Raw genomic sequence first — 72,089 nt, 5'->3', positions numbered from 1 at the left:
TCATTATTCATTTATAACGAACTAATCATTTAAAACATTTAAACATTCAAATAATCTTTTATAAAAATTTGGGGTGTTACAATATAAATAGTTAGAAATAATTTATATGAATGTAACTATTTATGTATTTACTAAAATTTAAAGGAACATAAACGAATGTTCACGAACATAAATGAACGAACGTAAACGAACGTCCATGAACATAAATGAACGAACACAAAATGCGTTCATGTTTGTTCATTTATTTAAACGAACAAAATTTTTTATTTGTGTTTATTTGTTTATTAAATAAACGAACATAAACGAATTTTACGCCGAACAAATTCATGAACGTTCGGTTCATTTACAGTCCTATAACAATGAAAAGAAACAATTTAGAAGACCTGCTGAAGAAAATAAGAAACTAATTGAAAAAGGACACAATGGAAAAAGAGAAAGCAAGAAAGAAATCAAAGACAAGAGAAATTGGTGAAAAAAGTGAAAGCAAGAAACAAATCAAAGGCAAAAGAGAACCACGTGAGAAAAAGGCAAAAGAGAATGTAGGAAAAAAGAAGACGAGAGGCGAGAGCACAAAGGAATCAAAGGGTTAGAATAGAAAGAAAAAACTATTTAATGTTTTACAATTGTACAATTTATTATTTTTCTTTCAATTAAATTTTCTTCTCAGATAATTATCCCTATTATATATATCTCAAAAAGTGACGAAGACGCATGTAAGGGTGTGGGCCGGGCGTCCCCTTGAAAAATTAGTGTATTCTGTTAGCAAAATTCTCAATCACCTTCATAAAAGTTTGGTTAAACCCCAATCCCCCCTTAGAAAATAAATTCAGGATCTGCCACTGTCCACAAACCAAACTAATCTAAAGCACATACTAGGCATAACCTATCTTACAACTCTCTCTCTCTCTCTCATCCGCATTAGCGACACACCACATTTTATAATTTCATTTTTTCCATTGTATGTATATTTATCTCATCCACGTCAACGACCCATCGCATTTTATTATTCCTTCTTTTCAATTGTATGTATTTATATTATATATAATATGACGTATCTATACATATAATAAAAGAAACTTGATTGAGGACTAAATCATAATCATCCTTATTTTTATTTTATTCCTAAAAATATGCCATATTCCTAGATATTTAAATAAACGAAATTATATGTTTTCAATCAATAATTAAGTAGAAAAATCATTAAGCTGACTCCAAATTATTTCTTTACGTATCATTCAATATTATTCTTTTCGTTAAAAAAATTGATAATACTAGCGCACAGGACCCTATGACTAGAGGGCATAATTGAATTTAGGTTTTTTTACTTATAGTTTGTTAGTTTATTTTAAGAAATTGTATATATAGTTAGGTTGTTAATTTTTTTTTTGTCATTTTGTTGAATATTATGTTTATAGTCTTGTGTATTATATGGATTCAATGGATTCAATAATGAAAACTGTTTAGTTACATTTTTTAAAATAAAAACAAATAATCATGTTTAAATAGTCATGGTCCGAATTTAAATAAATTTCTGTAATTAAAGGCTTAAAATTAGATTATATATGAAATAATAGTCATCATTATAAATTTAATATAAAAACACTTTCGTAAAATCTATTTTTGGTAAGGTTTAAACAAAAAAGTATCATTACTATAAGTTATAAATAAAAGGCAAATTGAAAAATAATAATCCCATCTTTCTGAAATTGGTCAATAATAATCTCAAGTCACGAATTAGCCGCCAATAATCCGACCTCATCCAATTTTTTTGTAAAATACTCCACTGTTAATTTAGGCTAACGTAGTTAATGAAAAATGCTGACGTGGCTATTTAATTCCATCTATCTACCACATGTTGCCACATCGATTTTTTTTTAAATGACATGGATGATATTAAATCTTTTAATGGTTTTGTTGACCGATTATAAAAGAGGGCATTGACCCTAACTTAAAACACCAACGATCAGAGCACGCCAACATGAACCCTAATTCATAAGCGAACCCTCGATCTACAAAAGTAAGCTTCTTCAATCGATCCCAATAACGAAAATATGAGTTCATCATCATTGTCTTCTTCAATTCGTTCAAAAAACCCCAAAATTTTCAGACTTTGCACAGATGGAAGAGTTTATTGTAACCATGAATTAGTTGCAATCCGTAGGGTAGCTGGAAATCGAAGTTCAAGGCAAGGAGAAGAGTTTTATGGATGCCCTCTAAAAACCCAAAAAAAAAATCCATGTGGTAGATAGATGGAATTAAATAGCCACGTCATCATTTTTCATGAACAACGTTAGCCTAAATTAACTGTGGAGTATTTTACAAAAAAATTGGACGAGGTCGGATTATTGGTGGCTAATTCGTGACTTGAGATTATTATTGGCCAATTTCAGAAAGATGAGATTATTATTTTCTAATTTGCCTAAATAAAAATATGTTTGAGGTAAGGGTTGATTTTGTACGAAGGTTTAGGAGACCTAATCTAATAAAAATATTGATTAGTTTAACATATATATTTAAAGGTCGATATTAAGGTAAAAATTTAAAATAAGAAATGTTGATAGTAACTAAATGAAATTATTTTCGTTTATTGTTTCTTAGCTATTTATTACTTTTCTTTATTAATATTTACTTTATGAATATTTCATTTATTTAATATTTCTTTTTTCAATATTTCTATTTTTTTCTTATTTAATAATTTAATATTTTATTAACTTAACCCCATGTAATACATGGGGTTCTAACCTAGTGTAGCTTTATAGTAGACTACAAACGGTTTATTATTCAACACCTCATTTAATATAGAGTAAATTGCCAAAATCGTCCCTGAAGTTTGGACATGTTTGCCGTTTTCATCCAAAACAAATTTGGATGAAAATGACAAAAAATCACTAATTTCAGTGACGATTTTGGCATAAAAGTCAGGCGATTCGATGAAAATGACAAAAAATCTCAAAAGTAAAGAACTATATGATACAAAAATGTTCTTTTGAATAAAAATGACAAACATCCCCAAACCTCATGGACAATTAACTCTTTAATAAAAGTAGAAAGGCATGTTTAGTGATAGACAACTCTAAAAGACATAGACCCAAATATGGTACACAATCTGGTACACGTATCTATCTACTATAATAAAAAAAACTAAGTTTTGGACACGTGTCATTCATAGAAGGTATCCTCAAATCTATATTTATCTTATATTAACTAAATAAATAAATAAATAATAAATTAATATTAAACTTTATCATACTTTAATAAAATATTATCATCAAATCTAAATTGTTAATCTAATATATTTTTAAACAAATACCTCTCTTTCCTACTTATCTTATATTAAATATACAAATAATAAATTAATATTAAATGTTATCCTAATTTATTAAAAGTATAATTTTTTATTAATTGGTATACAAAATTATATTTATTCAACTCGTGTAAAACGTGGGGTTTTTAAATTTTTTTTATTTACTATACAAAGTTACATTTATATAACACGTATAATACACGAAGTTTTTAAAGATATAACTTTTTATCATTTGCTATGTAAAATTAGATTTATTCAACACGTGTAATACACAAGGTTTTTAAGGATACAATTTTTTTATTATTTGGTAGATTTTCAACCCGACAATACACGGGTTTTTTAAAGATACGACGTTTTTAGTATTTAATATACAAAATTACATTTATTTAATATGTCTAATACACATGGTTTTTAAAGATACGGGGTTTTTAAGGATACAATTTGTTATTATTTGGTAGATTTTCAACCCGACTATACACGGGTTTTTTAAAGATATGACGTTTTTAGTATTTAATATACAAAATTACATTTATTTAATATGTCTAATACACATGGTTTTTAAAGATACAACTTTTTTTTAGATCTATTCAACACGTGTAAAATACGGGGTTTTTAAGGATGTAATATTTTTATTATTTGGTAGATTTATTCAACCTTATTATACACGGTTTTTTTAAAGATACGTCGTTTTTAGTATTTAGTATACAAAATTACATTTATTTAATATGTGTAATACACATGGTTTTTAAAGATATAACTATTTTTTATTATCTAATATATAAAATTACATTTATTTAACCCGTACAACATATGGGGTTCATAAAAATATAATTTTTTATTATTTAATATATAAAATTATATTTATTCAACCCGTATAATACACGGGGTTCTAACCTAGTTATTTAATATGAGTAGACCAAAATATAATTTTAAAGATATGTGGATCTAAAAGATGGGCTTATCAGTTGAAGTTGTAGAAATATGTAAATCTAAATATCAAAAATTAGAATTTGATTCACGTAATAGTTATTCTATGGATAAATTCATTTTTATTTAACTGGGAGTGAAAGTTGTTTTCTCTATTTTTGATAGTAAAAAACAAAATCATGAAATTTATGGCAATCGGTCTGTTTTCACCATGTCAACTTTAAGCCATGATTGAATAATATCTATTAAAGTAACTATCTTGGCTAAAAGATAATTTGTTTCGGTCCCAGCTTGGCCACTAGACTTAGGGCATGTGTTTACTTTTCTAATAATAAAATATCATGAAATTTACGCACTCGGTAATTTTATATTCAATTTAATAAATAATCGACTAGTTTAAATTCGTACAAGTAACTTTTTTTTTAGAAAATATGCATGTAAACTTTTTTTATTTGCTATGTGATGAACTTAGAGCATGTCTCGTTAAAGATTCGATAATAAGACATTTAAAATGCTTGTAGATTTAATCAACGAGTTTGTGTATCCTTACAAGTTACATAGAATATTGGTATGTGAAAGCCGAATTCAAGTTGGTTTAAGTTTAAGCTTAAGTTGTTTTATCTAAAAGAGTTTAACTTGAGCTTAATTTGTTAATTTTTTTAAATATTGGTTTAAGTTTAAGCTTAAGTTGTTTTATTTAAAACTAGGTTAGAACCCCGTGTATTACACGGGTTGAATAAATGTAATTTTATATACAAAATAATACTAAAGAATAAAAAGTTATATCTTTATAAACCCTATGTATTATATGGATTTAATAAATCAAATTTTATACTACATAATAAAAAAAGTTATATTTTAAAAAATCCCGTGTATTACACGAGTTGCATAAATGTAATTTTGTATAGTAAAAAATAAAAATGTTATATCTTAAAAAAACCTCGTTTATTATACATGTTGAATGAATCTAATAAAAATTTATATCTTTAAAAAAACTAACAGATATACTCGACATAGACATACGATGGATGGGGTGATTTTGGTGATGGTTCTTATAAATGTCACATAAACATAGTGATTACCGTATTTGAGTTGAGAGTTGAACACGAAAATAAAAGTATAGAACCAATAAACATTGATTAATAGAGTGAATTTCAAGAATTATCCTTTATCTTTATACCCATTTTCAGGCGTTGTCCTTTATGTTCAAAATTAACGAGTTTTGTCCTTTATGTTTTCATATCGTACACGTTTTGTCCTTTAGGCCTAACCCAGTTAGTTTTTTCAATTATATTTGGTCATATGCTTTGTACATGAGGCCATTATTGTCAATTCAAAGGTAAGTTCAATGGAAGATTTACAGCTCAAAGCTTCTGCAACCTTTGAATTGACAAAAATGCCCTCATGTGCTTTCCACATGACCAAATTTAACTGGAAAAAACTAACTGAGTTAGGCCTAAAGGACAAAACGTATATGATATGAAAACATAAAGGACAAAACTCGTCAATTTTGAACATAAAGGGCAGCGCCTGAAAATGGGTATAAAGATAAAGGGCATCCTTGAAATTCACTCTTGATTAATATTTTTGTTTACCCCTTATAAAAATCTTTGAAATAGGTTCTACCCTTAACTACTTTTGTTCAATAAATTAAATAAATCATTTACACTATATTAATTTATATTAGCGTACATCTTTTGTTAATTTCAGGATAAATAATTTTGAAATCTGATAAATATTTTAAAATATTAGATTATCTCCTATACGAATTGTTTAAATTTATATTAAATTAAATTTTATAATTATCTTTTAGTTGATATTAATTATCTATAAAAAATAGATGGCTTCAATGAACGACATGTGTCCTCCCATTGGTTTCTTTTATTATATAGTACTAGCGGTAAGACCCGTGTGCAAACACGGGTCGTTTCTTAGAAAACCATGCATAACATATATTGACAGAACATATAGATATGTGTATAGATATTGTACCAAAACATTTTATCTATTATAGCTAAAAGACAACTATAAGTAAATATAAAAGATATTTAACAAAGTTAATAAAAGATGTCTAACAAACTTAATAAAATTCATAAGTTACATATGATTATTTGCATTCTCTTATTCATAAAACAGAGTATCCACCCATTGACAATATAAATTGTTATAAACATAAGTACATATGAAAGATATCTAACAAACTTAATAAAATTCGAATACAATTTAACTTTAACAAACTTTAACTAAGAACATACGATCACTTGTCTAAACAACACACATCAAACCTCACTCAAGAATTTGTTACCCAGCAACATGTCCTTCGCTACATGTTGTGATCTGGTTAAATATGCTACTGCAAACATTGTAACAGTTGCTGATCCAACAATCTCCCTATACAACAGATGATACGAAAACCCTTCTTTATTACTGATTTTTATTTCTCATCAACATCTCCCTGATTTGTCCTTTGAATTGTAGTTCAAAGTCCAGGGAGAACATGTCTTCTTCATCATCCCTCTCAAGTTGAAGGTCCAACAAATCTTGGAGATCGTATGCATTCAGATTATATGCACTATCCATTTTAATCTCTTCAACACTACCATCTGATCTGATCAAAGTCAATACTTGGGTTTTTGAGCATGACTTCCACTTTACTATTTTTGGATCAGTTGGTTTTCTTGGGCAAAGAATTATTGAAGATGAGTTTGGTGATTGTGGTCTGCTAACTAAATTTGCAATTGATTCAGACAAATCAGATGATGAGAGAAGGTTTTTTGGAGTACCGATTTTTGGAGGCAGAGCAGCAGTTGTAGGATAGACTGACTTTTGAAGAACATTTGAATGTTCAGCTCTAACTTCTTCCAGCTTTTTGTAGGTCTCAACTATCTTCAGTTTAGAACATCTGGCAATGGATCTAACTGGACCATAATCAGCAGCCACAAGCTCTGCTCTCATTCTTTTAAACTTCAATACCTCATCTGAATCCACTGTTTTGACTTTCTTCCAATTAATTTGAGTTGGCTTTACCAGAGGATCATTGTTCATTTTTGTGATTCTATCGATATGAGTTTTTCTCTTACGCGTGGAGATGATTTCTGGTGAAGGAGAATGTTTTGGTAGTGAAGATGAATGTATGGGAAATCTTTGTGACGTTGGAGATGGTTGGATTGTGGTTGGTGTAGTGAAAATGATCATGGCAGATGTTCAAGAAACTTCTGCTGAAACAACTGGTGTCTCAGCAGCTGTTTGGTAAATATCTGCTGATACTTTTGTGTTCCCAACATCTATTGACAAAATGGGTGATGATGGTGTGGAAGGTATTTTCTCCTTCTTTTGTAGTGTTTTTTTTGGAGAAGGTTGGGATTTAGGTTGAGCAGGCGATACAATTTCTGTAGGATTAGCTTTTGAATCTGGTGGCAACTTTCTCAATGAATCTTTCTCCCCCTTTTTGGCATCATTATCATCATCATCATCATCTTTCTCAAAGATTGATGTAGAGGTGGAGCCAATAAGTTCCAACAGATGTTCCTTAATGTTCATAATGTCTGCTTATGTGTCTTTATACCTGGCATCAACCAAATTTCTGATAAATTCCAAACTGAAATTGCGGTTACTTTCAGCCAAATTCCTCTGAGCTTGAAGGATGGGTTGCATAGAATTCCAAAGCTCATTGGCAATTTCCTGTCTGGTAGGTTGACTTTTAAAAAGCTCTATCATCTGCTTAATCAATTCTTTCATTTCAGCAACATCTGTTTCAATGCTAGACACTCTAACCGTCAAATCCTTATAAGTAAATTCATCACCTACTTTAATAGGATCATCTGAGTTGCCACCTGCAGTGGTTGTATTTGTTTTGATAATAGGAGAAGTCTCCATATCATCAGAAACAGATGCCCCTTTTTCTTCATTCGGGGGACTTCCCAGTGAAGCAGAGATTACAGTTGTAACCTCATCAGTAGTTGCCTTCAAAGGAGTCTTAATGATGTAACCACTGTCCAACTGATCACCAATTGGTTCAACAGTTGTAGTGGCTGCTCCACTTAAATTACCACCAAGAGTTTCGTAATACTCAACGGGGATAACCTCCTCAACTGTTTGTAGGATAGGAGATTGAATTGGTTCAGACACAGTCATTTGTTGCGATCTATTCTCAGTAATGTGTGCATTAGAGGAACTGTTTTCTTTCTGAAATTCAATTGCTTCAAACAGAGGTAATATTGTTAATGGAACTTGAGCCGAGGGTTGTGGTGTAGAAAGAGTGATTGCCCTGGGAGAGGGACTTTTAAACATACTTTCATATGAAAGGTCTACTTCATGTTGTGGTGTCCCTGTACTTACAACATGATCCTTTTGTGACGATACATGAGGAGTTTGGATGGGTTGAGATCTTTCCAATAACTGTGAAGAAGTAGCAGCAGTGGTTTCAAGTGACATTTGTGTTATCACTGCATTAACCTCTGGGATCTCATCTTCTAGAGGAACCTTTTTATTTTGTTTAGTTTTGATGGACTTTTTGGATGTGACAGCTTTCTTTTTGCGTTTTCCTGGTATGTGTTTCACAACACCGGTTGTGGTGTCATGATCACCAGGAGCAGTTCGCTCAACAACAGAAGTTTGAGCAACTGATTCAGACGCATCTAAAATAGGCTCATCTCCCTTTGTTTTAGTTGTTGAAACTTTTGACTCTTTATCCATAAGTTTGTAAAAGTTTTACTTGTAAGACTATTTATTTGAAAAACTACACCTTGTTCAAAATCTGTTTGTGACACTTGTTTTCGTAGGTAGAAGCTTAGAAGTCTTGGGTACAACAGAAAAGCATTACTACGAACACCTTTTTTTCAATTTTTTCGCATTTTTCACATTATTCAACAAATCAGAAAACAGTGCTTGTGATAAATTGTAATCAGATTTTGTTAAAATAGCATAACCCAAATACTGAATGTTCAAAGGTATCTCATTAAATGCGGTGGTCTTGGCTGAGAGACAAATTAAAAGAGTATGAAACAAAAATTTCATTGGCGGAGGGAAGTTTCGTTTGTAGATAGTAACTTCCTTTAATTGTGCATCATACCCTCTTTCAATGAACTCTGTATGAAGTTCAAGTTTTTCAAAGTTGTTCTTACCTGCCAAGTCATCCAATGCAAATGTAGTGGAAATTGTAAAGGGAGAAATTCGTACCACACTTTCCCTGACCTTAGATGTGATGGAAACTGGATTATTATCTTCAGCCTCTATTTCAGCATTAAACCAAAATTGTCGGAGTGTTTCTGTATGAACCGGAGCATCAGCAGTAAGAATTGATTTGTATTTCGATGACGTTAAAAGGTCAATTATTGAGTGATAGTTGGTATTTTTGCTAGTTTTCTCGAAGATGGGGAGGTAGTTGTGAGGGTTTTTGATGTTCAGAGACATGATCGGAAAAGAAGGTGATTTGGGGATGAAACAGGATTTAAATTGGAGGGTTTTTAATATGTTAGAAAGTGTTTTTGAGAATTTTGAATTCGAGACTGCAGTGGTAGAACCTTGATTTAGGGATGAAACAACTTTTATATAGAGAGAAGAAATGAATGTTGACGTGGCAGTAGTTACAAATATTTGATGGCTAAGATCTGTCCACGTCAGAACCTCTCTTGCGACAACCGATGACAGTTGTTTGGAAACCTCTGTTGGTCGTTAGGAACAGTGTGAGTCAAACAGTCGTTAGATAAACAGAAGTTATGAGAACAGATGATAACTTTCAGCAGTTGTTTTATTTTTAGCTAACATCTGTCCACGTCAAAACCTCTGTTGTCATAATGGATGACAGTCAGCAGTTTAGTAAATCAACAGTCATTAGGATAAACAGAAATTATGACAACAGACGGTAACCTTTAATAGTGGATGTATTTTTAGGCAAGCAGAAGTTTCAAAAACAGTTTTTTTCAATCGGTGTAACTCAACAGTCGTAATTCTAACATCTGTTATTAGCCCAACCACTGTTAGTATCAAATCCTATGTTAAGCATTTTAAGATTGAATATCATCTGTTGCTCGTTAACATTTGTTGACCCATAGCAGACCTTTGCATCTTCAGACATTTATTCATCAGCAGATGCTTTCTTTTGTCAGACTTTAGCTACAACACACCTTTTATAACACAAAAATATACCGTAAATCCTTCCAAAAAACTGTTGTTGATAAACAAAATTATATAATAATACTTATAGCAGACGTTATATAATAATACTTATTCATCATTAGCCCAACCACTGTTAGTATCAAATCCTCTGTTAAGCATTTTAAGATTGAATATCATCTGTTGTTCGTTAACATCTGTTGACCTATAGTAGACCTTTGCATCTTCAGACATTTATTCATCAGCAGATGCTCTCTTTTGTCAGACTTTAGCTACAACACATGTGACACCCCGAAAACGGGTTTGGTAATCAAACCACGTTAATACTAGAAGACGGGTAAAGTACCGTTAGAGGTAAAATTTACCCGGTGCATATTAAGTTTTTTTTTATAAATAGATCAAATGTTAAATAAAAAAAGGGAGAAGGAATGTTTACTAGAAACTAAAATTATGAGAGGCCCAAGTTAACGGGATTTAGAATGGAACGGGTTATAACCCCCGGAAACCACCAAGTTAACAAGGAATATTGAACCTAGTTAATAATTGAGAATATTGTTAAAAATAAGTAGGATGTGGCCTACTTAATAACGAACCAAACATGAGGGGTTAAATTTGGATAACTTAATAAAGTTATTTAATAAAAGAAAAATCAAAAACAAAACACACACTTGAAGTGTGTGTTCTGCGATCGAATAGGGGTAACACCAGGAGCCAAACCCTAAACTCTCACAAATCTCTCAAATTGAAGGTCCTAATCAAGCCTAAATCAAAATCCGAGTACGAATTAGTGATCTCCACTGAAAAAGGAGTCACGAGGTATGTAAATTTCATGAGAAATCTCTAGTTGAATTTCTGAGCAAACCTAGAGAATCCGAATTAGATGGTTGCATGCTTGTTATATGATGAAATAGGAACATTGTCGTGTCTAGGAGTAAACCCTAGACAAGTATATGATGAAGTAAGGCCTAATTCTTGTGAATTCATGATCAACATTGAAGGTGATAAGTGGGTTTTTGTATGAACATGTTAAACACTAGAAATTGATAGTTGTTCTAGTGTAATTTGAATTTTCTTAAGTAAATTCTGATGTAGTAGATGCGAAAAATTGATATGAACATGTTAATTGATGTTAAAACTTGGTTAAAACAATAACCATGAACTAGATAATAGAAGAATACAAATTATGCACATTAGGTGTTTGTTAAAATGCCTAAATGAGAACTAAAGTGTTGATGTTTAGAGTGAAAACACGTATTTGAATGATATGTCAATTACGCGTAATATGAAGTGATAAGGGTTCTAAATATTATGTTGATTTAGACTTAGTGTTGTAAACCATGTGATTGAAAATAGTTAACTTTGATAAACTAAGTTAACCAATCATGAAGTCGAATAGTATCGTCGACATAGAAAACAAGTGAGGTGGAATAGTCGTGATTGTAAATGACTAATTTGACGCTTAACGAGCTAGGTGGAGGCTTGGGAAAGAAGCGGTCAAACGAATCAAGCACGAGAAGAAAAGCGTATTCGAGATGCGAGGTAAGTGAAACTTACACACTTATGTAGAATACTTGTTTATTTTATACGTTATAAATGCGATAACGATAACATCAAAAATATAGATTTCCGTTAAAAATATCTTGTAGTGTAATCTAATAATGAGGAAAAGGGTAAAAATGGAAATTAGTCAAGTGTTGACTAATGTAAATCGAAGTTAAAAGGATACCCATGGTGTAAGCCGAAATGGGTTGAATTTGTGAGAAAAGGATTTAAGAGAAAAAGGATTTGGTAATAAAATCCGGGATGGGATGGATGTATGAATTGGAAATCAAAAACCATGTTTTTGATTAAAAAGGTAACGTTCGGCATATAGGCTAAACGGGTCGAATGGTGGTGATAACACCATTTGACAATATCGACTAATGTGGTTGTCAAGTCTTATGTTAACAGGAGCGATTAGCAAATCGGATAATTGCGTCGTCATAGATTGTGTGATAATTAAAGCGAGGTATAAATCGGGTCTATTTGTTGACCCGGGCCAGGTACGCTTATATGACTTTATAGTTAAAAGTGCAAGTAAGGTCGAATATTTAGTGAAGTTTTTCATCGCAAAAATGAAGGATTAAAAATGACCATAAAGCCCTTGATGGGTAAACCGGGTAAAACAACCTTTAGAGGTTGTTTAGAAATTATTATTATGATTTTATAATCCTTAGATGCGTATAAAATTTGAATGTATAAACTTTCAAGGATTGAATGCCCTAAATGTGTCTTGCCGTAAAACAACACATTTGAGAGGTAAAAACTCGGAATAAATAGTCTATTACTTTAAATCTACCACAATCCTAGTTGTGGTGGAAGACCAATCAATATGAATGGTTGAAATTATGAGGCATACGAGAAATGGGTGTGATTTATGCTTAAAAGGACATAAATACCCTTAATGGGTCAAAGTAAGATTATAAGTAAAATGGGTAAATAATGCGTAGGAACCCGTGACTGGAACCTTATATGATAGGCAATGTTGGAGATAAAGGGTTCGTGAAAAATGGGGGTCGAACAAACATGTTTGTTTGATAAACACATAGACGGGTCAAAATTTAGTAAAAAGATAATAAGTCGAAGTCTTAAAAATCTCAAATTTATTTAATCCGGATGTCGGATTTTAACTCCATGTGATGGAGAATTAAATTACGATCACGTAGGAAAGAGAATCTTGTAAATCGGATCAATAACGAAAGAGTTATGCTCGTTTTCGTAAAATCAAGCTTGGCTGGGAATATGCAGCAACTGATGCAAACATTCTGTCAAAATGAGGTCGTGGCGTCGCGCCACGGCCGGAAGGGTTTGCCGTCGCACGCGGCGACGGACTAAATTCTTGAAATTCTTGTTTATTTTGTTTATTTTGATTATTTGACCCAATTACCTTGTTGTACTTGTTATTTAACTATCAAAACTGACTTCTAAGTTGGTTTTGATCGTAGGTGAACGCCGAGAGTCCCGGATGAAGATCAAGCGACGAGCAAGAACCGAACACACGTTAAATGAAGCTTCTGCGTCAAATCTTGATTTGTTTTGTTATAAGTGAATTATGTAAACATTTACAAATATGTTTTTGAAATGTTGTAAACATATGGAAATGTTGGTATGACAAGTTTTTGTGAAGTCACATTTTAGCATTAAAATGTGTATTTTATTATTAAAATCTTGATAAATTGAGACGGACGTTACAACACACCTTTTATAACACAAAAATATACCGTAAATCCTTCCAAAAAACTGTTGTTGATAAACAAAATTATATAATAATACTTATAGCAGACGTTGTATAATAATACTTATTCATCATTAGCCTAACCATTGTTAGTATCAAATCCTCTGTTAAGCATTTTAAGATTGAATATCATCTGTTGTTTGTTAACATCTGTTGACCCATAGCAGACCTTTGCATCTTCAGACATTTTTTTTCATCAGCAGATGCTCTCTTTTGTCAGACTTTAGCTACAACACACCTTTTATAACACAAAAATATACCGTAAATCCTTCCAAAAAACTGTTGTTGATAAACAAAATTATATAATAATACTTATAGCAGACGTTATATAATAATACTTATTCATCATTAGCCCAACCAGGGTTAGTATCAAATCCTCTGTTAAGCATTTTAAGATTGAATATCATCTGTTGTTCGTTAACATCTGTTGACCCATAGCAGACCTTTGAATCTTCAGACATTTATTCATCAGCAGATGTTCTCTTTTGTCAGACTTTAGCTACAACACACATTTTATAACACCAAAATATACCGTAAATTCTTCCAAAAAAACTGTTATTGATAAACAAAATTATATAATAATACTTACAACAGACGTTATATAATAATACTTATTCATCATTAGCCCAACCACTGTTAGTATCAACAGTCGTTAAAATACACAGTTGTTTCATAATCAGCAGATGTTCTCTTTTGCCAAACTTTAACTACAACAGACCTTTTACAACTCGAAGTATTGACTCTTTGTAATTTGCAGGAGCACAGGTTCTTCAAAAAACTGCTATCAATGATCAAATTCTAAACATTTGTTTTATCTTTGCACTCATCTGTTCACCATCAAACCAACCCTTGATACTATTAAACCTCTGTTGACTTACCAAACAGATGTTCAAACACAATTCAACATGAACATAATCTAAATCTTACTCAAACACTAAATAAGTAAAAACAAAACACAACATATATTCATAAAATTAAAATTTATTCATTTATTCATGACATTAAAACTTAAACTCCAATAATTACATCAAACACTGAACAACATTAAAGGTCAAATCAAACAATAACAACAAGAATTAAGAAACTTTAGCTTCAACTCCATCGATTGCTGAACCTCTCGATGTATGTCATTTAACATCACATGAACTCCACGTCTCTATCACCACACTCTTTATTACTGACAACACAAAGCTCATGAACGGAGGTTGAAGGCATCCGCATAAGATATCTGGAAACCTGCTCTTTAGTGAACATGCCAACTTGCAATCCATCAAAACATCTCTTCAACTTTTGAAGAGTAGCCCTATCTTCATACACCTGTTCCTCGATTTGCCTGACAAAACGCTGCTTCAAATCATCTGATTTTGCATTTGTGAATGATGCCATTTGAATAAACTATATTACTCGACTTTCCAGAAAGTATGATATCTTCGTAGGAAAACGTGATGAAAAACAGGTGAAGTGACTATGAGTTTATATACTGAAATTTGGTATTATGAAAATGTGTACATTTAATATAAACATATTAATGTATATTTCAAAACAGCAATCTTTTAATGCAAACACCTTTTCAAACCCCAACTTTTATGGGAAAACTGTAAAATTAAATACCAAGAAACCCAAGGGACAAAATTTCGAAGTTCAAAGAACAAAAGCAGATTATCACAATTACAATTAACCTCTTGATTTACCATGTAGATGCGTTTTTAAACTCTATAAAAGACTGATGATTACTTTTGATTCAAAACATCCTCAAATTGTCCTACAAATCACTTTCTGTCAAAAATTGTTCCAAATCAGAAAACCAACAAAAAATCTACATGGCAAACTTCAGCTTCTACCACTGGTCAGACACCAGCAATGTTAAAACAGAGTTCTCCATGTGGTTACTCAAAGAACAAAGAACAGACGAAGAACTAAACAGGAAAGTCGACATAATAAATGACACTAATTACAACAAAACCTGGAACAGCATAGCATTGCTCGCTGAAGTCCTCCACTCTCCTCCATCAGAGTTCCAGAAGAATGCAGAAAAGTTTCTGACACAACTTCTAAAACAGGATTAGAAAATCTGCAACATGCTAACTGACCTGAAAATCAAAAGAAAACATGAAATCACATGGAGAAAGGCCAGAGTCTATGAAATCCTAGCAAGTGTTAACTCTAGCGTGTAATACTTTATAAATATTTCTTTAAATTTGTATTTTTCTATGTAATAGCTCATTTTAATAATATAAACATGCATCTTAACATATTCTAAAATTTCAATGTTTATAAAAACTCTCAACATCATCAACAGTTAATCAAAATAAGAAACAAACCTAACATGCAAAGGTCTCTTCTCAACTGTTGTAGTACATCTGACTTTTCACGATATTGCACGAATCTATACTTTCTATAAAAGGAGAAAATCTTCCTGACGCAAGAAAACCTGACTTTCGATTTAACGAAAATCGAACAATGCAACTCTCCCATCAAAGAAGATAGCACATGCAACTTTTCACGTTGTTGCAACAATGATACTGCAACATCGATATTGAAATGTTGATGTGTGATGGGAAGCTTCATTGAAACGACGATGTTGGAACAATGATACTGGAACGATAACATGTAAACATAATCAACAAACATTCGAACAAAGAAGTGTAATCGGAGATTAGCGGTTGAATCACGAGAAAGATGCATTTGAGAGGGAGAGATACGCTCACAGATGTGAGCGGGAGAGATTTGAATGTGGAGCCAGATTATTAACCCTTATTTATAGGATTTGAATATGTGGTTTGAATTTTGAATTTTGAATGTGGAGCCAGAATTTTGAATCTCGACAGATGTTTATTGGGAACTGATGTTTGATTGTAAAATGTGAGGGCAGATGTTTAAACAAAACTTTAAATGTTATTTTATATTAGGCTTAACATGGGCAGACCTTTGCATCTTAAATGTGGGCCAACTTTGAATTTTAAAGTCTTTTAATATTAGGCTTTATGATGTAATAATGACATAAGAAAAACCTTGTTGGACATGCTCTCTAGCTGACACATCAGCTTTTCTTATGTCACTTGGATTTCTCCTTTTATAGAAAATATAGATAGATAGTTTAACTTGAGCTTAATTTGTTAATTTTTTTTAAATATATACATATCAGAAAAATATATAACTATTTCTATATTTGGTTATTATTTTAATTATACATACTAGAACAATATATAGTATTAAGATCTTTTATATACTTTTACAAATAACAAGATTTATCATATAAAATATCATTATGTGTATATAAATTGTGAGTTCGTTTAGACTTTCCTGTATAATCAACTTCGGACTTCGATTTGCGTATACGAGCTCAAATTTATATTTATCTTTATATTCATAATTTATATTTATACATATTAAAGTTGATGGACCCTGAATAGTAGAAATATTTTTATTTGTTATTATATCTTTTCAATCTTTTATTTTATTTTTAAATTAATAGTTATTATGTTAACATATTTTGTTTATATATATAGAAACGGGATCAGGAGAAAACGCTCAAAAGTGTGAGAACATTGAGAACGCATCCTGGCCCAACACGTGTCACGCGACATAGAAAAGGGCGGAGGGGCTTTTTTGTCCTTTCATATTTCTTTTTTTAAACGCGTGTCTCATCACCTTTCCATTTTTTGGCGTTTAATAAATACGCCGCGTTTTTATTCTTTTAAGATCAGGATCATAGTAAACATTTTGGCGTTTTAAGTATGTTTTGGCGTTTTTTTTTGTTTTTAGATTAGGATGCAGGCCTATAATGCAAAAAACATCAGTAATTTTTCTTGATGTTTATTATATCAATTAGGATTCAGGCCTATAATGTGACAGGCAATTATGGCGTTTTGAAAAGATACATATATATTCAATTTTCCATGTAGTGGCTTTTAATATAATAAATGTTTGTCAATAATGTTACAGTCTCTTCATTTTATTGTTTAGCAATTACTGTTTCGTTCAATTTCATCTGTCAATTAGTGTTGATTTTTCCAAGAATACTTTGTTTGGCGTTTTTGGCGTTTTATATAGCAACATCGTGCTCTGCTAGTATCCGTTCTCTCAGTTTTCACACTATCCAGGCGTTTTGGTGTTTGTAGATTTTGGCGTTTTATACTCAATTTTTTATTAGTATAGAATTAGATAATAAACAACTGAGAATTAGATAAGAAACAATAGAAAATGAAAAAAAAATTAAAAATTATAATCTAATTTCTCATCCAAATCTTCACTGTCATCAGCCTCTTCTGCTTTAACCTTTTTGGCGTTTTGAACCTATTTTTGAATACCTTATGTAGATCCTTATTTTCCTACATACCGGCCGTCTTTAGAAGATTCTTATTTTTTGTGGCATCCTTTATTGTTGTTTGATATATACTTGTTTGATGACATGTTGAAGACCAACGCCTGCTCTAATGTTTTGATCCCTTCATGCCATCAATGTTGCAGAAATCGGCCTAGGCGGCCGATTAATCGACGCCTAGGTGTTGCTGACAGTCTGTTGCTGACAGAAGCTATTGAAGCTGAAGCTATCCAAAGACCAAAGACAGTGCAAGATTACTTGAAGATTGCAAGACGACCGAAGACAAAGTTTTGACTCAAGACAAAGTTTTTATGAAGCTATTGTCAAGGGGGAGTTTGTTGGTGCATGTTTGTGACAACAGCTTAGATTTGGTCTTTGGATATCTTGTAATTAGTTAAACGATAAACAGTTAGCGGGTTTAGCTTTGTAATAGTTAGTTGTAATGTTTGGGCTAACTAAACCCAAAGGATTGGGTGATGGGGGGCGAATTGGGCCTGTCCAATTTGCAGCCCAAGAGTCTTTAACCTAGCCCAGTTGTAAACCTTGTGTTATATAAACAAGGTTAGGCTTTAGGGTTTAGGTTGATCGGTTAATCAGTTAATCAGCCAAAACAGTTATTAGAGAGCAAATTCGTGAGAACACTAGGGTTTGGACGAATTTGAGAGAGTGTTAGGGTTTTGGATTGATTGTAATTCCTTGTGATTGATAATCAATAGAAAACCCGGTTTGATTGAATTGCTGTTTCTGTGTTCTACACGTTTTCTGCTACAATCTGATCTAGAGGATTCCACACTCTAGGTTAGATAGACGATTCTGTGACGATCCATAGACTCAAGGGGACCTACAATTGGTATCAGAGCATTAGGCTCTTGAAGAGGCTCGGTTCAGAATTGGCTGCTACAGAAAACTAGGGTTTTGAAGGATTTCGAATTTTTTGGATATTGTTCTTGAGATTTTCGAAAATTTTACGGTATTTTGATCTTGTTTGGTATTTAATTTTGCTGTTTAAGTGTTTTTGGTTGCAGGTTTGGTTGACTTTTGAAGGATTTTGGCAAGAAAGTCTTGAAGATTCAAAGATTGTTCTTCGTGTTCTTCGTATTTTCTTCAAAAAGTTCGGTTGATTTGGTGTTTAATTTTGTAGGAAACTGTTAGAAGAATCTGGAAAATCTTTAGAAATTTTGAACAGATTGAGTTTCCAAAATTTTCTAGCAAATTTGCTGAATTCGGATAAATACTCTGACAGACCAGCAAATTTAACCTCGGTGACCGGTGAAATTAAATTTCCCAATCATCTGATCCAGCGAATTTAACTTCGGTGACCGGCGAAATTAAATCCAAAGGCGACTTTGGTAACCGTATAATTTTCCTCAGCGGAATTATTACGGTGATCGGTGAAATTAACCGTCGTGCCAGCGAAATTGACTTGCCAGCGAAGTTATCTAGAGAAATTAACCAGCAAAATTAATTTGATCAGCTAGCATATTTATTCCAGCGAATTTAAAAATCTAGCATAATTATAATTCCTCTACCAGCGAAATTAACTTGGTTTGCCAGCAAAATTAGCGTGACACGGTGAAATTAACTTGGTTTGCCAGCATAATTAGCGTGACACGGTGAAATTAACTTGGTTTGCTAGCATAATTAGCGTGACACGGTGAAATTAACTTGGTTTGCCAGCAAAATTAAAAGGTGGAGTGGAGGAACTAGATACGCATAGAGGAATTAGCGTTTTCGTGAATAGAAAGTGATCCATAGCTCGTTTGACGAAACCGTTTACACCGTTGGACTCGGTTGATTTTTAGGACCAAAAAAAAAAAAAAAATCCCGAAATCGGTTTTTGACATTATATATTATTGGACTCGTCTTTTCGAGACGATTCTAAAGGTGTAATTTGGTAACCACTGTTTTCGGATATATTTTGTACGGTTTTCTCAGTCTGCAACGTTTAAAATGTCGAACATGACCAACTTGAATGCTCCTAAGATGATGAAGGTGGAGAATTATCTTACATGGAAGGACAACTTCAAATCCTTCATTAAATCTCAGGATGCACGAATGTGGATATGTATTGAAGATGGGTACATAAACCCAGTACATGATTTTGAGGGCAGACGACGTAGAACAGACTACGTGAACATGAATGAGGCTGATAAGAAAGTGTATGAAGCTGAAAAGAGAGCTTTAGCTGCAATAAAGTCATCCTTACCTGATAGCATCAAGCATACCTTCACAAAGTACACAAATTCAAAGGATATGTGGGATGCATTACAAAAGCGATATCAGGGAAATGAATGCGCCACTCAGGCCTTCATGGTAGAGATAGTGCCAGTTGATGAGGCTGAAACTAATGTGAGTGATGCTGAATCTCAAGTGGAGAATGCTGAAGCAAAAGTGGATGCTGAAGTAGAGAAGGAGAGTGAAGCTGAAAAGGTTGTTGCTGATGAAACTACAGAAGTTCATGAGGAAGAGGTAAAATCTAATTCTGTATGTTTGAGGTGTCGTGAACTACAGGGTGAGGTTGACAGGTTGTCAACTCAAAATCAAAGTCTGGTGAGCGAGATGTCTAGCATAAAAGAGTCAAACTTTTTTGCTAAAAGAAATGAATCTCTATACTTGAAGAAGATAAAAGGTTATGAAAGTGAAATCGAAGCTTTAACATGCAAATTAAACGAAAAACTTCAAGTAATAGACTTAGCTCACGAAATGATGGCTGAGAAAACAAAAGAGATTTCTGAAAAATGCAAAGAGTTGTCAGATGCACAACTCAAAATTATTGAACTTGAACAGAAATTAAGTCAATTCAGAGATTCGTCTTTTGTAATGAAACACATGATGGGTGGGTTAAAGATAAGTAATGACAAGACCACTGTGGGCTTCCAGGGCTTTAATGAAGTCCCACCTCCTCTTAGTCATGACTATTCTTTCCTCCCTGATGAAGATGAGCTAGCAGCCTATATGTCAACTGCACCAAGTAGTTTCGGATCGACATCAAGTCAAGGTGAAGGGTCTGAGAGTGGTGATGCTAGGAAGAACACTAACAGGGAATCTTTGAAAAAGAAAAATTCACCTCCTAAGAGCAAAAATCAAACTTTTGTTAAAAATATTAATTTTGTTCAAGGTAGTGATATGAAAAATGAAACCGCTGTTATTGAAAAAGAATCAAATGTAGAGTTTGCTAAAAATAAGAACAAAGAAAAATCTGAAATTAAGCAAACTGAACAATATTCTTCAAAGGCATCATCACCATCTGATAAGGGATCTACCTCAGAGACTCCTGCTAAGAAGTCTTTGAAAAGGAGATCGTGCTTCCGGTGTCACATAAAGGGACATGTAGCTAGCTGCTGTCCTAACAAAAATAGTGAAGCACAAATGAGTGACAAACAGAGAGGGAAATTACCAGAGAAGAGTGGTGATAGTGAGGAGAAAGGTTCAAATTCTCCAAAGAAATCTGCTCCTAAGCAACCACAAAATGTTGCTGTTGGTGTAGATAGGGCTGAAAAAGGAACTCCACAAGTTCCTCGTTTTCAAAGAAATCAACCCAGATTTCAGCCTAGATCTCCACCAGGCAGATATCAGAGACCTAGAAGCAGTTCACCTAGAATGAACAATTTTAATGGAAATACAAGTAATTTCAGAAGTCAAAGTCAATATCAAAATCGATACCAAAATAATGGTGGTCGAACTTTTTATAACAATGGCTTTAGAAATTATAACAATCAAGCTTCTTGGAATCAAAATTTAAGGTTTCAAAATCAAAATTTCCAAAGGTCAAATTGTCCAAATGTATATAGGAACCCTCAGGACCAAAGACCTAGTGGAAATTCAAACCCATTTCCATCAACAGGTCTAAGATCCAAGACTCCAGTTAGGAGTAATGGATATTGGATGGATGTTCCGGTGGTTGGTGAATTTGGACGACCCAAGACCATTAAGGCTTGGGTCCCCCAATCTAACTAATTTCTTAGTTGGTGTGTGCAGGAGCTGCTAAGGAGGATTATCAACTTATGTTGATAGTGGCTGCTTCAGGCACAGGACGGGGGATGTGAGATTGATGATTTATATATATTAAATGATTTAAATTTGTAGTTCAAAGTGTTGAGTCGACACAGAGGATAACCTGGCAGATCTTTATACTAAAGCATTTGACAGGGCTCGCTTTGAACACTTAGTCGAACTCAACGGGATGAGGAATCCTGAATAACTGGTTTTTCATAAGAATTTTTGTAAATAGTTTACTGCTTTTCATAAAAATCAAAAACATAAAAAAAATTGAAAAATCAAAAACATAAAAAAAATAGAAAATCAAAAAGGAGTTATCACTGTGTGAAAAAGAAGAAATGATAGTACATCAGCAAGTTAGACTGTCACACTGAAACTGAATCATAAATTGCTTAAGTGTGATAGCAGCTTCATCATATGATGTACCAGTAGGCAAAAGCATGAAATAATCAACTTACCAATGTGATATAAACTTAAATGAACTGAATATGAGTGGGGAACATATCAGTGGTGTATGGTTTAATGACCTTAATTCTTGCGTTGATAGATTGCCAAAATCTGAAGTTTTGGGTCTTTATACTGTTGTTTTATCTAGGGATATCTTGGCTATCTGTCTGTTAGAACTAAAATTGTACATGACCCCAAGAAAGATAGTCACTTGGAATTAGCTCATTTCTATTTGAATGTCTGTATATTTCCCGATACACATAATTTTGATCTGATTCTGAAATCTTCTCTGAAAAAAGTCGTGTACCTCCTCTGCTGCATCCAGATATATGCTGACCTGGAGGTGCTAGGCAACGACAGCTTCTGCTGCATCCAGATACATGCTGACCTAGCTGTACGTTGTCGCGCTATAGATCTAATACACCCGAAATAGGCCCTCAAGTGCCCAAAACAAACCCAACAAACCTATATCAAACTGAGAAAATCTCATTTGATCTGTATATTATACCATCTCTACTAAAGATCTATTATGTTCTCTTCTCAACCTATTCCCAGTTAAGATTTCAGAAATCTGGATTGGACTTGTGAAATATGTGGTAGGGAAGATACTTGCATGATAGAGTGTGCTGTTTATATTTCCAGGATTTGATTAGTATTTATTTGGGTGTTCATAGTTAAGTAATCAAAACATGATAAAACAGTTTATATGCAGACCTAGACACAGTCAGGATATCTTAAAGGATGACATCAGTATACTCACCTACTACGATGAATCTTTGAACATACCTTGATCGTGGGGGTATATCCTATTGTGGGACACGCTAGTATTTCAGCATAATAAAATTACCTTAACGTATCATATGGTAATGGTACTTGAAATGTTCATGCATTTTGTTTAAGTGGACAAACATACTGGTAATCGTCTTGAACTGCTTTTCACGAAAAATTGAATAAAGAATTATCAAATTGTGTGAAAAACAGTTTGATTGTGCTGATATGATCTTCTTACCAGTGATTCTCACAAAAATAGAGTGTTTATTGCTTTTGTATTTACTTGCTTTCAGAAAATATAAAAATCCAAAAATAGTGTCTTTTTCTGTTTAAAATTCTTAACGTACGGAAAACTGTTATTCTTGGAGGACTTGTTACTGATAGGGGGAGACGGTGTTATAAAGTGAGTTCAAAATTTTAAAATCAGGTAGGTTCTTCAGTGTTGGACAAAAAGTTTTGCGTGTTGGTGATAAGTTTGAAAAAGCTTAATCTGTTATACAGTTTAACTAATCTCTTGAAAAATAATAATTTATTTAACTTATGTTGAAAAATTCTTATGGTTTCTCGAGATGTTTGTTTTATAGTATACAGATTGAAGCGGGTTGTTGCTGTGAAGTTGCTGTGAAGTGTGAAGATGAGAGTTTGATTGGATGCATGGTAGAACCTCCTTTCTATATTGCAGACAAAGTTGAAGAGTTTGAAGATTGTTGTGCAAATGCTAAACTGGAGTTTACTCAAGTGCTAACGTGTTGAAGATTTGGTGATTGGATGCATCAGCTTAGGGGGAGTCTGTTGCTGACAGTCTGTTGCTGACAGAAGCTATTGAAGCTGAAGCTATCCAAAGACCAAAGACAGTGCAAGATTACTTGAAGAATGCAAGAAGACCGAAGACAAAGTTTTGACTCAAGACAAAGTTTTTATGAAGCTATTGTCAAGGGGGAGTTTGTTGGTGCATGTTTGTGACAACAGCTTGGATTTGGTCTTTGGATATCTTGTAATTAGTTAAACGATAAACAGTTAGCTGGTTTAGCTTTGTATTAGTGAGTTAATAGTGTTTGGGCTAAACTAAACCCAATTGGATGTAGGGGGGACGAATTGGGCCTAGTCCATGTAGGAAACCCTAGTCCAACTTGTAAACCTTGTGGTATATAAACAAGGTTAGACATTGGGGTTTAGGTTGATCAGTTGATCAGTTAATCAGCCAAAACAGTTTGTGAGAGACATAATTTCGTGAGAGCACTAGCTTGGACGAATTTAGGGTTTGTGGTTAGGGTTTGATTGATTGTAATCAGTCTTGATAGATAATCAATAAAACCCGGTTTGATTGGAATTGCTGTTTCTGTATTCTACACGTTTTCTGCTGATTCTGATCAAGAGGATTCCGCACTCTTGATTGGAAAGACGATTCTGTGACGATCCATAACATCAAGGGGACTTACAATGTCTAACCTTCCTAGCCCAGTTGTGAACCTTGTGTTATATAAACAAGGTTAGACATTAGGGTTAAGGTTAATCAGCCAAAACAGTTGTTAGAGAGCAATTTCGTGAGAACATTAGGGTTTGGACGAAATTAGGGTTTGGTTAGGGATCTTGGATTGATTGTAATCAGATTGATAGATAATCAATAAAGATCCAGTTTGAAAGTGAATTGCTGTTTCAGTTTCTACACGTTTAAGATATCCTGACTGTGTCTAGGTCTGCATATAAACTGTTTTATCATGTTTTGATTGCTTAACTATGAACACCCAAATAAATACTAATCAAATCCTGGAAATATAAACAGCACACTCTATCATGCAAGTATCTTCCCTACCACATATTTCACAAGTCCAATCCAGATTTCTGAAATCTTAACTGGGAATAGGTTGAGAAGAGAACAGAATAGATCTTTAGTAGAGATGGTATAATATACAGATCAAATGAGATTTTCTCAGTTTGATATAGGTTTGTTGGGTTTGTTTTGGGCACTTGAGGGCCTATTTCGGGTGTATTAGATCTATAGCGCGACAACGTACAGCTAGGTCAGCATGTATCTGGATGCAGCAGAAGCTGTCGTTGCCTAGCACCTCCAGGTCAGCATATATCTGGATGCAGCAGAGGAGGTACACTACTTTTTTCAGAGAAGATTTCAGAATCAGATCAAAATTATGTGTATCGGGAAATATACAGACATTCAAATAGAAATGAGCTAATTCCAAGTGACTATCTTTCTTGGGGTCATGTACAATTTTAGTTCTAACAGACAGATAGCCAAGATATCCCTAGATAAAACAACAGTATAAAGACCCAAAACTTCAGATTTTGGCAATCTATCAACGCAAGAATTAAGGTCATTAAACCATACACCACTGATATGTTCCCCACTCATATTCAGTTCATTTAAGTTTATATCACATTGGTAAGTTGATTATTTCATGCTTTTGCCTACTGGTACATCATATGATGAAGCTGCTATCACACTTAAGCAATTTATGATTCAGTTTCAGTGTGACAGTCTAACTTGCTGATGTACTATCATTTCTTCTTTTTCACACAGTGATAACTCCTTTTTGATTTTCTATTTTTTTTATGTTTTTGATTTTTCAATTTTTTTTATGTTTTTGATTTTTATGAAAAGCAGTAAACTATTTACAAAAATTCTTATGAAAAACCAGTTATTCAGGATTCCTCATCCCGTTGAGTTTGACTAAGTGTTCAAAGCGAGCCCTGTCAAATGCTTTAGTATAAAGATCTGCCAGGTTATCCTCTGTGTCGACTCAACACTTTGAACTACAAATTTAAATCATTTAATATATATAAATCATCAATCTCACATCCCCCGTCCTGTGCCTGAAGCAGCCACTATCAACATAAGTTGATAATCCTCCTTAGCAGCTCCTGCACACACCAACTAAGAAATTAGTTAGATTGGGGGACCCAAGCCTTAATGGTCTTGGGTCGTCCAAATTCACCAACCACCGGAACATCCATCCAATATCCATTACTCCTAACTGGAGTCTTGGATCTTAGACCTGTTGATGGAAATGGGTTTGAATTTCCACTAGGTCTTTGGTCCTGAGGGTTCCTATATACATTTGGACAATTTGACCTTTGGAAATTTTGATTTTGAAACCTTAAATTTTGATTCCAAGAAGCTTGATTGTTATAATTTCTAAAGCCATTGTTATAAAAAGTTCGACCACCATTATTTTGGTATCGATTTTGATATTGACTTTGACTTCTGAAATTACTTGTATTTCCATTAAAATTGTTCATTCTAGGTGAACTGCTTCTAGGTCTCTGATATCTGCCTGGTGGAGATCTAGGCTGAAATCTGGGTTGATTTCTTTGAAAACGAGGAACTTGTGGAGTTCCTTTTTCAGCCCTATCTACACCAACAGCAACATTTTGTGGTTGCTTAGGAGCAGATTTCTTTGGATAATTTGAACCTTTCTCCTCACTATCACCACTCTTCTCTGGTAATTTCCCTCTCTGTTTGTCACTCATTTGTGCTTCACTATTTTTGTTAGGACAGCAGCTAGCTACATGTCCCTTTATGTGACACCGGAAGCACGATCTCCTTTTCAAAGACTTCTTAGCAGGAGTCTCTGAGGTAGATCCCTTATCAGATGGTGATGATGCCTTTGAAGAATATTGTTCAGTTTGCTTAATTTCAGATTTTTCTTTGTTCTTATTTTTAGCAAACTCTACATTTGATTCTTTTTCAATAACAGCGGTTTCATTTTTCATATCACTACCTTGAACAAAATTAATCTTTTTAACAAAAGTTTGATTTTTGCTCTTAGGAGGTGAATTTTTCTTTTTCAAAGATTCCCTGTTAGTGTTCTTCCTAGCATCACCACTCTCAGACCCTTCACCTTGACTTGATGTCGATCCGAAACTACTTGGTGCAGTTGACATATAGGCTGCTAGCTCATCTTTATCAGGGAGGAAAGAATAGTCATGACTAAGAGGAGGTGGGACTTCATTAAAGCCCTGGAAGCCCACAGTGGTCTTGTCATTACTTATCTTTAACCCACCCATCATGTGTTTCATTACAAAAGACGAATCTCTGAATTGACTTAATTTCTGTTCAAGTTCAATAATTTTGAGTTGTGCATCTGACAACTCTTTGCATTTTTCAGAAATCTCTTTTGTTTTCTCAGCCATCATTTCGTGAGCTAAGTCTATTACTTGAAGTTTTTCGTTTAATTTGCATGTTAAAGCTTCGATTTCACTTTCATAACCTTTTATCTTCTTCAAGTATAGAGATTCATTTCTTTTAGCAAAAAAGTTTGACTCTTTTATGCTAGACATCTCGCTCACCAGACTTTGATTTTGAGTTGACAACCTGTCAACCTCACCCTGTAGTTCACGACACCTCAAACATACAGAATTAGATTTTACCTCTTCCTCATGAACTTCTGTAGTTTCATCAGCAACAACCTTTTCAGCTTCACTCTCCTTCTCTACTTCAGCATCCACTTTTGCTTCAGCATTCTCCACTTGAGATTCAGCATCACTCACATTAGTTTCAGCCTCATCAACTGGCACTATCTCTGCCATGAAGGCTTGAGTGGCGCATTCATTTCCCTGATATCGCTTTTGTAATGCATCCCACATATCCTTTGAATTTGTGTACTTTGTGAAGGTATGCTTGATGCTATCAGGTAAGGATGACTTTATTGCAGCTAAAGCTCTCTTTTCAGCTTCATGCACTTTCTTATCAGCCTCATTCATGTTCACGTAGTCTGTTCTACGTCGTCTGCCCTCAAAATCATGTACTGGGTTTATGTACCCATCTTCAATACATATCCACATTCGTGCATCCTGAGATTTAATGAAGGATTTGAAGTTGTCCTTCCATGTAAGATAATTCTCCACCTTCATCATCTTAGGAGCATTCAAGTTGGTCATGTTCGACATTTTAAACGTTGCAGACTGAGAAAACCGTACAAAATATATCCGAAAACAGTGGTTACCAAATTACACCTTTAGAATCGTCTCGAAAAGACGAGTCCAATGATATATAATGTCAAAAACCGATTTCGGGATTTTTTTTTTTGGTCCTAAAAATCAACCGAGTCCAACGGTGTAAACGGTTTCGTCAAACGAGCTATGGATCACTTTCTATTCACGAAAACGCTAATTCCTCTATGCGTATCTAGTTCCTCCACTCCACCTTTTAATTTTGCTGGCAAACCAAGTTAATTTCACCGTGTCACGCTAATTATGCTAGCAAACCAAGTTAATTTCACCGTGTCACGCTAATTATGCTGGCAAACCAAGTTAATTTCACCGTGTCACGCTAATTTTGCTGGCAAACCAAGTTAATTTCGCTGGTAGAGGAATTATAATTATGCTAGATTTTTAAATTCGCTGGAATAAATATGCTAGCTGATCAAATTAATTTTGCTGGTTAATTTCTCTAGATAACTTCGCTGGCAAGTCAATTTCGCTGGCACGACGGTTAATTTCACCGATCACCGTAATAATTCCGCTGAGGAAAATTATACGGTTACCAAAGTCGCCTTTGGATTTAATTTCGCCGGTCACCGAAGTTAAATTCGCTGGATCAGATGATTGGGAAATTTAATTTCACCGGTCACCGAGGTTAAATTTGCTGGTCTGTCAGAGTATTTATCCGAATTCAGCAAATTTGCTAGAAAATTTTGGAAACTCAATCTGTTCAAAATTTCTAAAGATTTTCCAGATTCTTCTAACAGTTTCCTACAAAATTAAACACCAAATCAACCGAACTTTTTGAAGAAAATACGAAGAACACGAAGAACAATCTTTGAATCTTCAAGACTTTCTTGCCAAAATCCTTCAAAAGTCAACCAAACCTGCAACCAAAAACACTTAAACAGCAAAATTAAATACCAAACAAGATCAAAATACCCTAAAATTTTCGAAAATCTCAAGAACAATATCCAAAAAATTCGAAATCCTTCAAAACCCTAGTTTTCTGTAGCAGCCAATTCTGAACCGAGCCTCTTCAAGAGCCTAATGCTCTGATACCAATTTGTAGGTCCCCTTGAGTCTATGGATCGTCACAGAATCGTCTTTCCAATCAAGAGTGCGGAATCCTCTTGATCAGAATTAGCAGAAAACGTGTAGAATACAGAAACAGCAATTCCAATCAAACCGGGTTTTATTGATTATCTATCAAGACTGATTACAATCAATCAAACCCTAACCACAAACCCTAAATTCGTCCAAGCTAGTGCTCTCACGAAATTATGTCTCTCACAAACTGTTTTGGCTGATTAACTGATCAACTGATCAACCTAAACCCCAATGTCTAACCTTGTTTATATACCACAAGGTTTACAAGTTGGACTAGGGTTTCCTACATGGACTAGGCCCAATTCGTCCCCCCATACATCCAATTGGGTTTAGTTTAGCCCAAACACTATTAACTCACTAATACAAAGCTAAACCAGCTAACTGTTTATCGTTTAACTAATTACAAGATATCCAAAGACCAAATCCAAGCTGTTGTCACAAACATGCACCAACACTAGGCGCTAGTCGGTGGATTACTGCCTAAATTTAAGCTAGTCGGTCAAAAAATCGGTTATGGTCAAATCGGTCAAAGTCAGTAAAAGTCGGACAAAATCGGTCAAAATCGGTAAAAATCGGACTAATCGGGCCCATGTTTTTTGACCCAAAAAACCCAATTTTTGAAACCTGTCCCATGGTTTAAAGCCCAAATTTTAGTTATAAACCTATTTTAACATTTAAGTTTAGGTATTTTAACATTTAACCCCCTTTATCTTTCACTAGTTTACATATGGTTCCTAAACTTTTAAATTTATTACTAAAAAGTATAAAGTTATCTCCTAAACTTGTAAATTTATTAATAAAAAGTATAAAGTTATCTATATATATATATAAATTTGTAAAATTATACTTAAAAAGTCCAATCCGATTAATCCTGATTAATCCCTATTAATCCCGATTAATCCCTAGGCGGTACCTCACCGCCCGACTAGCGCCTTGTCACACCCCAACCGATGGCGGAATCATCGGGGCGCGGCACTGAGCGAAACAGATTGTCTAGAAGTTTCCATAACAACTATAATTACCAATTATTTAAAGCAACATGTCCCATACCATGTCATAAACGATAACATAATTATTACAGACAAGATCTAGTCAAATTGTTCTATTCTGACAACTCAGATTTCAATTACAGACAATTGTTTATTCGTTTCTGGACCTTTCCTAGCCTCGATTTCACAGCAAGCTAAGCATATAAGCATCCTAAGCACCTGTCACATACGTTAAAGTAAAAGTCAATACACATAGTGTAAAGGTGAGCATACAAGTTTAATAGATATAATAGAGTTCGAAATAGTTATGCATAACCAGCACGTACACAGTGTAAAATGAGGCATGTTAGTTATGGACATGAACCTATCGATACCAATGACTGCGGGTTGACTGCCCAAGGTAGTTCGTAATACACACTCACCACTGTGAGCCATGTAACAATTCGTCCTTAACAACCCCTGAGTGAACAGGTGCTGAGTCCAAACAAATAGTACTATCGTTGCTAAGGCAGGTAGACAACATTACATGTGTAAACATAACAAACAAGCATTCATTAAGTCACGTATAACATGCTGTATCGGTTAGCGCTAAAGTATTGCGTAGTGTGTTCGATGTGATTTAGAATAAGTAACGTATGTAACACCCAAAAGTGCGTAAAGCAAAAAGGGATCGAGTATACTCACAGCGATTGGTGGATTGAAGGGAGCGCTAGAGAGTAAGGTTAGCCTGATCAGAACGATAGTATATCCATAAGCGACGCGTAAAATGAAGCAAGGTGTCAGTGGGTTGAACAGAAATCCGATCGGATGGCAATCCGATTGGGTAGCCGGTCGATCAGGTGACAATCCGCTCGGATGGTCATCCGATCGGGTGACCTTTCGAGTGGATTGTTACTTCTTTTGGGAAGGATGTGTTTGGGTATGATGGCTTGTCTTTTAAAGTTTTCGTTGTAGTATTTTGAAAACATAGAAGTATCTCTATCTTTCAGGTCGGTCGATCGAACGACATTCCGATTGGTTGGACACTTTAGTAAGAACAAGTTCACAGCAGTTTGTCACTCGATCGGATTGTAGTGTGATCGGGTGGAAATCCACTTGTATTGAACATGTTGAAAATTGTTTTAGTGTTGAAGTCTAAACGTTACATAGTCGGGTAATAGTCCGGTCGGATGGTAATCCGATCGGTCCACAATTCGTTTCAACGTTCAAACTTCTAATGGTTGAAAAGTAAGTTAAGTGTGGGACCCAAGGTGTAAGCCGATCGGGTGGCAACCCGATCGAGTGACAATCCGATCGGACAACAATCCGATCGGACAACAGTCCGGTCGGGTGGCACTCTGTCCTGGTCGGCCTGATCGTCTTTTACTTGGTTGTTTTTTATGGTTTATCGTTTTTATCGAGATGATTTGATAACGTGCTGAACAACAGAAACCTCGTCCATACTTGGTAATCTGATCAGACAAGAACCACCCAAATCCGACCAGTTAACTGTTCGAGACGGTGTTTCATGTTTAACCCGAAATCAGTAATCTCATGGATAGGATCCAGATCTTGAACCAATACTTCGACAAGAAAGAGTAGAAGATCAGAATAAGCTCCGATTCTATCGGTTTTGAGTGCATTGAGTGTAAAAGAGTTGAAAGAAAGTTGGAAAACCATCTTTCAATCCTTTTCACCTTGAATATGTTCAGATCTATGAAAGATCTTTGTTTATTTGTGTGGAAATTGTTCAGATCTAAGTTGTTCTTGGTGGATTGAAGCCAAAACATGAAGTTCCTAAGAACACCATGATGACATCATCCTAGAACACCTCAAATCTAGTGATTTCACGGTTAAAAGTTAAGATTTAAAAGATAGAAAGGTGTAAGAGTGTGCGTAGATTAAGAAAGTACAAGATTTAGATGGAAAACTTACAAGAATCGCGAGAAATCTGAAGAAAAGCAAGCTGGAGCGAGTGAGAGGGGGAGAGAGCTGTCAACATCAAATGATGTTGACATGAGGGGTATATATAGGCTTTCCATAAAAAGAAAGGGGGAAAAGAGGCTGGTCGATCGAGTGGCTACCCTGGTCGGGTGGCAGCCCGATCGAGTGGCGCCTCGATCGGATGGCAGCCCGATCGGGTGGCAGCTCGATCGGCTGGCTACTCGATTGGAGGGCACGACGCGATGAGTTTTGCGATTTTGATTCGCGTGTTGAGCGTTGCGATGCGATAGAGTTTCCTATTCAAATTACCTTTAATCCCAACTACTATATCATCATACAATCATCCTTAATTGACTTGCGTTTAGCGTTTGCGATTCGATTGCGATTGAGTTTCGATTGCGTTTCGATTAATCACCACAACATAAACATAAATAAACGTGCACAAGTAACACATAAGGCACACACACACATCAAACAATATTCAGAATGCGTAATTCGAGTTGCAAGTGCGATTGCGATAACTGATAAAGCGATCAAACATGCGATAAACATCGAATAAGCCTCGATTATTAATAAGTACTCCACATAATACAACTAACGTAAACTATAAAATAGACAATCTATAAGTCAAAGAAGTCAAAACAGGAATTGAGCAAGTAGTGACAGATCGCAATTAGCAATCTTATCTCCCTTTGACTTCAGTCTTGACTTTGACTCTGACTTTCGAACACGGGGTGTTACAGCCTCCCCTAGTTGAGGGAATTTCGTCCCGAAATTAGGCCGAAGCCGTAACAAACAACTGCGGGTACTTCGCCTTCATGTCGCTTTCGAGTTCCCGAGTGAACTCTGCGCCTCATTTTCCTTCCCATCGAACCTTCACAATGGGGATGCGTGAGCGTCTGAGCTGCTTGGTTTGGCGATCGATGATCTCGACAAGCTTCTCCACGAAGTGTAGTGTTTCATTTATTTAGAGATCATCAAGAGGTACAATTAAATCTTGCTCAGCCAGGCACTTTCAGAGGTTCGAAACATGGAAAGTTGGGTGGACATTACTTGGTTCCTCTGGTAGTTCGAGTCTGTAGGCGACTTTTCTGATCCTTTCCAGAATCTTAAAAGGTCCAACGTATCGAGGCGCTAGTTTCCCTTTCTTGCCGAATCTGACCACACCCTTCCAAGGTGATACCTTTAGGAGTACGTAATCGCCAATGTCAAATTCAAGGGGCTTGCGTTGTCTATTGGCGTAACTTTTCTGACGACTCCGAGCTTTCAGCAGATTGTCTCAAATTTGGAGAACTTTGTCAGTCGTTTCTTGCAATGGCTCAGGACCGGTTAATTGCGAGTGCCTGATCTCGTGCCATACAATAGGCGATCGATATCTTCTTCCATATAAAGCCTCAAACAGTGCCATTGAATGCTGGAATGATAACTGTTATTATACGAGAATTCGACTAACGGCAGGTAAGCGTCCCAATTACCACCAAAATCTATGACACACGAACAGAGCATGTCTTCAAGGGTACGAATTGTTCTCTCAGTCTGACCGTCGGTTTGGGGGTGGAATGCGGTACTTAGATTAAGCGTAGTACCGAGAGCCTCTTGAAACGTTTCCCACAGTCGCGAGGAAAACCGAGCATCACGGTCAGAGATGATGTCGCGAGGCGTCCCATGACGACAAATGATCTCATCGGTGTAGATTCGGGCTAATCATTCTACCTTGTAGTCTTCTCGTATAGGCAGGAAATGAGCAGATTTGGTCAAACGGTCTACGACAACCCAGATGTTGTCGTGACTTGATGGCGTACGTGGGAGTTTAGTTATGAAGTCCATGGCTATACTTTCCCACTTCTATATTGGGATCGGGGGTTGTTCGAGTAAGCCAGAGGGTCTTTGATGTTCAGACTTGACTTTCGAGCAAATCAAGCATTTTCCAACGTAGAGAGCGATATCCCTTTTCATGCCCGGCCACCAGTACTTGTAGCGAAGGTCCTGGTACATTTTGTCAGCACCGGGATGAATAGAGTACCGGGATTTGTGGGCTTCGTCCATCAAAATCTGTCGCAAATCGTTCCGCATAGGGATCCAAATTCGGTCCAGATAATGGAATATCCCATTCGACTTATCATAAGATGGGCTCCATCGTGGTGGATTCTTTCCTTCTTCAAAGTGCGTTCGGTAAAACACGCATGCTGAGCTTCGCGGATGAGGGTTTCGAGATGATGATGGGCTGGAATATTAGGAATGCTATGCAGATAGCTTCTCCTGCTGAGAGTGTCACACCCCCAAAAATCCACCTGCGGAGTATCACCGCTTGGGAGCGTGACTGACCAGGATCAAGCCACAAATCATATAGAACAATATATATAGTAAAAGTAATTGCCATTAAACCAAACCAAATCCATATGAAAGGTGTTCCAAAACATAAGTAAGTTATCGTTGTTTAGCGGAAGCGTATAATTAAAACCCATCACAATAAAGTATCAAATGTCGTAAGTGTTTAACAAGACAATCACGATCCAAGCCCACAACGACCAGCTCCTCCCTGTGCAAGCTCCATGTATCTAACGACCTGCAAGGCATGTAACAGAGGATCAACAACTAGTTGAGCGAGTTCACAGAAAGGAAATGCGTAATAGTAAGTTCGTTTGTAACATGTGGCTCTACTGGGCCGATAGTACGTTCTATTGGTGGGGGCTTCCCATGTTGTATAACCACTAGACTATTCGTAACCATAAGTGTTCTTCACAACCGAGAACAGTAGTACGTACAAGCTTTACGTAGGTTTACGTAAGTATCCTTCACAACCGAGGATAGTAGTAAGTATAAATACACGTAGGTTTTACATGAGTATCCTTCACAACCGAGGATAGTAGTAAGTATAAGTATACGTAGATTTTACGTAGGGGTCCTGCACAACCGAGGACAGTAAGAAGCATATGCATATGTGGGCTTTACGCATGTGTCCTGCACAACCGAGGACAGTAAGTAGTATAAGCATACGTAGGTTTACGTATGTGTCCTGCACAACCGAGGACGCTAGTATGGTAGTCTAGTGGTAGTGTCAGTATGAATCTATTCAACCTTATTCCTTCAATCCCATTCCCAACCCTGGGAATCCCATGCCTTAGTAAGGGTGTGAACTCACCTTGGTTTGCTCGGTATGTTATGCTCTAGGGTTTATCAAAAGTCTAAGTCCGTTACACACGACCTAGGATATGTTTCACATGATACGATGTAAGTGTTTGCATCAAATTAAGGTTTGCAAATCATTGGCATTCAAGCAGCTGTGTTTTGTGTGCTTATTGTGTACAGTCTGATATTACATCGAATGTTCATACATACGGGATCATACAGTTGCATTCAGTATCATGCGATTATATAGAATCATGCATCACGTAAACAGTTAATCGTATTCACATAATTCATGCGTCACGTCTTTGATTTTCACTGTTTAATCTATCGTGGATATTTAACCTAATTGCCAGCGTTAACATACTTAACATCTTAACATCGTTATCAAGCTTAATCAGAGTTTAACAGAGTTGCAGCTTCAATTAAATCATACACCTTAACAGATTCACATCACTAATCATACAGCTCATTGATCCACAGAATTCATTACACAACCTCGGACAGGGCCTTGCCCTTTGCAAAACTCGGACAAGTGTGTGTGTGTGTGTGGGGGGGGGGCTTCCCCTGTTTAAAAGTCGGACTAGTTCATTGGGGGTGGGGTTAAAACTCGGACAACATAGATAAGGGTTCAAAACTCGGACTAGGGGGTATGGGGGTAAAGTTCGGACCAAGGGGCAATGCCACAAAGTCGGACCCTTTTCCTAGGGTTGAAAGTCGGATCCAATGGTGAGGGGTATAAAACTCGGACCCCCTTACAAGGGTTAAACATCGGACATAGTGCAAAGGTCGGACCACACAAGCAAAACTCGGACAGCATGTTTTTCATATGTGCAAACATCGGACTCTTAGGCACATCATAAAAACTCGGACACAATACATCCTGAAACTCGGACTTTGTTATCAATTAAAACTCGGATACACACTACTCAAAGAGGTCGGACATGGGGTTATCTATGAAACTCGGACCTCCATGTGCTTGTTTAAAAACCTCAGACAACATTCACGTGTACAAAACTCAGACAAATACATCATAAGAAACTCGGATCAAACACAACTCATGAAACTCAGACAATTACATTCATTCACAAACCTCAGACAACTAATTAAACATACGAAATGTTCCTGTTCAAAGAGGTTGTATCAGTTACGTTTTCTTTCGATCAACGGTTTCATTCATCCTTCTAAAAACCCTAATTTCATTCGCTTAAACGGCAGAATCATAATCAAACGATCAATGCTTAACGACAATAATCATCACAAGAACAATCTATCAAGCATGCAACTAATCATCATCATCATTATCACAATATTTCAGAATCAATCAAAAATCACAGGATAATTATATGAAGAACTAGGGTTTGCAAGGATTACAAGAATCAAGAATTCGTATCAATCAAATAATCAACAAACAATCATTGACAATTACCTTGTACTGATTCTAGAGAAATGTGGAATCAAGAGTGATGAATATCTTGCCAATGATTTGGTGATGATTGCCAGAGAATGTGAAGTACGTGCTTTGGTTTTGTGAAAATGATTAGTGAACAAGGGATTAGGGTTAAGTATCATTAGGATTTCACTAATTGCTCTCTACACCCTGAATTACTATATCTTACAATAGTACACCATCTCACATCAATTTCACAGTTTCACCACCAAGTTCACATATTTGACAAGTCTTTCTAAATTAACAAACAACCATACACAAATCACACAATACACTTCATTGTATTAAAACGTATACAATTTCATAGCAACTAATCACACAAATAATTAACTACACAAACAATGAACGTGCAATAAATGCGAAATAGAAATCTTGGAAATTCGAGTTGTCACATTATCCCCAACTTAAAAGAAATTTCGTCCCGAAATTTGGTACGCACTCACTGAGGAAGCTAGGTAAGCTGTATTGTTCACTGGTTTTCCTGGGGTGTCACATCATCCCCCCGTTGATTTGGAATTTCGTCCCGAAATTCAGTAGTAGTAGCTTCAGCCTTAGTAGTGGTTGCATTGGTTCCGAATAACTGGGGGTACTTTTCTGTCATCTGGTCTTCGCGTTCCCAGGTGTACTCTGGGCCACGTTTGGAGTTCCAACGAACTCGAACAAGAGGGATTCTTTTGTTTTTGAGGACCTTAACATCCCGGTCCGTGATTTCAACTGGCTCCTCGACGAACTGCAACCGCTCGTCGATAGTGAGTTCCTTAAAAGGAACTATGAGGGTCTCATCTGACAGGCACTTCTTCAGATTCGACACGTGAAATACATTGTGAACTGCACCGAGTTCAGCTGGTAGGTTTAGCTTGTAGGCCACTTTGCCTATTTTCTCCATGATCGCGAACGGTCCGACATACCGCGGATTTAGTTTGCCCCGTTTGCCAAAACGAACCACACCCTTCCAGGGTGAGACTTTAAGTAAAACCCGGTCCCCGACCTGAAATTCCGAAGGCTTCCTACGCTTGTCCGCGTAGGCTTTCTGACGGTCGCGTGCTGCCGCCATGCGTTGTCGTATCTGTGCAATCTTTTCCGTGGCGTCCACTACAATCTCTGGACCCGTGATCTGACTATCCCCCACCTCTGCCCAACAGAGAGGTGACCGGCATTTACGTCCGTACAATGCCTAGAATGGAGCTGCTTGTATGCTGGTGTGATAACTGTTATTATACGAAAACTCCACCAAAGGGAGATGCTTTTCCCAGCCGTTGCCGAAATCAATAACACATGCCCGAAGCATGTCTTCAAGAGTCTGGATCGTTCGCTCAGACTGCCCATCCGTCTGAGGATGATATGCTGTGCTCATGTCTAATCGTGAGCCAAAAGATTTGTGCATCGCTTGCCATAGCTCTGACGTGAATCGTGCATCCCGATCCGAAATGATGGAGGTGGGCACCCCGTGCCTCGAAACAACTTCTTTAAGATAAACGTCTCCGAGAGTGGAGAACTTATCCGTTTCCTTAATAGCCAGGAAGTGTGCAGACTTGGTGAGTCGATCCACGATCACCCATATAGTATCATTCCCACGCTGGGATCTGGGTAGGCCTGTAACAAAATCCATGGAAATTTCTTCCCATTTCCATTGCGGTATCTTGGGCTGCTGAAGTAGGCCCGCTGTTTTCTGATACTCCACTTTGACTTTTGCACACGTCAAACATTTGCCGACGTAAGTTGCTATGTGGGCCTTCATGCTAGGCCACCAATATGTAGTTTTGATGTCGTGATACATTTTATCCGAACCTGGATGTACCGAGTAGCGAGACTTATGAGCTTCATCCATCACCAGTTCTCGTAAACCACCATATAGTGGAACCCAAATACGTCCTGTTACATAGTAGGCGCCGTCTTCCTTTGTTCTAATCGTTGCCTTGAGCCACGTAAAGCTTCAGCCTTGACGTTTTCGGGCTTTAATGCTTCCATCTGAGCAGTTCGTATTTGTGCAGGAAGACTGGACTGAATAGTGAGCTGCAAGGCTCGTACGCGTCTAGGTAGAGTGTCCTTTCGACTGAGAGCGTCAGCCACAACATTGGCTTTGCCTGGATGATACTTAATAGCGCATTCGTAATCGTTTAAAAGTTCAACCCATCTTCGCTGACGCATATTCAATTCCTTCTGCTTGAAGATATGCTCGAGACTCCTGTGATCGGTGTAAATTGTGCACTTGGTACCGTACAGGTAGTGTCGTCATATCTTAAGTGCAAAAACAACAGCTCCCAGCTCTAAATCGTGCGTCGTGTAGTTCCATTCGTGAACCTTGAGTTGACGAGAAGCGTAAGCAATAACCTTATCCCGCTGCATCAATACACAACCAAGTCCCTGTATCGACGCGTCACAATAGACCACAAAATCTTCCGTGCCCTCTGGCAATGAGAGAATAGGTGCACTGCAAAGCCTATCCTTTAGGTACTGGAAAGCGGTTTCCTGGGAATCTCCCCAACGATAGGTGACACCTTTCTGTGTCAGTAGCGTAAGCGGCTGTGCGATCTTCGAAAAGTCTTTAATGAATCGTCTGTAGTAACCTGCCAAACCCAAGAATTGGCGTATTTCCGTTGGTGTACGCGGTGCAGGCCAATTCCTGATCGATTCTACCTTGGATGGATCGACATGGATCCCATCCCTGTTCACTACATGGCCTAAGAAGTGGACTTCACGAAGCCAGAAGTCGCATTTTGAAAACTTTGCGTACAGTTGCTCCTTTCGAAGAAGTTCCAAGATAAGACGTAAATGCTGCTCATGTTCCTCCTGACTCTTGGAGTGGATCAGAATGTCGTCGATGAAGACGATGACGAACTTGTCTAGGTAGGGTTTGCACACCCTGTTCATAAGATCCATAAAAACTGCAGGGGCGTTCGTAAGCCCAAATGGCATGACTAGGAACTCGTAATGACCGTAGCGAGTTCTGAATGCTGTCTTGGAGACGTCCTCATCCCGGACTCTCAGCTGATGATACCCTGACCTTAGATCAATCTTGGAATAGTAACTCGACCCTTGCAACTGGTCGAATAAGTCGTCAATGCGAGGAAGAGGGTAGCGGTTCTTCACTGTGACCTTGTTCAGTTCGCGGTAATTGATGCACATCCTGAAAGTGTCATCCTTCTTTCTCACGAATAATACTGGAGATCCCCAAGGCGAAAAGATAGGTTTGATGAATCCCTTATCCAAGAGTTCTTGTAGCTGCGTCAATAGTTCTTCCAACTCGGATGGAGCTAAGCGATACGGTGCGCGAGGTGTAGGTGCTGTCCAGAACTATAGGAATGAAGTCGATAGGGAGCGTCTACCCAGCGAGGATAATATTACAACCCTGAACTATGTGTGGCCTCTAGACTTGTACCATAAGCTAACACTATGACAGGTTTGGTGTTCAAGGGAGTTGGTGTACGTTGTAACATTTGACTATCTTTTAAGAACATAAAACTGGTATCCACACTCAAATCAAACAAGACAGTAACACAAAAGTCGTCGAGAAGAAACTTACCCATTATTACGATAAGATCGTTCCTTGCGTCACCCTGACCAATCATGTACACGCTGCCCCGGCGTCATTGTCTCCATTGCTTCCCCCACGCTATCCCCGTTGTCGTCCCTGTTTCCTTGGTCGTGGTTCTGAGTCTGGTCCTGGTTTAATTGAGGGCAATCGCGTTTAAAATGACCTTCAGCCCCACACTGGAAACATCCCTGGTTTCCACGCTGTGGCTGCTGCTGTGTGTTCGGTGGAGCTGGTAGTTGCAGTTGCTGGTTCTGTGAAGATTGAGGCGGTCGTTGTTGTTCTTGAGTTACAGGACGTGAGTTTCGACAATCCTTAGCTTCATGACCAATCTTGAGACACTGCTGGCAACGACCCTTGTTGCACTGGCCACCGTGGTGTCTGTTACAATTGTTGCACCAAGGGTGAATTCCTCGATATCTTTTCTGCCCATGACTACTAGAAAACTGCTATCTGGGGCTCTGGTAGTCATCTATCTCTTGCTTCTGCGTCAGAGGCTGGACCAAAATTAATCCCTTGCTCAGGTTTTCATCCTACTTGCGTTTGTTATCACTAGAAGCACATGTAGTATCAGCTTTAACACGTTTCGGTAGTTTGTTTTGTTCTACTGCCTGGTCTGTGAGACGATGAGCAAGACGAGTGACTTACTGGATAGTACCAAGGTTAACTGCAGTCAAATGACTCTGAATTTCGGGCACCAGACCCTTGAGATTCAGTTCGATGCGTTTGGTGGGAGGGTCTACCATAGTAGGACAAAATGTGGCTACTTCATTCGATCTCTTCGTATAATCTTCAATTTCAGACCCCACCATCTGTAGGTTGAGGAACTCTACCTCTAGTTTGTGGATGTCTTCTCTACTGCAAAACTCTTCCTTAATTAGGTCCTTGAACTCGTTCCAGGGGGTGGCATTAGCAGCTGCCAGCCCTAACATTTGAACCTGTGCTTCCCACCAGGTTAATGCAGCACCTTCGAGTGTTCCAGTAGCAAACTTTACTCTACGAGACTCAGGGCAATCATGCACCTCAAAGTCAGTTTCGAGCCTTTCGAACCAGTGGAGGAGGCCTTCAACTCCCTCAGTTCCACTGAAGGTACTAGGTTGGTAATCCTTGAGATTTTTGAAGGTGCAAGCAGGTAACTGAGCGTGTTGACCTCCTGCTTGTATGGCTGCAAGTACCGCAGCAATTCGTTCGTTAATGAGAGCCGTCAACTGGGCTTGTGTCATGTTGATATGTCCGGCCATCATCTTCATAGCAAATGTAACGTAAGTGAGAGAGGTTCGCGAATAGTGCGATGACAGAAGAGTGTAAGCACGTAGGTGTTCTCAAGCAATAACAAGTAGTGAGCAATGTAATCTAAACATACTACGAGCAAAGTTCTATGCAATTCTAGCAAGTAGGCAATAAACATAAACCTTATTACCTAGGATGTTGAGTCTTGCACGTGGAGCGAAGCGTCGTTGTGGATCGTTGAGAGCACTGTTCTGGTTATAGTCTGGTTTTAATAAAAACGTTTTCCCATATTAAAACCAAGTTCTCTATAACCAATGGCTCTGATACCAATCTGTCACACCCCCAAAAATCCACCTGCGGAGTATCACCGCTTGGGTGCGTGACTGACCAGGATCAAGCCACCAATCATATAGAACAATATATATAGTAAAAGTAATTGCCATTAAACCAAACCAAATCCATATGAAAGGTGTTCCAAAACATAAGTAAGTTATCGTTGTTTAGCGGAAGCGTATAATTAAAACCCATCAGAATAAAGTATCAAATGTCGTAAGTGTTTAACAAGACAATCACGATCCAAGCCCACAACGACCAGCTCCTCCCTGTGCAAGCTCCATGTATCTAACGACCTGCAAGTGTTGGTGCACTTATGTCTGTACTTTGTCTGTTTTCGGTCATGATGTAAAACGATGTCTTGTTAGTCATGTAAGTTTGACCAAGTCAACCGTCCTCCTGGTTTGACTTGGACAAACAGTTAGAATTATGGTTGTTATTGTCTGGCTCGAAGGATAAGAGATCGAAGGATGATTTAGATCCTTCGATCTGCTCGAAAGATATGCCTCGATGGAAACTAATAGACCTCAAAGGATACACCATCCTTCGAGGTGCTTGTGGATCCTTCGATGGCTTTGACATCGATAGATGATCCTTCGATCATCTATCGGATCCTTCGGACAGGCAACCTATGCTGGGTATATATATACCCATGCAATGTGTGTTCATTAGATAGAGACACTCCCACACAGATAGAAAGATAGAGACACTCCCACACAGATAGAAAGATAGAGACACAAGTGACAGAAAGATACACTCGAGAGACTGAGAGCATTCTGTCCAGGAACACACACACACTTAGAGAGTTTGCAATACAGATTTGTAAACATTGTGCTTGTAACCGGAACCTTCATTCGTATTAATACAAGTTGTGTTAAACGGTGAACCTTGTGTGTTTGTGTTTATACTTGCTTCATCCCGGTTTGCTTGCTAGCTTGGATTCCGCACTCGCTAGTGGGTTAATATAACAAGGTTTAGGTTCGTCATCCTCCGAGAAGGGACCTACAAGTGGTATCAGAGCTAAGGCTCTTTACCTTGTTTAAAACCGGGTTTTGTTCAAGTTCTTGGTGTGTTTGGACACTTGGTTTAGATCCCATTTTTAGTGTTTTTCTTGGATTTCTTGGCATAAAAACGTGTTCTAAACCAACCGGGTGTGTTTAAAAGCGGGTTGGGTAACTTAAAACTTGTGTTTAAGTGTTTTGGTGATTTCCGGCCATATCTCCGGTCATTATTCCGGTGACTGGTTCTGGATAAGGGGTGTCTATTTTGGGTAATATTTTTCAAAGTTGGTAGAAAGTACAGTCTGCCCATTCCTTTTTGCCGAAAGTTGACTTCACCAACCCATCACCTTTTCACCAACCTGTCAACAGTGTGTCAGTTGTGTCAGTAGGACTCGAAGGATATCCTTCGACATCGAAAGACCATCTTTCGATCAAGGGAGCCTCGATAGATAGTCATCTTACGAGCAATCCTTCGAAGTTTGAAGCTTATCCTTCGATCAGGGAATCTATTCGAAGGATAGTTATTCGAAAGATAAGGACCTTTATTCGAAAGATAAGGATCTTTCATATTGTGAATCTTTCGAAATTGTGAGTCTTTCGAAACCATTGCTCGAAAGTCAACAGTGATCTTTCGAACACTGTTGATCATTCGAACAAGTGTTGATCTTTCGATTGTGGTCTGTTTGTTCTTAACAAGTTTCTGTTTTTCAGACCTTTCGAGCTTGATCTTTCGGCTGTTTGTTTCTCTTCAACATTTTAACATAGTTTGTGAAAATTTATTTTTCAAATTTTAAATCAATTTTCACTTAATATATTAATTTTTATAAAATGGGAACAAACGGTCAATGGGATCCATCTGCGTGGACTACAACAACGTTGACTCCACAATCGTCAGCTACGCAATCTACATCAGATTTCGACAAAGCTGCATGGATGCGAGCTATTGCCCCACCTCAAGCTGCAATGATAACTGCAAATCAATGGGCTTTGGTCACAAATCAAAGCACCAGCATTCAAGCAATGATGCAGAACGACATTGAAACTGGTACTAGCACAAAACCGCCAAAGCTAAATCACATCAATGATTGGGGATGGTGGAAAGAAAGGCTGAGAACCTATGTTCAGGGGCAAGGTCAAGATCTATGGATGTGTTTCTTTACTCCATTTGAAAACGAGTTGGAAGTTGCAGGATCTAATCCGGAAACTTACAGCACGATGTCTAATGATGACAAGAAGAAATATGAGTTAGAAAAGAAAGCATTCATGATTCTTACACAAGCTCTTCACAGAGATATTTACCACCAGTTTGTTTATTGCACAACCACTAAAAGCTTGTGGGATATGCTCACGCTACGATGTGAAGGAAATGCTCAATCAAGAAAGATCAAGCAAGAATTACTGAAGAAAGAGTTTGAAGGATTCACGTGTTTGGAGAATGAGACTTTGGCAGAGTTATCTACAAGGTTTCATCACTTGTTGAGCGAAATGTTCGCTTTTAAAGTCTCTGCCACTCCACAAGAAATGGTGAAGAGATTTGCTGACAGCTTACCAGCAAAATGGAGCAGTTATCTGGAAATTCTCAAGGAAAATGGTGTTCTGGACACAATCACCGTTTATGAGCTAATTCAGAAACTGGAGAACAAAGATGTGGAAGAAAAGCTTAAGGCAAAAAGAACACAAACTCCTCAAAATCCAGAGATGTACTTTGGAATTGCAGGAGGTATCAGTGGAGAAAGACCAGCCTCTCAACATGCGAAGCTTCAAACAACATTCATCTCAAACACCGGATCTTCCACAACTAATCAGTTTGATCCTTCAGCATACACGCAGATGTATTCAAGACAAGACTCTTCTTCTCAACAACAGCAGCAACAACCGCAACAGCAAGGGTTTTATGGAAGCTCTTCAAGCTTTCAAGCCACCTCCAAGCCGAACATTGTCAGATTAGACACTTCCAACTTTTCAAAAGTTACTGTGGAAGTAGCCAAGGAGCATATGGAGATGTTGAACACCTTGGTTAGTGCTTACTGTGGGTTGGTTGCAGGTCAGATTGGAAATATCAATCTAACCAATGAAGATTATCAACAAGTTGATAAAGAAGAGTTTGAGATGATGGATATCAAATGGGCTCTTGCTAGTGCTATTCGAAGAGCAAAAGAGTTCATGGAAAGGACGGGGAGAACCAACTTGGAAAGCAACAACAACACCAAGTATGGTTTTGATAAAAATGCTGTCACCTGCTTCAACTGTGGTGAAAAGGGTCATTTCAAGCGGGAATGTCAGAATCCATCTAAGCAAGGCAATCAGAATCCTTTCAGGAATCAAAGACAGCCTTAACAACAACAGAACAACAATTCTGACAGACAAATGGTTCCCGTGGGAGGAAATACATCTGGATCCACAAACACTAATTCCCACAGAGGGTTAGTGGTTCAAGCTGATGAGATATGCAACTGGAGTCTTCAGCTCGGAGAAGGAGGAAATGGTGGAACAGTATGTTATGCTAAAGTGGTTGAGAAAGTAGTTGAACCCGTGTCTGCTGGTGAATCTTCGGAAGATGAAGATAGCTCGGGTTATAGTGGGAGCATGAATGGAGAATCACGTGATGCCGGTGATGCTGGTGATTTGTCAAGTGATGCTTTGGAATTGGAAGTTGAGGAGCTTTTGGCTGAAGCTGAAGCATTATGCAAGAGGAGATCTATTCTTTGCCAGAAAGCTGCTGGAACTTCTGAGAAGCTTTCTCAATTTTTCTCTGAAGATGGATCTTTTTCTTTTCATACAGCCTTCATGGCTCATGTTGAAGGACAAACCTCTCAGGTATGTGATTCTAAACCTGACTCTATTTCTGCTGCTGTTGAATGTGCTAAATGTCTTGAATATGCAGAAAAGGAAAGTCTTTTTGAAATCACACACAAACACAATCAAGAATTGATTGTTGATCTTTCTAAAGCAACTGAGGCTAACTTGTTTTTAACAAGAAATGAAAAAGAATTTAAAGAAACAATTGCGTCATTAAAATATGATGTTTCTGAATTACAAAAGGCTGTTTTGCGGAAACAACATGCTAATAATAATCTTATTGACACAATTGAAAAACAAATGGTAGAGTTAGCAACAGCTCGATGTGAATGTGAGACAATCAAGCAGAAATTGGAAAGCTATTCCAATTCCCGCTTTGTATTGGATCACATCATTGATGTTCAAAGGAAAAAGGGGGATACCAAATGTATTGGTTACAAATCATGTCCTCCCCCAATGAATCACAATTATTCCAAATTGCCTAATGACGAGGATATGCCCCGTTTTGAACCTACTGTGCCACTCGGTCCAGATGACTTTGTAGCAGGCCTCGGGTTCACAACTGGTACATCATCCTCGGGGCAATCAGAATCTGAGAATGTGTCAGATACATCGTGTGTTAAGGAACAGAGTCCTCCCATTATTGAGGATGCTGATTCTTCGGACGATGAATCTGAAGAAATTGTGAAGCAACAGTCTGACTCGGTTACAACAGATATTCCTATCGAGAATCACATTTTGTGTGATCCACCAGTGAAACCGAGTAAGACTGAAAAGTCAAAGGCAATGGAATCCCTTGTAGTTAGCCCTGAAGGGAATAACTTGTTGTATACGCTCAAAGGAGATAGCAAGATCTACTCTGACAAAGATTTTTCAATTAAAAATGTAAATCAAGATTTAATTGAACAAATTTTTGAAGGACGTACTGATAAGTTTTTGGGAAACAAAGGTAGCAAAGTAACCGTAACCCAATGTGATCCAATTCCGTGTGAACAAGTTAGAAAACAATACGGAAACCAAAAACTACCAGTTGAGCGAAAACAACAAGTCAATTCTGGAAAAGGTAAGGGCCAAGTACAGGGAAAGAAGGCTCCGAACAAGAATGTTCAAGCACCAGAAATTCAGCAGCCTAAGACTGAACAACCAAAGGTTCAACAACCTAAAGTTGAGCAGTCTAAGGCTACTCAACCTAAGGCTACACAACCTAAAATTCAACAATCTAAGGTTGAGCAACCTAAGGTTCAAAGGGTGCAAAACAAAAGAGCTCCAGCTAAGAAAAGAGAACAGAAAGTGAACTTTGTTGGATCCAAGGGTACGGACAAACTTGAAACATTTCAAAATAAATCTAACATTGATTTTGTAAAACAAGTTAGAATTTTAAAACGAAATGATCAGAACAATTACAACCAACACACAAATGGATGTGACTTAGGTCCAAGCACATCTAGATCACAAAGTTTAGTGTCTGGTTCTCCGTCTGGTCATCAACATGTTTCTCCGAGGCTTGTAGAGCGGAGAATGTGCTTTGAATGTGGCACAATTGGGCACATTGTAAGATACTGCCCATATCTGCAAAAGTTGAAGGCAATAACGAGTGCTCCCCAAGAAACCAATTACCAAAAACGACCTGTTTCCCAGAAACAAGACCCACGTGTCTTGAAAGAAAGGGAAAAGAAGTTAAAACAAAAGAATCAAAAGGTAATTGAGAAGGCCTTAAAATCAGAGGTCAAAGAAGAAAAACCTGTACAAGCTAAATCCACAACTGTAAAACCAGTAAATGCAAAAACAGTTAATACAAATACTGGTAAAAGAAAAACAGCTTGGAAACAAAAACAGGTAATTTAATCAGGGGGGACACCACAAATTCTCTTTCCTAATCATCAAGTGATTGAGATCACTTTCCTTGATGATCAAGGACGACCCAAGTCAACAAAGGCTTGGGTCCCCCTCTCCAACTAATCTCTGAATGAGTGTGCAGGATGTTCCAGGAGGAACTATTGATAGTCTTAGGATTGTTGATAGTGGAGCGTCCATGCACAAGTTTGGCGACATAAGGATCCGAAATATTGATATATCTAGGAGAATGTTGTTGCCATTGATGGAGAGAGAGGAAAGAAAAAGAAAAGAAGAAGGAGATGTTGGTGAAAGAATGTGGTTGTATGAAGTTGCAGAATTCGACCAAATGAAGCACATGCCAAAAGTTGGTTGTTATGGTTTTTGATCGGGTCTTCAGGAAAGAATACAAGGAAATGTGTGCAGAAGCATTGGCATGGATTGAACATCCGCACACCATTTCTGAAAGAGAAAGTCAAGACCTTCGCTGGTGCAATATGGAAGACCAGCCGGACCCGGAGGTTTATGATCTTGTTGCTGTCAAGAGATTTCTCAGTAGCTGCAGATTCGACCTTGAAGTCCACACCAGGTGGATATCAACTTTGGGAGAGCACTCAGATTCCTTACAATGCATGAAACAGTTGCAGGATACGGTTTTGAATTTCTAAATCTCTCCTATGCTTGTCGATATTTAAGCTGCTTTATGAATTATCATCTCATACAGCACTCTTTGACCTGACACATTGATCTAGAATATCGCCTCACACGTGATTGTTTCTCTATGAAACTTGTCAATGTTGTCATGGTTCGCACCGCTTACCGACGTGCCAACTCATTTTTCCAAAATTCGAAAAATCATTTCTGATTAAAATTTAATTTTGGTAAACGGCATCAAGGTCAAGCAAGAGTAAAACCAACATCGGAAAATCATTTTTGTAAATATCTTTGTGTTTTAAATTTGTCTTAGTTTATTGATTTTAGGGGGAGTAAATCCAAAAATCTGAAAATCCAAAAACATCGAAAAATTTCAAAAACACAAAAACAATAGAAAAACAAAAATGAGTTTCCTGGCGAGCAAAAGAGAAAATGATAGTACATCAGTGGTCTATCCAAACCTCTTTAAACCTTAAATGAAAAACGATAAGCAGCTCTATATAAGATGTATCGGTAGGCTCACAATCATTTTAAAGTGTGCAGGGTGATATAAACCTTAAATCGACTGAAGATCAGGTGGGAACCATTCATTGGCATATGGTCTTAGTACCGAAATTTCGTTTGATAGATTGCCGAGGTTCTGAGATATTCGGTCTTTATGCTGCTTATCATCTAGGTATCATGGTTGTATCTTTTACCGAAAAATAACGGGGACGCAAGTCTAGATCTTCCATGATACTATACATACGTGTACATATTACATACTGCATTCGACCTCAATAAGTGATAAACAATCACATGTCCAAACAAATAAGTGATAAAATATCACATTTATCCGGGTGTCAAATTCGTCTCTCTGCTGTACGGAAGTACTGACCTGTTCACGGACTTGCACCTGTGCCCTCATGCATATGAAAATCAAGTTCCTCATCAATAAGTGATTATATCACATAGGGCTTGTTTTCAAATCAAAATAAGTGAGAATCTCACATCATATACGGTCAAACAGATGATAATCGGTATACTCACCGGTAAGATGAACCCTCGTGCATACCTTGATACGGGAATGTGTCGTGATGTGGATGAACACCGGTCGGTAAGTATAAATCATACCTTAACGTATCCCCTCGCCATGATTACATCTGATAAGTTGAGCTTAAGTGGACAACAATACCGATAATTGTTATAGGATGCTTATCTTAATGTTAACTAACTGAACAACAGGAGCGTTTGGCATGACCGTACACTGATATGATTCTCTTACCCTCGAAACTCGTAAAAAAATGTCTGTATATATTTATTTACTGCTTTCAGTCTTTACATTTGAAAAATTCAAAAATACCAAAAAGATTTTATTTCTACTTTATTTTCGATCGTACGATGTTGGAACTCGAGTCTTCGTTACCTGAAACCTGGCTAAAAACCGAACTGACAAAATCTTCATAAACGGTCGAAATTTGCATGTTTTGAAAGTTAAAGACTAAAATTGACAAATTTATTAAACTTTCAAACTGTCGGACGGTGTTTGATTGTGACATGGTCATACGTGTGTCATTTGTTTATGCTGACTATATTCCAAGCAGTTGTTCTCATTACGCGTTTAGATTTCTTGCATGTGCAGATTCTAAAGGCTAGGAGAACATGGTCGATGACAAAGCTTCGGAATGAAGACACGACGTGAAGGCGCTCAAAAGATGAAGATGATCGAGTTGCCGCTGGCCATCATCAACACCACAAGGATCTCACTTCATTAAGATCAAGTCATTCACAAGCATAACTCAAGGGGGAGCTTATGTTAAGGGGGAGTTTGTCAACACACTTCCTACATGATACAGGTAGTTTGTTGATACACTCTCTGCTTTCAAGACGTGAAGACTTTGAAGATCCTCCGACATTGAAGACTTAAAAGGACATCAGAGTCTTGAAGACGCGAAGATCAAAGATGACCAAAATCGAGACAAAGCTACAGCCAAGGGGGAGTTTGTTGGTGCACTTATGTCTGTACTTTGTCTGTTTTCGGTCATGATGTAAAACGATGTCTTGTTAGTCATGTAAGTTTGACCAAGTCAACCGTCCTCCTGGTTTGACTTGGACAAACAGTTAGAATTACGGTTGTTATTGTCTGGCTCGAAGGATAAGAGATCGAAGGATGATTTAGATCCTTCGATCTGCTCGAAAGATATGCCTCGATGGAAACTAATAGACCTCGAAGGATACACCATCCTTCGAGGTGCTTGTGGATCCTTCGATGGCTTTGACATCGATAGATGATCCTTCGATCATCTATCGGATCCTTCGGACAGGCAACCTATGCTGGGTATATATATACCCATGCAATGTGTGTTCATTAGATAGAGACACTCCCACACAGATAGAAAGATAGAGACACTCCCACACAGATAGAAAGATAGAGACACAAGTGACAGAAAGATACACTCGAGAGACTGAGAGCATTCTGTCCAGGAACACACACACACTTAGAGAGTTTGCAATACAGATTTGTAAACATTGTGCTTGTAACCGGAACCTTCATTCGTATTAATACAAGTTGTGTTAACCGGAACCTTCATTCGTATTAATACAAGTTGTGTTAATCACTTAGAAAGATAGGGTTTATCAAAAGTCTAAGTATGTTACACACGACCTAGGATATGTTGCACATGATACGATGTAAGTGTTTGCATCAAATTAAGGTTTGCAAATCATTGGCATTCAAGCAGCTGTGTTTTGTGTGCTTATTGTGTACAGTCTGATATCACATCGAATGTTCATACATACGGGATCATACAGTTACATTCAGTATCATGCGATTATATAGAATCATGCATCACGTAAACAGTTAATCGTATTCACATAATTCATGCGTCACGTCTTTGATTTTCACTGTTTAATCTATCGTGGATATTTAACCTAATTGCCAACGTTAACATACTTAACATCTTAACATCGTTATCAAGCTTAATCAGAGTTTAACAGAGTTGCGGCTTCAATTAAATCATACACCTTAACAGATTCACATCACTAATCATACAGCTCATTGATCCACAGAATTCATTACACAACCTCGGACAGGGCCTTGCCCTTTGCAAAACTCGGACAAGTGTGTGTGTGTGTGGGGGGGGGGGGGGGGGGCTTCCCCTGTTTAAAAGTCGGACTAGTTCATTGGGGGTGGGGTTAAAACTCGGACAACATAGATAAGGGTTCAAAACTCGGACTAGGGGGGTATGGGGGTAAAGTTCGGACCAAGGGGCAATGCCACAAAGTCGGACCCTTTTCCTAGGGTTGAAAGTCGGATCCAATGGTGAGGGGTATAAAACTCGGACCCCCTTCCTTACAAGGGTTAAACATTGGACATAGTGCAAAGGTCGGACCACACAAGCAAAACTCGGACAGCATGTTTTTCATATGTGCAAACATCGGACTCTTAGGCACATCATAAAAACTCGGACACAATACATCCTGAAACTCGGACTATGTTATCAATTAAAACTCGGATACACACTACTCAAAGAGGTCGGACATGGGGTTATCTATGAAACTCGGACCTCCATGTGCTTGTTTAAAAACCTCAGACAACATTCATGTGTACAAAACTCAGACAAACACATCATAAGAAACTCGGATCAAACACAACTCATGAAACTCAGACAATTACATTCATTCACAAACCTCAGACAACTAATTAAACATACGAAATGTTCCTGTTCAAAGAGGTTGTATCAGTTACGTTTTCTTTCGATCAACAGTTTCATTCATCCTTCTAAAAACCCTAATTTCATTCGCTTAAATGGCAGAATCATAATCAATCGATCAATGCTTAAAGACAATAATCATCACAAGAACAATCTATCAAGCATGCAACTAATCATCATCATCATTATCACAATATTTCAGAATCAATCAAAAATCACAGGATAATTATATGAAGAACTAGGGTTTGCAAGGATTACAAGAATCAAGAATTGGTATCAATCAAATAATCAACAAACAATCATTAACAATTACCTTGTACTGATTCTAGAGAAATGTGGAATCAAGAGTGATGAATATCTTGCCAATGATTTGGTGATGATTGCCAGAGAATGTGAAGTACGTGCTTTGGTTTTGTGAAAATGATTAGTGAACAAGGGATTAGGGTTAAGTATCATTAGGATTTCACTAATTGCTCTCTACACCCTGAATTACTATATCTTACAATAGTACACCATCTCACATCAATTTCACAGTTTCACCACCAAGTTCACATATTTGACAAGTCTTTCTAAATTAACAAACAACCATACACAAATCACACAATACACTTCATTGTATTAAAACGTATACAATTTCATAGCAACTAATCGCACAAATAATTAACTACACAAACAATGAACGTGCAATAAATACGAAATAGAAATCTTGGAAATTCGAGTTGTCACAGAGAGTATCGGCAACGACATTATCCTTGCCTGGGTGGTAACGAATCTCACAGTCGTAATCGTTGAGAAGTTCCACCCATCGGCGTTGACGCATGTTAAGTTCCTTCTGGTCAAAGATATGTTGTAGGCTCCTATGATCGGTGAAGATCGTACACTTGGTACCATAAAGGTAGTGTCGCCAAATCTTTAACTCAAAAACAACTGCGCCTAGCTCGAGGTCATGGGTTGTATAGTTCTTCTCGTGAATCTTGAGTTGACGAGATGCGTAGGCGATAACCTTGCCAAGTTGTGTTAATCACTTAGAAAGATAGGGTTTATCAAAAGTCTAAGTATGTTACACACGACCTAGGATATGTTGCACATGATACGATGTAAGTGTTTGCATCAAATTAAGGTTTGCAAATCATTGGCATTCAAGCAGCTGTGTTTTGTGTGCTTATTGTGTACAGTCTGATATCACATCGAATGTTCATACATACGGGATCATACAGTTACATTCAGTATCATGCGATTATATAGAATCATGCATCACGTAAACAGTTAATCGTATTCACATAATTCATGCGTCACGTCTTTGATTTTCACTGTTTAATCTATCGTGGATATTTAACCTAATTGCCAACGTTAACATACTTAACATCTTAACATCGTTATCAAGCTTAATCAGAGTTTAACAGAGTTGCGGCTTCAATTAAATCATACACCTTAACAGATTCACATCACTAATCATACAGCTCATTGATCCACATAATTCATTACACAACCTCGGACAGGGCCTTGCCCTTTGCAAAACTCGGACAAGTGTGTGTGGGGGGGGGGCTTCCCCTGTTTAAAAGTCGGACTAGTTCATTGGGGGTGGGGTTAAAACTCGGACAACATAGATAAGGGTTCAAAACTCGGACTAGGGGGTATGGGGGTAAAGTTCGGACCAAGGGGCAATGCCACAAAGTCGGACCCTTTTCCTAGGGTTGAAAGTCGGATCCAATGGTGAGGGGTATAAAACTCGGACCCCCTTCCTTACAAGGGTTAAACATCGGACATAGTGCAAAGGTCGGACCACACAAGCAAAACTCGGACAGCATGTTTTTCATATGTGCAAACATCGGACTCTTAGGCACATCATAAAAACTCGGACACAATACATCCTGAAACTCGGACTATGTTATCAATTAAAACTCGGATACACACTACTCAAAGAGGTCGGACATGGGGTTATCTATGAAACTCGGACCTCCATGTGCTTGTTTAAAAACCTCAGACAACATTCATGTGTACAAAACTCAGACAAACACATCATAAGAAACTCGGATCAAACACAACTCATGAAACTCAGACAATTACATTCATTCACAAACCTCAGACAACTAATTAAACATACGAAATGTTCCTGTTCAAAGAGGTTGTATCAGTTACGTTTTCTTTCGATCAACAGTTTCATTCATCCTTCTAAAAACCCTAATTTCATTCGCTTAAATGGCAGAATCATAATCAATCGATCAATGCTTAAAGACAATAATCATCACAAGAACAATCTATCAAGCATGCAACTAATCATCATCATCATTATCACAATATTTCAGAATCAATCAAAAATCACAGGATAATTATATGAAGAACTAGGGTTTGCAAGGATTACAAGAATCAAGAATTGGTATCAATCAAATAATCAACAAACAATCATTAACAATTACCTTGTACTGATTCTAGAGAAATGTGGAATCAAGAGTGATGAATATCTTGCCAATGATTTGGTGATGATTGCCAGAGAATGTGAAGTACGTGCTTTGGTTTTGTGAAAATGATTAGTGAACAAGGGATTAGGGTTAAGTATCATTAGGATTTCACTAATTGCTCTCTACACCCTGAATTACTATATCTTACAATAGTACACCATCTCACATCAATTTCACAGTTTCACCACCAAGTTCACATATTTGACAAGTCTTTCTAAATTAACAAACAACCATACACAAATCACACAATACACTTCATTGTATTAAAACGTATACAATTTCATAGCAACTAATCGCACAAATAATTAACTACACAAACAATGAACGTGCAATAAATACGAAATAGAAATCTTGGAAATTCGAGTTGTCACAGAGAGTATCGGCAACGACATTATCCTTGCCTGGGTGGTAACGAATCTCACAGTCGTAATCGTTGAGAAGTTCCACCCATCGGCGTTGACGCATGTTAAGTTCCTTCTGGTCAAAGATATGTTGTAGGCTCCTATGATCGGTGAAGATCGTACACTTGGTACCATAAAGGTAGTGTCGCCAAATCTTTAACTCAAAAACAACTGCGCCTAGCTCGAGGTCATGGGTTGTATAGTTCTTCTCGTGAATCTTGAGTTGACGAGATGCGTAGGCGATAACCTTGCCAAGTTGTGTTAATCACTTAGAAAGATAGGGTTTATCAAAAGTCTAAGTATGTTACACACGACCTAGGATATGTTGCACATGATACGATGTAAGTGTTTGCATCAAATTAAGGTTTGCAAATCATTGGCATTCAAGCAGCTGTGTTTTGTGTGCTTATTGTGTACAGTCTGATATCACATCGAATGTTCATACATACGGGATCATACAGTTACATTCAGTATCATGCGATTATATAGAATCATGCATCACGTAAACAGTTAATCGTATTCACATAATTCATGCGTCACGTCTTTGATTTTCACTGTTTAATCTATCGTGGATATTTAACCTAATTGCCAACGTTAACATACTTAACATCTTAACATCGTTATCAAGCTTAATCAGAGTTTAACAGAGTTGCGGCTTCAATTAAATCATACACCTTAACAGATTCACATCACTAATCATACAGCTCATTGATCCACAGAATTCATTACACAACCTCGGACAGGGCCTTGCCCTTTGCAAAACTCGGACAAGTGTGTGTGTGTGGGGGGGGGGGGCTTCCCCTGTTTAAAAGTCGGACTAGTTCATTGGGGGTGGGGTTAAAACTCGGACAACATAGATAAGGGTTCAAAACTCGGACTAGGGGGGTATGGGGGTAAAGTTCGGACCAAGGGGCAATGCCACAAAGTCGGACCCTTTTCCTAGGGTTGAAAGTCGGATCCAATGGTGAGGGGTATAAAACTCGGACCCCCTTCCTTACAAGGGTTAAACATCGGACATAGTGCAAAGGTCGGACCACACAAGCAAAACTCGGACAGCATGTTTTTCATATGTGCAAACATCGGACTCTTAGGCACATCATAAAAACTCGGACACAATACATCCTGAAACTCGGACTATGTTATCAATTAAAACTCGGATACACACTACTCAAAGAGGTCGGACATGGGGTTATCTATGAAACTCGGACCTCCATGTGCTTGTTTAAAAACCTCAGACAACATTCATGTGTACAAAACTCAGACAAACACATCATAAGAAACTCGGATCAAACACAACTCATGAAACTCAGACAATTACATTCATTCACAAACCTCAGACAACTAATTAAACATACGAAATGTTCCTGTTCAAAGAGGTTGTATCAGTTACGTTTTCTTTCGATCAACAGTTTCATTCATCCTTCTAAAAACCCTAATTTCATTCGCTTAAATGGCAGAATCATAATCAATCGATCAATGCTTAAAGACAATAATCATCACAAGAACAATCTATCAAGCATGCAACTAATCATCATCATCATTATCACAATATTTCAGAATCAATCAAAAATCACAGGATAATTATATGAAGAACTAGGGTTTGCAAGGATTACAAGAATCAAGAATTGGTATCAATCAAATAATCAACAAACAATCATTAACAATTACCTTGTACTGATTCTAGAGAAATGTGGAATCAAGAGTGATGAATATCTTGCCAATGATTTGGTGATGATTGCCAGAGAATGTGAAGTACGTGCTTTGGTTTTGTGAAAATGATTAGTGAACAAGGGATTAGGGTTAAGTATCATTAGGATTTCACTAATTGCTCTCTACACCCTGAATTACTATATCTTACAATAGTACACCATCTCACATCAATTTCACAGTTTCACCACCAAGTTCACATATTTGACAAGTCTTTCTAAATTAACAAACAACCATACACAAATCACACAATACACTTCATTGTATTAAAACGTATACAATTTCATAGCAACTAATCGCACAAATAATTAACTACACAAACAATGAACGTGCAATAAATACGAAATAGAAATCTTGGAAATTCGAGTTGTCACAGAGAGTATCGGCAACGACATTATCCTTGCCTGGGTGGTAACGAATCTCACAGTCGTAATCGTTGAGAAGTTCCACCCATCGGCGTTGACGCATGTTAAGTTCCTTCTGGTCAAAGATATGTTGTAGGCTCCTATGATCGGTGAAGATCGTACACTTGGTACCATAAAGGTAGTGTCGCCAAATCTTTAACTCAAAAACAACTGCGCCTAGCTCGAGGTCATGGGTTGTATAGTTCTTCTCGTGAATCTTGAGTTGACGAGATGCGTAGGCGATAACCTTGCCTCGTTGCATAAGAACACAACCAAGACCAAGGTTTGAGGCATCGCCATAGACAATGAAGTCGTCTTTTTCATCGGGTAAAGTGAGGATAGGAGCATTGCAGAGCATATGCTTGAGTGTTTGGAAAGCAGACTCTTGTTCAGTACCCCAAACAAAAGGCTTGTCTTTATGAGTGAGCGCGGTAAGCGACACAGCGATTTTAGAGAATCCTCCAATAAATCAACGATAATAGCCCGCTAGTCCGAGAAAAGAACGAACTTCAGACGGGTTTTTCGGCGTAACCCAACTCTTAACTGCTTCAATCTTCGCGGGATCGACATGAATACCTTGACTATTGACTATGTGACCGAGGAATTGAACCTCCTCCAGCCAAAATTCACACTTGGAGAACTTGGCATAGAGTCGATTCCCTTGGCGTAGCTCGAGAACCAAACGTAGATGTTGCGCGTGTTCGGCTTTCGACTTTGAATAGATCAGGATATCATCGATGAATATGATGACGAAGCGGTCAAGAAATGGTTTACACACCCGATTCATCAGATCCATGAAAACCGCAGGTGCGTTGGTTAAACCAAAAGGCATAACAACGAACTCATAGTGTCCGTATCGAGTGCGGAAAGCGGTTTTGGGTATATCCCCTTCTTGGATGCGTAGTTGGTGATAGCCTGAGCGTAAATCGATCTTGGAGAAACATGTAGCACCTTGTAGCTGGTCAAACAAATCATCAATTCGGGGTAGGGGATAGCGATTCTTGATTGTCAGCTTGTTCAATTCCCGATAGTCGATGCACATCCTGAACGACCCATCCTTCTTTTTGACGAAAAGGACTGGTGCGCCCCATGGAGAGGTGCTCGGGCGAATGAAGCCTTTATCAAGTAATCCCTGACGCTGACTCGAAAGTTCACGCATTTCAGACGGAGCGAGTCGATAAGGAGCTTTAGCAACGGGGTTGGCTCTAGGAATGAGGTCGATACGAAAGTCGATATCACGACTTGGCGGAAGACCAGGTAATTCGTCGGGAAACACATTAGGAAATTCACGAACCACGGGAACATCGCTCATTCCAGGACTCCCTTTCTTTTCCTTCTCCGCTACTACAATATTAGCCAAGAAAGCTCTGTATTCCTTGCGGAGATACTTGCTAGCTTGAACACACGACAAAAGCTTGAGACCTTTCGAAGGAGTTTCACCATAAACACACAATACATCACCGTTAGCGAGCACGAAACGAATCATCTTATCAAAGTACACAACTTCAGCATGGTTTTCATGAAGAAAGTCCATGCCTACTATGATGTCAAAACTTCCGAGCTGCATCGGAATGAGATCAATCGGGAAGATGTGATTGTTGAGTTCGAGAGTACAATCACGAAGAACAGAATTTACGGCGATGGTTCTTCTGGTGGCGACTTCGACATCGAACGTCGAGGAGAGATGGGAGCGCTTACGATTTAGGAGTTTCTCAAATTCAAATGACACAAAACAATTATCGTCTCCAGTATCAAAGAAACACGAAGGATAAATACCGTTCACGAGAAACGTACCATTAACCACATTGTTGTCGGCTTGGGCTTGGCGCGCGTTGATGTTGAATGTTCTGGCGCGAGCGGCTTGTTGCTGTTGCTGTTGAAGCTGTTGCTGCTGCTGTTGCTGTTGCTGAGGCTGCTACTGCTGGGGCTCTTGTTTCACAACCCTGTTCGGGCACATGTTCACAAAGTGGTTGGGATCACCACATGCGAAGCAGATTCTGGCGTTGATCGCGGGTGCCTGAGCCGCTTGTTGGCCTTGAGGAGCTGGAAGTAGAGCTTGATGAGCAGTAGCTTGAGATGGTGCTTGGCGGGGACCAGTACGACAGTTAGCAGTGAAGTGGCCGTACATATTGCAGTGTATGCAAAATCGGCAGGCGATACCCATCGGGTGATGATAAGTATAGGTTGGGCAAGCAGGATGGGGGCCAGTATATGCACGCTTTGCAGGCGGTGCATAGGTAACTGGTGCTGGTGCTGATCGGTGCTGGGGTTGCTGCTGAGCTAGTACGGCTTGGAGTGGAGCAGCAGTGGTTTTGACAGCACAGTTCTTGTTGTTGGAGCTGATGTTGTTGTTCTTCCTCTTGCGACGAGAGGACTTTGACAACTGCGATGCGGCGGCGGCGGTGTCGGCAGTTGGTGCGCCGGTGGTAGCTTGGTGCAGGTTCTTCGAAGCATTATCCCAAAAACCAGCTTTTACTCACTTGTCGTTGATTTCAGCGGCAAGCAAGTAAGTTTCTTCGATCGTTGTTGGATTTGAAGCATGCACAAAATCTGCAACACAATCCGGCAAAGCGCGGATGTATTTCTTGATTGTCATGTCAGTAGTCTTCACTTGGTCGGGGCAGATAATACTGAGCTGCTTGAAGCTTGCAGTCAGAGCAGCGTTGTCACCATCTTTCTGCTTCAGATGCCAGAATTCATCCTCCAGCTTTTGGCGCTCATGGGGAGGGCAGAACTCTTCGAGCATAACGTTCTTCAACTCATCCCATGACAGACCATAGGCTGCATCATTTCCGCATTTGTTCCTCTCGGCCGTCCACTAGTCTAATGCGCGGGACTGGAAGATGCCGGTAGCATTCAGAGTGCGGAGATTGTCAGGACATCCACTCTGACGCATGGTGACTTTGATTGAGTCGAACCATTGAAATAAGGCCGTAGGGCCATCTTGGCCAGTGAACTCTTTCGGTCCGCATTCCTTGAGTTGTTTGAAGCTAAAAGCAGTCTTGGGAATAGCCTTGGGAGCTTCGGTCCTGGAATCTTTGGACGATTTGCTCACATTCTCGTACAGTTCACTCACGATATGAGGAACTACCTTTGCTACTTGCTCAGCGACGAGAGCAGCAAGGCGTTTGTCTCTCTGTTCTTGACGAGTAACTCGTGGGTGACGGGGTCCAGATGAAGGTCCAGATGACGACATTGTCTGCAACAGACATCGCCACAGGGCTCAAACATAGTATAATCGAATCTCACCTCACCCGCCTATTACTACAAAAGCTCGGGAACACGTATAATCACGTAACCACATAGGCACATAATCACAGATTCACATAAGCACAGAAGCAGATAAGAACGTAAGGCACAGAAACACAGAAGCACATACGCATGTAATCATTAGAGGCAGTCAGAATAAAGAAACCTATTATTCAAAGTCTGCGAGCGTTCGAGTATAGCGGCCGCGATTAACATAGCGAGTATACATCGAGTAGTACAGTATAAGCGGGTAACATAGTATGCGATCCTCCATAAATAGCGATTTGTCAGCGTTTTGAGATAGAAGTGCCGTGCAAGTCGTGTGTGTCGATCAAAGCGATAGCAAAAAGCAAATAACCACCAAAAATCGTAACATATAACAGATAAATTACATAAAACACATAAAATCCATATAATATCGACGAATATCAGAGTTTTGGTGAGAGTTTTGTAAAACAAAATAGGGCGGAATAAGTTGTCAAGGTTCGGGTTTCACCCCTGACTTAACAACTTTGTTCCTGTTTAGATAAAAATAGAGACGAAAATTTGTGTTAAAGTACGGATTTCACTCCTGATTCAATGCAAATTCTCGTGTTTGTAGATAAAAATTGTGGGTCGAATAAGCAATTTAGTCGAGAGTTAGCGGTTTTCACACCTAATCTCGACCTAATCACTTGTTCATTTTCGAAAATTAGGGTGCAGGGATAGTGTAGCGTAGGCGGAAATAGCGAGGGATAACAAGTAAACTCGTACATAATCCCTTCAGGATATGCACAAGTCAGTCTGTTGGTACCTAACTATAGACTAGGTCAATTCTAAGATATCGACCCGGACTAGGTCGAGTCTTGTCTAATTCCCTATAGTTATGGCTCTGATACCAATCTGTCACACCCCAACCGATGGCGGAATCATCAGGGCGCGGCACTGAGCGAAACAGATCGTCCAGAAGTTTCCATAACAACTATAATTACCAATTATTTAAAGTAACATGTCCCATACCATGTCGTAAAAGATAACATAATTATTACAGACAAGATCTAGTCAAATTGTTCTGTTCCGATAACTCAGATTTCAATTACAGACAATTGTTTATTCATTTCTGGACCTTTCCTAGCTTCGATTTCACAGCAAGCTAAGCATATAAGCATCCTAAGCACCTGTCACATACGTTAAAGTAAAAGTCAATACACATAGTGTAAAGGTGAGCATACAAGTTTAATAGATATAATAGAGTTCGAAATAGTTACGCATAACCAGCACGTACACAGTGTAAAATGAGGCATGTTAGTTATCGACATGAACCTATCGATACCAATGACTGCGGGTTGGCTGCCCAAGGCAGTTCGTAATACACACTCACCACTGTGAGCAATGTAACAAATTATCCTTAACAACCCCTGAGTGAACAGGTGCTGAGTCCAAACAAATAGTACTATCGTTGCTAAGGCAGGTAGACAACATTACATGTGTAAACATAACAAACAAGCATTCATTAAGTCACGTATAACATGCGGTATCGGTTAGCGATAAAGTATTGCGTAGTGTGTTCGATGTGATTTAGAATAAGTAACGTATGTAACACCCAAAAGTGCGTAAAGCAAAAAGGGATCGAGTATACTCACAGCGATTGGTTGATTGAAGGGAGCGCTAGAGAGTAAGGTTAGCATGATCAGAACGATAGTATATCGATAAGCGGTGCGTAAAATGAAACAAGGTGTCAGTGGGTCGAACAGCAATCCGATCGGATCGCAATCCGATCAGGTAGCCGGTCGATCGGGTGATAATCCGCTCGGATGGTCATCGATCGGGTGACCTTTCGAGTGGATTGTTACTTCTTTTGGGAAGGATGTGTTTGTGTATGATGGCTTGTCTTTTGAAGTTTTCGTTGTAGTATTTTAAAAACATAGAAGTATCTTTATCTTTCAGGTCGGTCGGTCGAATGACCGTTCGATCGAACGACATTCTGATTGGTTGGACACTTTAGTGAGAACAAGTTCACAGCCGTTTGTCACTCGATCGAATTGTAGTCCGATCGGGTGGAAATCCGCTTGTATTGAACATAGTGTTGAAGTCTAAATGTTACATAGTCGGGTAGTAGTCCGGTCGGATGGTAATCCGATCGGTCCACAATTCGTTTCAACGTTCAAACTTCTAATGGTTGAAAAGTAAGTTAAGTGTGGGACCCAAGGTGCAAGCCGATCGGGTGGCAACCCGAACGAGTGACAATCCGATCGGACAACAGTCCGATCGGGTGGCACTCCGTCCTGGTCGGCCTGATCGTCTTTTACTTGGTTGTTTTTTATGGTTTGTCGTTTTTATCAAGATGATTTGATAACGTGCTGAACAACAGAAACCTCGTCCATACTTGGTAATCTGATCGGACAAGAACCACCCAAATCTGACCAGTTAACTGTTCGAGACGGTGTTTCATGTTTAACCCGAAATCGGTAATCTCATGGATAGGATCCAGATCTGGAACCAATACTTCGACAAGAAAGAGTAGAAGATCAGAACAAGCTCCGATTCTATCGGTTTTGAGTGCATTGAGTGTAAAAGAGTTGAAGAAAGTTGGAAAACCATATTTCAATCCTTTTCACCTTGAATATGTTCAGATCTATGAAAGATCTTTGTTTATTTGTGTGGAAATCGTTCAGATCTAAGTTGTTCTTGGTGGATTGAAGCCAAAACATGAAGTTCCTAAGAACACCATGATGACATCATCATAGAACACCTCAAATCTAGTGATTTCACGGTTAAAAGTTAAGATTTAAAAGATAGAAAGGTGTAGGAGTGCGTGTAGATTAAGAAAGTACAAGATTTAGATGGAAAACTTACAAGAATCGCGAGAAATCTGAAGAAAAGCAAGCTGGAGCGAGTGAGAGGGAGAGAGAGCTGTCAGCATCAAATGATTTTGCCATGAGGGGTATTTATAGGCTTTCCATAAAAGGAAAGGGGGAAAAGAGGTTGGTCGATCGAGTGGCTACCCTGGTCGGGTGGCAGCCCGATCGAGTGGCGCCTCGATCGGATGGCAGCCCGATCGGGTGGCAGCTCGATCGGCTGGCTACTCGATTGGAGGGCACGACGCGATGAGTTTTGCGATTTTGATTCGCGTGTTGAGCGTTGCGATGCGATAGAGTTTCCTATTCAAATTGCTTTTAATCCAAACTACTATATCAACATACAATCATCCTTAATTGACTTGCATTTAGCGTTTGCGATTCGATTGCGATTGCGTTTCGATTAATCTCCAAAACATAAACATAAATAAACATGCATAAGTAACACATAAGGCACACACACACATCAAACAATATTCAGAATGCGTAATTCGAGTTGCGAGTGCGATTGCGATAAGTAATAAATCGATCAAACATGCGATAAACATCGAATAAATCTCGATTATTAATAAGTACTCCACATAATACAAGTAACGTAACGTATAAAATAGACTATCTACAAGTCAAAGAAGTCAAAACAGGAATTGAGCAAGGAGTGACAGATCGCAATTAGCAATCTTATCTCCTTTTGACTTCGATCTTGACTTTGACTCTGACTTTCGAACTCGGGGTGTTACACGCCTAGCGCCTTCTACAACATTGCATGCCATTAATATATCCGTCAAGAAAAAAGTGACATAATGACATGTCAGCGTCATCAGTCTCTTTCAGCAAAAACTTATAGAGATACCCACCTCAGAGAAGAATCCATTCAGTGAAACTTCATTCAGAACAATACTCAATATAGAAGAAACGAGGTTCCGCATCTGTGGCTTTTTTAACTATTATTTTTTTGACGTTTTTAAAGTGAATGGTTTCTAGGAAATATGGCGTTGTTTTTGGGTTTGTGATCAGTTGATTGTGCAGAGACGTCTCTCTTATAAGATGTTTTGGCGCGTAGTTTAGGCGGTATTTTATTTTATAATAAATGATTTTAATAAACTAGCCGTCTTTTCAGTTACTGTGTATTTTCACTGTTTTTTTTCAGCTTTTTATGAGTTTTTAGGGTCATAGACTTTCCATCTCCCAAGCTTGGCGTTTTTTAATGTCTTTAAGTAGTTTTTGGCGTTTTTTTTTTCATTTTTAGCGTTTAATAATACTCCTGCAAATTACTTTTATTATAGTTTGGGAGTTTTTGGCGTTTTACTGCATTATGGCGTTTCACATGCGTTATGACTGTTTGGCGTTTTATTAATATAATGTATTTTTTTATTCTAAGTTGAAAAATAGATAACAAACAACAGAAAAAGGAAATTAAAAAAATAAAAATAGAAACAATTCATCTTCCAAATCTTCACTGTCATCGGTCTTTTTCTTCTTTGAAACATGTTCACTGGCGGTTTGGCTTTGTCATGCTTATGTTTTTGTAGCCGTTTGGAAAGAGAAAATGACATAAGTTTTTTCTTTGAATGTGTATCTTCAAACAACTCATTAGTGTCATTCGTCTTTTCATGCCATTATAATATTCATCAATGACAAAACACAAAAAATGACATAAGTCTGACCCCGGCATTTTTTTGTTTAAGCTTTGTCCATCTCATGCAGCAAAATGTTATTTGAGTCACAGCACCTCAGGGAAGAATGCATTCACCGTAACTTGGCGTTGAACAATATTGAATATGCAAGAATCGATATTTACCATTTTTTTGCGTTTTACTGATGAAATAGTGTATCTGAAAAAAAACGACGATTTTTGGGAATCTTTGATTTTTGAGTGTTTTTGGCGTCTTCTAAGATGATTGCAATATATTAAAATATGGCGTTTTTTGAGAAGATGTGTTTGATGTTTTGGGGATTTTGGCGTTTGTAAGATGAATGGTATATAGTAGAAAATATGGTGTTTCAGGTTCTGGGGGTGTGTTTTTATATCTGGTATGTTTTTGTTTATATAGGGATGTGTTTTGGTCCGTAATGGTGTTTTATTCATTAGTTGGCGTTTTGGTATAGAAGTGTAAAGACCTTTTTACCCTTAATGAAGCGCGTCCACTTAATAGAATTCGTGTTATTTATGAAAACGCCATCGCGCTAATCTAGTCCATAGATTGTTTTGATCGGACGATCCATAAGCGTTCTCACCGTTCTCACACTTTCCACTGTTTTCTCTAAATCCTGACGCTATATATATAGGGTTAGCTTAACGTACAAATGCCCTTATCGTACATTACGTACGCTACAATCTCAGCCGTCAGATCATCTTCCCGCATTGAAATCGCATGTTGTTTTTTTGTAACAATTTCGCATGTTGGTTTTTTAACATGCGATATCATCAAATTTATCACATTCGAAATTGTTACAAAAAAAACAACATGTTATTTCATCAAAAATTATCACATGCGAAACTGATAAAAAAAACATGCGATTTCATCAAAAATTATCACATGCTAAATTGTAACAAAAAATAACATGTGATTTCAATGCGGGAAGATGATCTGACGGCTGAGATTGTAGCGTATGTAATGTACGATAAGGAACAGTACACTTTCTCTCTCTCTCTCTCTCTATATATATATATATATGTATATATATATATAGGGTAATGTTCATTGGGGAACACTAAAAAAGTGGGGAACAGCGGTGAACCGACTCAAACGAACTCCGATTGGACTCATTCCAGCGGCGTTGGAACCGGCTCGTCGAACCCTTACTAAGATCTCTTAACCCTAAATCCTAACTCCTAAACTCTAAACTCTAAAGCTAAAAAATAAGGCTAAAACCTAAGCTAAACCGTAAAATCTAAACTATAAACCCTTAAAGATAAACCCTAAAGGCTAAACCTAAAGCTAAGCCCTAATGCTAAACCCTAAACCCTAAAGCTAAACCCTAAAGCTAAACCCTAAGGCTAAACCCTAAAAGCCAAACCCTAATATATTTAGGGTTTAGGGGTTATGATTTAGGGTTTAGGGGTTATGATTTAGGGTTAAGAGATCCTAGTTAGGGTTCGACAAACCGGTTCCAACGCCGCTAGAATGAGTCCAATCGGAGTTCGTTTGAGTCGGTTCCCCACCGTTCCACACTTTTTTAGTGTTCCCCAATTAACCTAACACTATATATATATATATATATAGGATAATGCTAGATAAAAAACCCTAAAATTCTTAGAAAACTCTGGAAACCCAAATGGGAAGCCATTTTTACCCAACCTCCCGACATTTTTTTTTTTTTTGAAAAAAATTACACATGTAATATACATGTTTTAGAGTGTTTTGGGCCAAAAAAAACAAAAAAGCGCCGAAGGGATTTTTTTAAAAAAAATAAACAAATTTCAGCTCCTAACACGTGTTAAGCAAAAAATCCATAATTTCGCTGAAAATTGCTGAAACTTGTTTTTTTTTTTTTTAAAATATCCCTTCGGCGCTTTTTTGATTTTTTTTGGCCCAAAAGTCTTAAAAACATGTATATTACATGTGTTATTTTTTTCAAAAAAAAAAAATGTCGGGAGCTTGGGTTTTCTCGGGTTTTTTATATATATAGGGTTTTCTATCTAGCCCTACCCTATATATATATATATATATATATAAGTTGATGGACATGAATTGTAGAAATATTTTTATTTATTATGATATCTTTTCAATCTTTTATTTTTAAATTAATAATTATTACGTTAGTTAGCTTTAAACATATTTTGTTTTTGAGTTATGCTTTTAATAAAATTTTGAGTATGTCATTTCAACGTGTCTTCTTAATCAACATCTTATAAGCGGAAATGTAAAAGTAATCAAAGTACAAATATACATTTTATCAAATTTATCTCATATTTAGTTTTTTTTTCTAAACCAACGTTGTTTACCTTTTTTCCGTCATTCTAGTAATATAATGTAATTCTTTAAAAAAATCTAAATGGACCATTGCGACGTGCTTTTTCCTATTTACGTTTCAGTAAAAGCTGTGTTCAAATTGAACGTGTCAAATATAATTAATTCTGTTGTTCTTTACTGTGACCAGTGGCGAAGCTTGGGATTTCCATCCGAGGGGTCGAAAACGTATATACCCAATAAAATTTCTATAAAACAGGGGGTCGAAAACGTATATTCCCAAAAATTTCTATACGAAAACTACGTACTCTCCACTACTGAGCAAAAAGTTCGGGGGGTCGGCCGCCCCCTCCCGCCCCACTATCCTTCGCCCATGACTGTGACGAACCGAACTAATATCGTCCGAACAACTTTGGTATCAACATAAATATATTCTATAATTGCAAGCTATAGTGAGTGTGGGTCTTGTAGCAGTATCGTGACGAACCAAAATGATATCGTCCTAGAAACATCGATGTCCTGTTAGTTTCGACCGAACAACATCAACACTAGTATTGGTACTATCAGAACCGTTACTAATATTCGTTTTTTTTTTGTTATTATTGATGTAAAATAAGGGTTAATATCAATTTAGTCATATCATGACTTCGTTTTCCAGGTTTTATCTTTCGATTGTTATACCGAGTCATGATACCGTAATGAATCGAACTAATACCGACCGAATATCTGTCGCAATGTGCGGGAGAAATTTACTATGTATATTAAAACTGATTTACTATGAATAGTAAAAAAGTATTTATTTATAATTATAACTTTTCTGGATTTTATATTTTTTATTATTTTATTACATTAGTTTATTATATATATATTACTGGAAAAAGCGATCGCCGCGTTGTGGCCGGGTACACAGTATTTTTTACATAAGGCTTATTTTTCCTACCGTTACATCTACAAATTACATTACAAAATGGTGACGCTAAAATTGACATATGAGCATTTAATCTCCGCTTCATTGGTGATTCCAAGTTCTTTACACATCAATCCATCCAAAACCACATTAAGCTTTCATACACACTATGAAATCTACACATCAATGCATGAGGCTCCTATGTCTGAAACAGAATCAACAATATTTTTTTACTGAAATAACAAAAATACCCTTTCAAGATCTTACAGTAAAATGAATAACCAACAACTCAAACATGAAACAACTGACCAGAAAGATCTCGCTTCGAACTGATTAGAAACAAAACTAATAGTTGGTTTTACCACCCGCGCATTGCAGCGTGGATCTACATGTGCAAGACACGTGACGACAACGATAGTTGATGGATTAAATTAATTAGGATTGAGATGAGCCTGCACTTATGTAGATTAAAAAACGCTGAACTAAAATAAGCAAATTGATCTTACTTTTTGCAACAAAGCCTACGTCCCACTCAGATCATCTTCCTCATCACTACTCCGTTGTTATGCGTCGTGTCTTTGCACCTATGTCGAGCCCTTGCTTACGCCCTTCACTGTTAAACAAAACCTGATAGTATGCAAAATTAAATCAACTCGGCTGGTGATCTTATTAAAATAAAAATATATATATATATATATATATATATATAAAAGTGCAGATATTGTATACCTTCTCAGCTCGAATCTCGTCAATCTGTCATAGACGAAAAAGTGCAGATGTTGTATAACCTCTTCATCTTTCTGGTCCATTTTACATGACATTCAAAAAATCTCTTTAATAGTGCAGAGTTTGCTTTGTTGTTATCAACGATTACTCCATCACTTTGTTCAAACTACTTTCAGACTCCTCTTTCTTAAGCCCTTTAATTCCCACCTTATTTTCATCTACCCATTTTACCCCAAGTAAGCCCTATAGTTACTTCAAACCCACAGTAAACCTATCAATGCATATTTAAACATTAAACGACATATCACCAGTTTTACGTGTAAGATTAAATATATTATGTTTTAATAATTAATCTAGTAGCCATTATAATAATTTACATAATATAGATCAAAATATATAATAACCTATTAAATAATTAGTTGGTAATTGTTGATGGACCATATTACCCTTATTAACTAATTAGGTTTCCTCTTGAGTGCTTATATAAAGAGACTCATGTAGAGGTTCTAAGGTTAGACATATAACCTAATTCTCATAACATAATCATAATCGACTCTCTTCTCCATAACCGATATCCTTTCGGTTTCATCATCACCATCATTAGTTTGCACCCTAAGGAGGAACCAGATCACCTTGACAAAGATGTTGAACTCTATGGCTTCTTATCTCACTGGATTCTCCTCTGCACTGTCTGCTGTAACAGGTATGTTTTCATGTTTTCCATCATGTTTAAACATAACTGATTCAACATGTGGTATCAGAGCATATGTTGATTAGTCAGCTCTGTTTTCGTATCCATCAATTCTGGGATAGAAATCTGGAAAACGGAATTTTGAAAGCCTCATATAATTCACAGCCGGTTTCGAGTTGTATATAGCCACTCGAGATCACTGATTTCGGAAAAGAATAATTATATGCTCACTCAAAATCAAATGGATTATGTTTTATGACCGAAATCTGTTTAGAAACATTAAAAATTTCAGGTTTCGGGTTCCAGAATTATGTTTTATTTTTTTAGGGTTCATCACTTGTTCTAAGAAAACTCGAAAAAATTCCTTAAGTTTTGGAATGAAATCTGGATTAGTGGGTATTTTTACTGTTTTGATCTGAATTTTATCTCTTAAAATTTTCGAAAACTTTTAAAAGATTACCAGTTATAATTTTCGAAATCCTTGATAAGTTTAGATCAACAATAAAACAGGAAACAGTATCCCACAATCCCTAAAATTTTGAGCTTTCAGTTATTTTTACATTAACAGTTGTTAACAGGAGTTTCGAGATCCCTTTTAATGACCCGAGACCAAGATCTCGACTCGAGACCACAAGGTCTCGACTCAAAATCATAACTGTTCTCAAATCTTTACAACTCGAGACAACGATTTCGACTCGAGACTATAAGGTTTCGACTCAAGACCACTGAGGTTTTGACTAAGGGCTTCAATCTTCACAACTCGAGACCGTGGTTGCGACTTGAGACCTTATCAAGGAGTCGAGATCTCATAAAATACAGTAGTCGAGACCATGATTACGACTCAAGATACTGAGGTTGTGACTCGAGACCTTAGTGAGTCGAGACCTCATAATGTTACAAGATGAGTCGAGACTTGACTCGAGATCTCACTCGAGATCTCATAACTGAGTTCGATCCGCGCTAACAGGTGGTTTGCTATTAAATAATTAGGTTTTGTAAATACTTAGTTAATTAATCAGAATCAGATAATGTTTTTACAAAACGAAAATGGCTTAACTTGAATGAGCTTTTGATGTATCATTTCTGGACAAAGCTGATTTGATACATCTACTTATCGTTCAAGTATTACGAAAGCTATGTTAAGTGTGCATTACAAACGTGAATGTCTTAATATCTGGCCAAAGATGATTTAATTCTTTCATGTATAGCATACTTAACAAGTGCATAACTAAAGTGATTGTTTCATTTCTGGTCAAAGCTGATTTGTTGCAAACACTTTGCACACATGCTTAAATGATTACACTTCTGGCCAAAGCTGATTTGTCTTCGTTTAAGTAGAATTTTAACTAAGTCTATTATTTTGATGTTAGTAATAGACAATATCACGGCTTCATAATTAAAATGGTCATTATTTATGCCTGCCTTAGTATTACGTGCCCTTAGATCACATTAGAACTTCTTTCTTAGTATCATAATTCGCTCATCTTATTTCCACTATCAGCACCCAATTGCGGGATTCCACCTTTGACTGGTGATAACTTTGCTGCATGGAAGGATGCTCTCATTCTTATACTTGGATTGCTGGACTTTGACTATGCTCTAAGAGAGAATAAGCCAGCGGACCTCACTCCTCAAAGTACTGCTGTTGAGAAGTTGACTCATGAAAAGTGGACTAGGTGTAACCGCATGTCTCTCATGTTCATGAAGCAGTCCATAAGCAATGCAATCAGAGGAGCTATTCCTGGTTCTGAAGATGCTAAAACCTACTTGGCTTCCGTGGAGGCGTAATTTAAGGGAACTTCTAAAGCACACGCTAGTACCCTTATCCTCAAGCTGGTGACAACTAAGTATGATGGGAGGAGCGGCATTTGTGAGCACATCATGATGATGAATGACATGGCCAATAAGCTGAAAGGGCTGGAAATGGAAATCAATGATGGTTTCCTCATTCAATTCATCATTACTTCGCTTCCTTCATCCTTTGAAGCATTCAAGATCAATTACAACACTCAGAACGACAAATGGACGATGAGTGAGCTGGTCGTTATGTGCGTACAGGAGGAAGAGCGTATGAGGATGGATCGCACTACTGATTTTGCTAACTTCACCACCTCCAACTCTAAGAAAATGAAGAACAATCATCAGAGGAAGGATGCTTCAAAAGTCCAAAGGCCGAATCCTAATACAAGTGCACCTTCCAGCTCTAAGAACTCCTTAGGCAGAATCCACTGCAAGTTCTGTAAAAGGCAGGAAATATGCAGAAGGAATGCCCTGACTTTAAGGATTGGCTGGCTAAGAAAGGTAACGATTATTTTATGATACTTAAGTCCTATAATTTAAATGTTCCTGCTAATTCTTGGTGGTTTGATTCAAAGAACGCTTAAGGTTGGGGGTGATCGAGAATTAGAAGTGAAGGCCATTGGAACATTACAATTATTTATGAAAACTGGTTTATGTATTAAACTTTATGATACCTTATATGTTCCTGAGGTAACTCGGAACCTTGTATCAGGACCAAAGTTAGACATGGACGGTTTTATTGTTTCCCATGGTCAATGCAAACTCTCTATCCTCTATGATTCTGTTCTTTATGGTACTGGTATTCAGGATGGTGGTCTCTATAGATTAGAACTAGATGATGACTTTTCCAAATCTTTGTTGTCATATAACCTTAATGAATCACTCACAAAGATGAAAGAGAAACGAGACTTAGAGACTTCATCAATGTTGTGGCATCAACGTTTAGGCCACATCTCAAGAGAACTTAAATCATCTCGTAAAAGATGAAGTCTTACCTCCTCTTGATTTATCTGATTTTGGAACATATGTCAAATGTCTTAAAGGTAAAATGACATTAGCGAATAAGAAAGGTTCCACTAGGAGCTCTAATTTATTAGAACTCATTCACACTGACATTAGTGGTCCCTACCATATCACTGGCATAACAAGACATACTTCATTTATCACTTTCATTGATGATTATTCTCGTTACATGTACTTGTATCTTATTAAGGAGAAATATGAATC

The sequence above is a fragment of the Helianthus annuus genome, chromosome 15 (genome assembly GCF_002127325.2).
Source record: "Helianthus annuus cultivar XRQ/B chromosome 15, HanXRQr2.0-SUNRISE, whole genome shotgun sequence".
Lineage (NCBI taxonomy): Eukaryota > Viridiplantae > Streptophyta > Magnoliopsida > Asterales > Asteraceae > Helianthus > Helianthus annuus.
Note: the sequence above shows the minus strand (reverse complement) of the source record.